We start from the raw sequence: 64,543 nt of genomic DNA, 5'->3' as shown, positions 1-64,543 counted from the left end.
GGACTCAGACCCCCGCACGCCCCTCCCACGGCGGCCCACATGGGGGTCCGCGCCTGTGCCTTGTGTGAGAGCCGTTGAGCCCAGCCACAGTCATGGCCGCCCCCCACCCTCCCCAGACTCTCCCCGCTGGCTTCTCTCCCACCTTCGGACCCTGGAGGCCAACCTTCCCGGGGGCGCCCTGGTGGCCGGGGTAGCCCTGAAAGAGAACAGAGGCGCTGGCCAGGCTGGGGCCAAGTCCCACCCGGGAAGGAGCCGCTCTCCCCAAGCCCCTCCTGCCGCTACCTGCAGGCCGGGGGGTCCATGGTCCCCTTTCTCTCCTTTGACTCCGGGTGGACCCTGGAGGGGAGACAGACTGAGCAGTGGAGGGGGGGGTGCGGGGGGGTGGACAGCAGGGAGGAGGAGCAGGGAAGCGGCACCTACCACGGGTCCCTGGACAGTTCGGCCCTGGGTCCCTGGTGACCCCTGCTGACCGCCAGGACCCTCAGGTCCAGTCTGTCCAGGTGGCCCGGGTTCTCCCTGGAGACACAGGCGGGGGAGGGACTGAGCAGGCCCAAGGCCACTTTGGCAGCCCCTCCCTCAGTGGTGCCCCCGGCAGCAGCCCCAGGCCTCTGGCCAGCTGGTGGCATCCAGACCCCGGTCCACAGAGCGGCCCAACCCCACGGCTGCCCCTGAGAAGGGTCCCGCTGCCACCCCCTGCAGCTGGGACCTCCACCCCAGTCCACGGCTCCAGGCCCAGAGCTGGGGAGCGAGGGAACCTGGACACCAGGCCTCCAAGGACCAGAGGCCACAGGGGAGACGCCCTCCCGTGGTCTTTGTGGGTTGGCAGTGCTCCAGAGAAAAACCCCGACTCTCTCGGCACTGTGAACGTGAACACCTAAACCCAGGACCACAGGCCACCAGCTCAGCCCCACCAGTGCACAGCCTCTGAGGGAGGGACCCAAGGACACGCATCCAACAAGAGTCCCAGGGACTTCCTGAGGTGCCACCGCCTCTTGGCAGGCACAAGAACAAGCGGCCAGGGCACATCTGCCGGTGTCGCCGGGCCAGGACCAGTCAATGACAGGGTCGCGGGTGCGCGGTGGGCAGCTGGTCCCTCTTGGGGAGGGCCCTCCGCCCACGGTCGGGTACCCCTGTGGATGTGCTGGGGGCCCTTCCTGGGAAGGCAGCGCCCAGGCCCCCCAGAAGCCCCACGACTTACCCTGGGCCCCGGGACGCCCTGCTGTCCTGGGGCTCCATCCCTGCCAGGGAGGCCCTGCGGGGACACAGCAGGGCTGAGCCCAGTGTGGCCCGTGGGGAGCAAGGCACAAACTCCAGTCCCCGCCACCGTCGGGTGGAGAAGACCAGGGCACCCTCCTTCTTCCACAGCCCTTGGCTGCCCTGCACACTTGGGAGCAGGCGGCCCAGGGCCAGGCTCCCGGACCCTCGGTCCCCCTGCTGTCGGCCCTGGAGCCTCCCTGGAGGTAGCAGAGCGCCCTGACCTGCCCCACGATGAGGGGCACCACTGAGCCGCAGGGAGGGTGGTCCTGGGCCCCCTCCTCAGCCAGGACAGGTGGGACATGCTGGGTCCCTCACCAGAGGAGGGGGACTGGCTCAGAAGAGGGGGCCAGGGTGGACAAGACAGCCAGGGGACACAGGACGTGTGCCCCACACGGGTGGCTGCTGGTGCCAGACTCCCACCCAGGGCCGAGGGAAGGGGCCTCCCTCCTCCGCCTGTGGCTGGGAGACGTGGCCGGGGAGGGGCTGGGGGGCTCACCGGAGGCCCCTGGGGTCCTGGGGGCCCAGAGATCTCTGAGGAACAGGCGCAGGCAGAAGGGGAGGCAGGGCAGGCCGCCCCGTCCTTCTGGGAGAAAGGAGGCCGTCGGTAAGTGGACCCTCCCTGGGCTCTAACCTCAGGGAGGCCTCACACCCACGCCTGGGAGGCGCAGGGAGCGCGAGCCCTGAGCGGGACTCCTCTCTCCCTGCCAGGAAGGCCCCCGGCCTGGCCGAGCCCAGCGTGGGTGCAGGAGGGAGTCCCAGGAACGAGTCACGGCCCCGTAGGCTTGGCTGTGGGTACCCTGTGGCCGGGTCCATCCCCGTCACCTCCAGCTGGCCCTGTCCCCAGGACCTCCGAGATGCTCCCCAGAGGCTACCTCCTTCAGGAAGCCCACCTGGGTGTCCCCCAGCACCATGGAGGGCCCCGCCCACCTACCAGCGCTGGGAGCTCGCAGCACCTGTCCTCCTCTGCCCAGGTGTCACTGCACACGAGCCGCAGCATCTGGAGCTGGAGCTGCAAATTCAGGTGGCAGGCGGTCGGCAGCTATGGCTCCACTGGGCGGTCCGCCGGCCCCCAACCCCGGCTGGCCAGGCAAGACCAAGCCAAGCTCACCACGGATGAGCCACCTCGGGGCCCCCAGGCCTTGGCCAGCCTCCCCAGCGTGACGAAGCCGGAGACGGGAGGGCTGCCCGCCGGCCCGATGGGCCTCTCCGCCACCTTCCTGCAGTCCACGTAGAGCCGCACCTTGGAGTGTCCCACGGCCACGTGCACCTGGAGGCGGGACAGGGGTTCCCATGGCCGTGGCCGGGCTGCAGAACAAGGCTCGGGGCCCTCACCCCTCGCTGGGCCTGGCTCCCCTCCGTGAAGTGGACCAGATGGGCCCACGCAGGCCCCTCCCAGGACTTGTAGGGGCAGTTCTGCTCCAGAGCCTGGGGGCAGCTGAGGCCCTCAGGCAGGAGAGTCGCAGGCTTCAGTCCTTCCAGAACCTCCCAGGACCTTGTGGAAGCTCCCAAAGAAGATCCTCTTCACTTCGGGCAGGTCAAAGGTCACCTCCTGCAAGGCCGCGCTGGGGTCGTGGCAGAAGTAGGTCAGGGACTTCCTGCCGGCTGCGGGAGCAGAGCAAGGGGCGCACTGGACCCCCGCCAGTCCAGGGTGGACGGGCGTGGCCCCCGGCCCGGCCTGAGGGTTGCTCAGGACCCGTAGCCACTGAGGCGCCAGGGCCCCTGGGCCTGCCACCTGCCCACCCGACTGACCGTCCAGCAGGACCCCCAGGACAGGCTGGAAGTCCTCGGCCGTCATCTGCCACAGTGCGAAGGCCTCCCGTGGTGTCTCGGGAAGCAGGCGAAGGAGGAAGGCGACCGTGTGCTCCGGGGGGAGGGGGGCCGGGTGGACGTCGCTGTGGGGGCACGGCTGCTCCTCAGGGTTCGGGCCCAGGGGACCGCAGAGTGGGGTCCACGGGACCATGAGCTCTCCTGCCTCGGTTTCCCCATGTGTAACACGGGTTCTCAGGGCGTGAGCTCCCTCCCAGGCTGTTGTGGAATCAACCAGAGGTGCCCGGGCCCCCCCCCCGTAAGGCCCCCCCCATGGGCCGCAGCCCCTCACCTGGCCCGGCGGGTCAGCTGAGCGTCCCTGAGCAGCGTGAAGGTCCTGGCAGGGCCCAGCGCCGAGGGCTCCATGGCGATGCCCCGGAGGGACGCGTACTCCTTCTCCACCAGCCCGAAGGCCGCCATCAGGTCAAAGCCTGGGGCCCGGTGGGGAGGGCCCGGGACGGAAGGGTGGGCGTGAGGGTGGGCCAGGCAGGAGACGGAGGGAGGGACGGGGCTCGGCGTCGTGCGGGCGGAGCAGGGACACAGACACAGGTGGGGCCCTTGGGCGGCGGGGTCCGGGAGCTCGGGGTCTGTCCAGGTCCCAAGCGGCCCCTTCCCCTCTGCCCTGACCAGGCCCCACTGCGTTCGGCCTCAGCAGCCTCGTCGCCTGCTCCTGGGACGCCCCAGGGAGACCTGGCAGGACAGGACAGGTGGCCCTCCCGCGCCTGGCAGACACACCTCCCCCGTCGGCCCTCTGTGGGGAGGGTCTTGGGTTCACCGAGTGGCTCCAGGGACCCCTCTGCCCACCCAGAACCCAGTCGGCAGGGCTGACGGGGCTGGGCAGGACCCAGGGCCCCCGTGTTGCCACCGCTGTGCCCATCACAGACACAACCTTGGACAAGCCTCAGTGACAGGGGATGTGAGTGGGGGATAGAGGACCGGCCACCCTGGAGGGGCTTCCTGCGAGGGGTGAGCCTGCCTGGTTGCCCTCCAGCAGCCTGGCCCAACTCCCCAGAGACCCCAGAGGAGGAGAAGCAGGTGGGGGCAGGAAGGGACGGCAGGTCGCTGGGAGGACCCACCTGCAAGGGTGCCGTTCGGGTGGAGGGCCGGGCAGGCTGCTGAGGGGCGACAGGGAGTCGGGGTCAGTGGGGGCCCTGCCCTGTGGTCTGGAGACAGGTGCTGTCCTGCAATCCTGTCCTCTCCGGGGTCCCCAGGCCTGTGGTCCCCATGACTCAGGGATGGGGAGGGACAGGGAACGGGTCCTGCCGTCTCAGGGGTTGAAATTCCAGCCCCTGGACACCCACAGAGAGGGTACCAGCCACCCAGACGTGCCCCGAATGGCCGGGCCAGGGCTGATGGGGTCCGTCCCCACTCACCCGTCCAGCCCATGGCAGCCACAGCCGCACTGTCCCCTGTCTCGTACACTGCGGAGACCAGGACCCTGTACTTCGTGGCTGCCCGGAGGTCAGGGAGCGTCACGTGGCTCCTGGATCCTGGAACGGAGACCTGGGGGCCCGGTCACCTGAGCCACCTGCCCAAGCACCTCGGCTCGTCCAGCCTCTCGGCACCTTTCTGTCCGTGTCCCTGCCAGTTAAGCTCAACAGACACATTTCCCCCCCGCCCCTGCCACCAGGACCCCAGGGTCCACAAGGGGCAATGGATCCCGGCTCCGAGACCCACCGATGTCTCGGGCCCGGAGCCCGAGGCCAGTGCACAGGTGAGCCGGTAGTGCAGGACGTGGCCGGTCGGGGGCGTCCAGCTGACCCGAAGGCTGTTTGGTGACTCAGGAACCAGGGCCAGGTTGGAGGGCGGGCTCCGGCTGACTGAGGGGGTGGGGTTCAGCAGGGACTGCCGCAAGCCCCGCCCCGCCCCCCTCCTCAACCCAAGACCCTCCCTCCCATCCCCACGGGGCCCACCACACCCCTCTGCCCTGCAGTCTCAGGACAGACAGGGCCCACAGCTTGGCCAGCCCGGGGACCCAGTGAGCAGGCGTCATGCCAGGTGACTTCGGCCCCTGGCTGCCCCAGGAACACTTGCCCCGAGACCCCAGCAACCAGGCCGGAGGGGCAGGAACCAGTCGGCAGTCTGGGCTCATGCAGTGGGGCATCCGGGGTCCCTGCTGTCACTGCCCCACGAAGCCAAGGGCCACCTACGGGGGGCATAGTGCAGGGACACGGGGTCGCTGCGGGCCCCATCCCGGTAGTAGGCCAGGACGGTGATCTCGTGCTCTGAGCGCCTCCCCAGGCCGGGCAGGATGGCCTCACCCCGGTTCCCCGGGACGGACACCTGTGGGGAAGAGGACCGAGTCTGTCCTGCGGGTGGTGGCCTCACCCGGGGGCCCGGCTTGCAGGCCAAGGGCCAGTCGGGCAGGTCCCTGAGGTGACGCCCTGAGGTGTGAGCCCCCCGGAGGCCGGGTGTAGGGAGGGGTCTGCTCCCCACACCTCATGGGCCTTCCCATCTCCCAGAGGCATCCACTTGATCTGGTAGACAAGCACCCCGGACGTGGCTGCCGCCGCCCACGTCAGCCGGACCTTATCCCCAGGCAGCTGGGTCACAGACAGCCGGCTCGGGCTGGGGACTTTCCCTGGAAGACAAGACAGAGAGACTGAGGCGGCAGGCCGGGATGACCCCCTCCGTGATTCATCGAAGGGCTCTTGGGTGCCTGGTAAGGAATTTTGGGGGGCAGGGCTCACCCTGGGGAGCAGAGGGGACCCGTCTCCACATGGTGGCTGTCCCCACACTCCCCTCTCCCCTGGACTAGGCTACAGACCGAGCCCAGGCTGCCTCTGGAGGTGGCCCAGCCCGCAACTCCGTTCCACACCCGGGGAACCCTTGCCACGCCCTGCACCCCGGCATCAGCCCCATACGGGTGCCCGTCCCAGCCGGCTCAGGGCCGCACAGAGCAGACACTGCAGTGTGTGTGCTGGTCCGAAGCACCCATGGAGCAGAGGGTCACAGCCCGGCTGGGACACTCCCCACCACGGCCCACTCACTCGTGGTCAGGTGTCCGGTCATCGTGGAGGAGCTGCCCCCAGGGAAGAGGCAGGCGACTCGGACGGTGTAGGTGGTGGAGGAGGAGAGAGGCCCCAGGGTGACTGAAGTGGCGTTCCCAGGGGCCTCTGTCTGCAAGGCGGGTGCGGACATGGTCTGGGCCTGGAGCTGCTGCCCAGGACGGCCCTCGACCTCCAGAGTGGGGGAAGGGGTGGGGTCTCCTACTCTGGGGCCCTGCCTACCCCCCAGACAGCGGATAGCTGCATTTTCACCCCCAAAGCATCCCACGTCCCCAACCTCATCGGGTATGTCGCTCATGGTCATTTTAGAATTCCGCACCTCACACACGTCCCCCAACCCCCAGGCTGGCCAGACTGGGGACCTGGGGGGGGATGGCCCTGTGCGCCCCCTATACCAGGTTGTGAATGCGGGGCAGGGCAGCTGGGTGTGCCAGGCCCCCAGGGAACCCCACAGGAAAGCAGCTGGCTCTCACCTGCCCTGAGTGGCTGCCCTCGGTGGACACGAAGCTGACCCTAAACAGGCGCACAGGCCTCAGGGGGCCCTCCCAGGACACGCGGGCCGAGTCATGTGTCACATCGGAGAAGCTCAGGTGTCTGGGGGCAGCCAAGGGCGCTGTGGACACAGCAAAGCCTCAGGGACTCGCCACGCCCCCCCCCCCGGTGTACAGGGGATGTGTGGGCGACGGTGAGGACAACGGGCACTCACGGGTCCTGACGCGGATGCCCCGGGCCTCGCTGGCCTGCGCCCCCTGCAGGCTGCGCACCTGGACGTCGTACTCCCTGCCGGGCTCCAGGCCTCCCAGCAGCACCTGCGGCTGCCCGACCTGCACCTGTGTGGGCGGCGCTCACGTGGCCCCTCCCCGTCTCGCCCCACCCTTCGGCGTCGCCCTAGCCACCTCCGCCATCCTCCACCGCCCACCTCTCTGGCCTCCTCCTCGCCCTTGGGGGTGGCCGACGCGCACCGCACCAGGTACTGGGTGGCTCCTGCCGAGGGCTGCCAGGTGAGGCGTATGGTCCTGGGTGTCACTGAGGCCAGGGCGAGCGCCTGGGGTGGAGGCAGAGGCCCTGGAAGAGGGGACACCGCAGGCAGAGGTCACACCACAGGCCCGGGACACAGCGCTCCGCAGCAAACTCTAAGTGTCCCCAGATCTCACCGTGGGCCAAGCCTCCAGCCCACGGTTCTGGGGACACATGGCCACCTCGTGGGCTTCTGCTTAGGGTGGGCGGGCCGTGGTCCCCAGGGGGCTGCCGTGGGCTTGGGGTCCAGGGAGAGCTTCTGGACCCCAAGGGAGAGCTTCAGGGCTTCTGTGCTGACCGTGACGGTGGTGGCGGGTGCACAGCCTTGCAGGCATGCTCAGAGCCAGTGGCCTGTGCGCCTCACACGATCAGTCGTAGGCTGTCTCACCGCCATGTGATGGGGCTCAGGGCTGCCCGGGGCTGCGGCCCAGTGGCGGTGGGGGTCCCAGAAACCCGGAAGAAGTAACAGCAACGAGTCCCAGTCCAGGTGGGCGGGGACACGCATGACGTCACTGGTACCCAGAGCAGGACGCCAAGGGTCAGAGTGAGCAGATCACCGACTCGCCTTGATCACACAGGACGTGGGGGCAGTGCCCCCGCCCCGGGGAAGACTGGACCCGTGACTGCCGAAGCCCTCACCTGTGGTCACCAGGCCCCGCAGGCCCTCGCCGACCCCCGCCTCGGAGACGGCGTGCACGGACAACAGGTACTCTGTGCTAGCGGTCAGGTTGTGCAGCTCTGCGGATGAGCTGGGCCCGGCCACCACCACCTGGAACAGAGCCGGATGGGGCGGGCTAGGGTCCGCTCTGGCTTCCTAAGTGTCCCCCGCACCCCCCCACGCCCTGCTCCCCAGAAACCAAGCACTCGCGGGCGGCGTGGGTGCCCACACCGGCTGCACCCTGCTCATGGGCCCAAGTGCACCTGATGACTCGGGCCTGATCGGGGCCACACCCCGTGTCCCTCCCCCGCTGTGACTTCTCCTGTGGGACTTCGCCCGGGGCAGCAGGGGGCCGCTTACCTCCCCCGGGGCACCGCCCCTGGAAGGTCGCCACACCACCAGGTACTTGAGCGGTGGCTGTGGGGCTGGAGTCCAGGACAGGTGGACACTGGAGGAGGTCACCTGGGTCAGGACCAGGCTGGTGGGAGTGGAGAGGGGGTCTCCGGCTGCCGCTGGCTTGGCTGAGGGAGGAAAGGCCCAGGGTCAAGGCCCCCCTCCCCCCGCCCCACCCCGCAGCGGGTGTGAGAGGCTCCTCTCCCCCTGGCGGCCACTTGAGGCAGCACAGGTGGGGGCTGCAGACGCCCAAGGAGCCGCGGAAGCGGGCAGCAGGGGTCTTAGGAGGCCCTTGCAGAGACCAAGAGGAGCCTGTCCTTTTGTCCAAAGCGGCCGGGCAGCGAGCGTGGGGGGCTACGCCCTCAACCCCTACCCGCCTGCGCACCTGGGCTCTTACGTGGGCTCCTGCCCTGGACCTTCTGGCAGATGAGGCGGCTGAGCAGGCCGGCCAGTGTGCGGAGCTGCGGGAAACCCTGCACGTTGTGGACCGTGACGTCCAGCGGCTGGGAGGCCAGCAGCCTCAGCTCCGCCTCGTCGGCGTTCTTCACGCCTGCCCACGGGGCGCAGAGCGTGAGGCAGGGCCCTGTTGCTGCCGCTGCCGCCATTTCTTACAGCTGGACCCTGGGGCCAGCCCCAATCACCCAGTGGTGGGGGCCATCCCAGCCGTGCACCCCAGGCCCCAGGGCCCCGGGAGGGGCCACAGGGTATGGGCTTGTGCAGAGGCCAGGCGTGGTGGGGAGGAGTTCACAGAGGATGCAGCTCACGGCCAGCTCCCCACCACCTGCACCGGCTCTACGGCCGCCCTCCAAGTGCCCTCGGGGGCCCATGTTCCGGCTGGGGCATCATCACCAGCTCCAGGAGCCGGGACGGGCCTTCCCTCATTGCAGACTCTGGGCTGAGGCTCGGAGAGGCCACCAGACCCCAGCCCGGGAGGAGGCCGGCGTGGCGGGAGCCCACAGTGGTGCGGCAGGGAGGCCGAGTGGCTCACCCACAGCGAAGATGTCGATGTCCAGGCCCTTGAGGACGCGACCAGCAGCATGGGTGTCGTCCTGGGACTTGCCGTCTGTCACTAGGACCACCACCGTGGCCGCCTCCAGACGGGGCCCGGCTTCAGGCCGCAGGTTCTGCTCCAGCACGTGGGTCAGGGCCAGGCCTTGGGAGCAGTGGGGACACGGTACGGGTCCTCACCCTGACCCAGCACCCTCCCGGTGGGCTGACCCTCCAGCCTTAGGCCCTACGCTCTTCCCACCATGGCCGGCCATCCCGGGCCCTCCAGGCCGAGGTGTCCACAGGGCAGTGACACCTGCTCCCTGCCCACAGAGGCCCCCTGCCCACAGACTGCCGTGGAGCGGCTGTGGGGTTGGGGGGCACGGTGTGGGGAACACGGAGCAGACTGCTAAGGAGACACCCCTGGGGGGCGGGGCCTGCTTCCAGCAAGGCCACGCCCACGCCCACTGGCGGCCTCTGCAGAGCTTCTGTCTATTGGAGAGACTGCTCACTTGCTGCCGGACAGAATCCACACTCTCCCAAAGCAAAATCATGTGGTTCGTAGTTCACAAAGATGGGCGTGGGGTTGGCTGCACCCAGCCCTGGGCCTGGTTTATGTTCAAGTTTGCAAGTCCGGGAAGAGCCTGGGAAGGGAGGCTGGCTCCCAGGGCAGTGAGAAGGGCGGGGCTGGGGGCAGACCTGTGAACGTGTTCCCGCCTTTGTAGTGCAGGCTGCGGACCGCGGCCAGCACCTCCTCCTTGGTGCCGAAGGTGTTCAGGTCCCACTCCGTCTGGGGGTCTCCACTGTATTGGGTCAAGCCTGGCAAGGGGGTGCTGGGCATGGGGTCCCCAAGGAGAGAGCCCATGCTTTCAAGGTCCCCACTCTCCACAGAGGACCTGCCAGCACGTCCTCCCAGGAGTGGGCAGGCACCCTGGTCCCACGGGGGTCCCCCGGGAGCCCAGCCTGCCAGCTGCAGGCCACACCGGGCAGCAGAAAGCTCTGCTCTGGCCCCTGGGAGCTGGGGCGAAACTGTGAGGACCACGGCGGAGGGGCCACAGGACATGGGGCCAGGACCCACCAACTTGAACTTTATCCGGCCCAATTTCAAAGGGTTCAATGACGCTGGCCAGGAAGTCTTTGACCTGCTGGAAGTGGCTGTGGCCGACACTCCAGGACCCGTCCACCAGGAAGATCATGTCCACGGGGGTGGGGGGTGTGCAGCGGAACCGGGGGCCGGCTGGGCAGGCAGGGAGCGGGGTGCGTTGTGGGCAAGGCCCAGTGCCGCTGCAGGGTCCTAAGCGGCTCCCGCCCCGGCCCCGGCCCCGCCGCGCCCCCAGCAGGATCGCCTTTTCTCCGGAGGGTGTGGGGGGAGGGGCCGCAGCACTTGGCCTCCAAGTGAGGCCTGGGCTGAAGCCTGGAGGACCCGGACCCCAGAGGTGCTGGGGGCTCCCCAGACTCAGAACACCCCACGTGGACCCCAGGTGCCCTGCCCCTCTGCCCTCAGGGGCATGGCCAGCTGGCCACCAGGCACAATCACCTAGTGAAGGCTGCTACTTGAGGCCGTCACCCCACCCCTGCCCGCAGCCCACCGACACCCAGGCCCAGGGGCAGAGGCTGCCCAGCGGTAGGGACTATGGTGGTCGGTCAGCACCATGGACAGCTCTGTTCATGCCGGCCTGAGCACCGGGAGCTCTTTGGAGACAAAACCTTGTGGGCACCCCCAGCCCCCTGAGTTTCGCCCAGAGTCAGGGCCAGACTGGAGGCTCCTGAGAAGGTGGGTGTCGTGGGACCCCCACCTAGTGAGGGAGGCATGACCCTGCCTGCCGGGCCTTGTGCACAAAGCCACGCACAGCTGCCCCGCAAGACCTCAAAGCTGGCACCCAGGACGTGCTGCTGGGTCTCTCTCCCTCCTGCAGATGCCCCAGAGCCACCGTGCCTCTCTGGGCAAGGCAGGGGCCTTCCCCTCAACCAGGGCCCTCCTGGGGGGGCCCTAGCTGTGTCACCTCCCACCAGCGACACCCTGTGGGTCCAAGTGGGTCCCAGAGAGTGGCCACAAGCTCCTGTTGAAGCTACAGTGGAAGCTACAGGTCAGTTAGGAAGGAAACGTTTCTGGCAACACGAACAGACGTGTGACAAACTTGATTACCACACCTTCCCACCCTGGCCACTTACCCCTGCCCCTTGACCCACCAAGAGTGGGAGGGCCTTGGCTTGGAGCTGCAGTGACTTGGGGCTCAAGGTCCGGGCTCCCCACGAGGGTGGGCGAAAGCTCCGCAGCTGCCCCCAGGGGCCTCCAGCTGCTCCCACCCACAGGGTGACTTTTCAAGTCCTCGACTGCAGGCAAACACAAGGGGCTGCCAGGACCCCACAAAGGAGGAGCAGAGCCTCCAGAGGCCTGGGGGCGCCTAGGAAATGGGCAGGGGTGTCAGGGGTGATAACTGAGGCTACTTGGGGGCAGAACGCAAACTCAGGCCTGGGGAGAACCCCATCTGGAGGGGCTGCAAGGCTCAGCTCCAGCCACCCGGCCCACCCCAAACCGGGAGCTGCGGAGGGCAGCAGACTTACTCACAAACGCCCTCCGAGCCAGCAGGACACGCCCAGAACCCGTGAGCCCGAAGATCTGCAGGGTGTACCCCTTGGAGGGGCTCAGACCCCCCACCGTGGCCTTGGGGGTCTTGGTGGTCAGCATCACCTCCTGCTCCGAGTCCCCTGGAGCGGGGGCAGGGAGAGCTGTTGAGGCCACGGGGGCGGGTGTGCGTGCACAGGTGCGTGTGTGCGTCAGGTGGTGCGTCCTCCTGGCCCCGTGCCATTCTCTGCCCTTCCTGTGACCACACACTCGTGCCTGTGAGCTTTCTTTAGGGTTTTGAAAACTCGTGCCCTGGTCACGGCTGCGGAGCTCGGGGGCAGGCCTGCATGGCGGGGCCTTGCAGGACCCCCGGGCCTCCCTCCTGTCCCGGTTGTCCCTCCGCGCCCACCGCCGGCACGCAGAACCCAAAGGGGCTCTGCGCAGGGGCGGAGACTGGAGCCTTCGCGTTGCTGGGCACCAGCCCCCGTGGCACACGTGTTCCCTGGCTCCGTGCCCCACCCCCACCCCCAGAGCAGGTGTGGCGGACTCCCGCAGACTCGAGGATGCAGAGACGCAGAACGAGGTGCAGTGAGGGCGCGCATGCCGCCACCCTCACAGCGACAGGGAGGCGCAGGCCCGTACCTGCCATGGGCTTCACTTGCACCAGGTAGCCGAGGCCAGGCCTCTCCGACTCCGCCCACTTCATCTGCAGCCGGTCTTCAGGCAGCACCGCCAGCCACAGGCGGCCGCTTGCTGAGGGGACAGGACAGGGTGGTCAGGACTCGCTGCCAGTGACCACACCAGCAGCTGTGGGGGGCCGGGTGCCTGCTGTGAACAGTGTGAGGAGGCCTTGGCCCCACTGGGGGGTCGGACGGGCCCTGGCCCCACGGGCAGGCACCTGGAGAAGTTGAGGCCCCACCCAGGGCTGGAGGGGGACCGGGTCCTCCAATGGGTCCGAGGTGCCAGGGCTGCCCCCACTGGTTCTCCGAGGGGTGTCCCTGGCCGTGGATGAGGGAGGCCCAGGCCAGCTTCCTGGTGTGACGACTACCCTGCCAGCAGCCGCAGGTGCTGAGCCCACCAGGCAGCTGGAGCCTCTGGCTTCAAGGCCCCAGTGTGAAGGGAGGGCAGTGGGCAGAGCAGCTGTGTGGCTGTGGCTGACCCCCAGCTGTCAAGGTCACAGCAGCTGGGGGTGGGGACCCCAGGATGTGAGGGTGCTCCATAGGAGTAGGGGTCTCCCAGGGGTGGCTACCCTGGAGGATGGACACAGCAGTGGCCTGACCTCCAGGGCGGGGCCTGACCTCCCAGGGAGGCTTCCGGGAGCCCCATGGTGGGGTGGCTATTTTTGGAAAATGGAGACAGAGATGGGTTTCTTCTGGTCCCCCCACAGCGGGCTGGGGGCGCCCAGGCAGACACAATGCCGGCTTCAGAGCAGGGCGGAGGCGCCCAGCTCCGGGCGGCCCAGCGGCTCCCAGGGAGCGAGGGGCGGGAGGACAGGAATGTCTGGCCTGGGGTGGGGGCTTTGAAAAGCCATTTGTGAGCCGGGGGCCAGCTGTGGCTCATGAAGGGCCCTCTGTGTGTTGCTGTGCCTCTGGGGACCCCATGCTGCCTTTCGTGGTCCCCACGCTGAGGGGCAGACGCTGAGGAGCCCCACGCGCAGGCCTCCTCGGGCGGGGCTGCCTGGCTTCACTAGTCCTGAGCTCATCTTGTCATCGGTCACTTGGCTGCACCTGAGTGACCCGTGGTGTGTCCCATCAGAGCCACGAGGATTGGAGGGACCCCCAAACCGCCGCCACCGCCTGGCGCACCACCAGACAGAGGGCGACGTGAGGCAAACAGGTGTGCAGGTCGGCTCCCGCCAGCCTGGCTGTGGCACACTCAGCAGACACCGCGTTCGACCTCGTGGGGACCCGGGGGTGAAGGTGGTGGGAATGTGACCTGACCCCGTCGTGTGCCTTAAAGGAGCTGGGAAGGTGCCAGAAGCCAAGAGCCAACACCCTGGGTTCGGGGTGGGTGGGGTCACTCTTACTGTAGGCTTACGGTGTTTGAAAGTTTGATGTGGGAAAAACGTCTGTGGCAAAATTGAAAATGAAACATTCATATGACAATGAAAAGCGGTGGGCCAATAGCTGGTTTTTTTTAGCAGAAGCATCCCCAAGGCAAGGTGAAAGGTTGCAAGGCTGAAGGTCAAGCAGCCCCCTGAGGCCTAGGCTTTGGCGGAGGGGCCCACACCAGCCCTCCGGCTGTCCCGCCCTGCGTACGGATTGGGCACAAATTGTACTGGGGACAGCCACAGTGCGGTCCGGGGCAGGCGAGGGCTCTGTCCCCAGCAAGTCCCCACCCTGTGTCCTTACCTTGTCCCCGGCTGAGGCCCAGGGCGACACCCAGCCACAGCCAGACCCCCAGATGGGGACACACATGGACACCCATGGTGCTCAGCCTGCGGGATGAGAGGCCACTCAGCCTTCTGTTGTCTGTCTGTCTGTCCCCTCCTGACCACCATGCCAGAGCCTCACCACCCACGGCCTGTGGGCCAGGGCCTGAGCCCACTCTGGACGTCCACACGTAGCTGTGGAGACCCTGAGTGCTCCCTCACAGCCACCGCCCCTGTGCACCGCGGCTGCCTCGTCAGGGCCCGGCAGGAGCCTCCGGAAGCGAGAGGCCGGCTGCCCCCCTGCCGGCCACCCCGAGATGCCGGCTCAGTCACCGCCTGGCCGCGTCCCACTCTCAGGACCCTGTCTGCAGGCCAGCGTGCACCTGACCGTGGCTGCAGCTGCTCACTCATCACGAGACCAGGCCGGACGGCTGCTGTCAGGGCCACACCGCCTGGGGAGGAGACAGGTGGGCCCAGCTTGAGCAGAACCTCTAGGCAGGGTGGGGTCCTGGGGGGCCCGACAGGCTACTGCTGGGCCTCTGCTGATGGGACAGAGGGACACCCAGCATAGGGTCTCAGGCCCTGGCCACCCTCAGCCCAGCCTCACCCAGGGAGGGGCGGCCAGGACGGGCATGCCACCCCTCGGCCGAGCTCCTGGGCTCCTCGGGCGTGGAACCCAGGGCTGGCTCAGTGGGACCTCTCCCGGGGGCCCAGAGCCCTCAGTGACACCCCCGCCTTTCTGAATGGTCAAGGCTGCAGCCCCGGGGCCTCCTCATCCACCCAGCCCCCAGGACCACAGGCCACTCACCAACCTGCTCGCACCCACTGGGGGCCTGCCTGCCTCAGCCACAGGGAGGCCGGGCTTATAGAGGCCTCTTCCCGCAACGTCACTGCCCAGCCCACCCCTCGGCCTCCTCCCACCCCCGCTCTCCACCCTTCCTGACAGCTGCCCAGGACATCCCTCTAAGAGTGGACAGCAGTCCCTGCATGAAGGACCCCGGGTAACGGTAGGGCGGGGACCCCTCTTGGTGGGGCTACAGCGCTGACCCAGCACCTCCACCCCTGACTCTGCAGGGCTGGCCCCAAAGAGCAGCCCTGGACACCAAGACGTGGATGACAGGCACCGGTTCCTTGGCAGTTGGGGGAGGGGGGGGCGGAGCAGCACCTGGAGCCCAGGGCCACACCTGCGCCTGCACCCCAGCCCACGCTCCCGATCTCCCGAGCCCCTTGCACAGGCCCCAAGGCTCCCACCTCCCTCAGTCTGCGTGCCTCGGGAGCTCGGCTACTCCCCGACAGCCCTGAGGCCCAGCCCTGGGAACCGGAGCCTCACCGGGGTGTCCTGCCCAGGGAGCTGAGGGTGGGTGGCCTGCCTCTGCAGACAGAGGGCTTCGTGGGGGGGCTGCAGGCTGCTTGCTGAGCAAGGTCCGCTGGGGGCTGGACAGGTGGGGCGGGCCTCCCTCAACTCCTGTGGGGGCTCCCCACCCTCCCCAAACTCCCCTGGCCCACCAGCCCGGCCCACACGTTGGAAGCCTGGGCCAAGAGACTGAGCTGCTTTGCCCCAGTCCTTGCCCCAGTCCTCCGAGGCCCCTGTGGAGCCGCTCTTCCCCCAGCTGTCATGACGGCTCCTGAGCCGGGAGCCACCCCACCTGAGAACTAGGGCATCCTGCAGGCCCTGGGGAGTCCCAGGACCCGCGTGGGCTATCCATGGGCTCTGCAGTCCCGGGAAGCAACCAGTAGAGGGCACCTGGGCAGGCTCCTGGGCACTCGGGACACGTGTGTGCGCTCACTCACAGCCCACAGCGCCCCCTCCACATGCGTGAGGCTGGCGTCTTAGCTGGACGGGTGGCCCGTAGGCCTGCCTGAGTCCCTGCACCCAGCAGGCTGAGGCCTGAGATGCCTGCCAGGGCGCAGCTGGGAGGGGCAGGGCAGCCTGTGTCTCGGTTGTCCTCCCCCAAATGTCATGCGAGGGCCCAGCCCAGCCCCTGCAACAGGGAGGTGGACCCAGGGGCTAACTCTGAGGTGAGGGAGCAGAAGCCCCCTGCTCCCCTGGCTTGGGTGTGGGGTCCTGGGAGTGGCCCAGGGGCCCGAGGCAGGCCTGCCTGGCTGAGCAGGGAGGTGGCCCTGTGCAAAGTGGGTGGGCACTGATGGTCACAGGGGAGTCCCAGGGGGGAAAGTTAAGCAGGGCAGGGCTTGACCTCAGGGTCTGCTGGCCGTGCCTTGGGTAGGGCTCTGGGAGAAGAGGCAGAGGCCGGCCCCCACTGGCCTGTGTCCCGCCTGCACCCCAGAGTTCCACGTCACACTGGAGGGGGACCTGGGGTGGGCCCCAAGGCCCTGCCTCGCTCAGCCCTGCACGACGACGCCAGTGCTCCGCCGGCGGGGGTCTCAGACCCCCGCACCCCCGCGCCCCAGAGAGCAGGCCCAGCCCAGGACTCGTGCAGCCGGGTCTGGGGTTTCTCGCTCAGCTCATCTCCCCACCACGAAGGGGCAGGCGGGCCACCCTGTCTTCCTTATGCTACCACCCGGTCACCCTGCAGACAAAGGCCCCTCTGTGACCGGCCTAGTGTGGGAGGGACCCACCTTCCTGCCTGGCCACCCCTGAAGCCCCCATGCTGAGCCGTACAGGGCGCCCTGGGACCACTGCAGGCTCAAGGAGAGGCAAGGCCCAGTGCTGACCCAGCTGGGGAGGGGGTGGGGTGGACCCCCGTGGAGGGTGGGGCAGACACAGGGGGTGCTCTGGTGCTGCCCTTGGAACCCGTCTCCTAAGATGGGGCAGTTTTCTTCACAGAGAACGACAAGGCAGGGAGCTTGAGGGCAGCAGGTCACAGCAGGGACACGGGCTGCCCTGCAGCGGGGGGATGTTTATTGGAGCGTGCGTGGTGTCTCCAGGAGAGCGGAACACTTTGGGTGTGACAGTGGCCCCACCCTGCCCACCATGGCCAATGGGCCTGCAGAGCAAGCCCCGGGCCCTGAGTCCCCCGTGTGGGCAGGCGGCATGCACCGCAGGGCCCCGCCCAAGGCGCTGTCTTCACGTCGTGGCAGGTGTCCCGTGGGTCACGTGGGAGGAGACCGAGCGAAGGGCACATGTGTGGCTACCAGTCCTGGTTGTCCCAGCCCTCGTCCACCTGCGTGGCCCTGGGCGCCGCCCTCCCGGCGGGCTTGGCCGGGCCCTCCGCGCCGTCGCTGTTGTCGCTGCCCCTGTGGTTGGACGCGGAGCCCGCGCCCCACACATCCCAGCTGTCCGAGCTCCGCTTCTCAGCAGAGGCGTCCGCGCACGTCCAGCTGTCGCTGCTCGGGGACCTGTGGGCCTGGGCAGGGTCCGTGCTCCCGAAGGTTTCCCAGAAGCTCCGGTCGATGGTGCTGTTCTGGTAGCTCTGGCCCTCCGGGGGCCTTGGGAAGAGGGCGGCTCTGAGCGGCCGTTCCCTGAGCCCCCATCCCCGTGGGGCCCCACTGGGCCCGTCCCCCTCACACCACAGCGGGCCAAGAGTGGGCGTGTACAGCCCCTGCCCCAGCACCCACCCGGCAGACGTCTCCAAGGGGGCAGCGGAGAAAACCCAGGGCCGGCAGCCAGCACATCAGGAAGAAAGTGGTGGCCTTGGGCCCACGGCCAAGGGCAACGTGTCCCATCCCAGAGCGGGCTGACACCACACACCAGGGCCGGCCAGGAGCACCTGCCCATTAGACCCTCAGTGCCACCGGCAGGTCAGAGGAAAGGACAACAGACTGGGCTCCAGCAGGAAGGGCCGCGCTCGAGCGGAGCACGGAGGGTGAGCACCGGGACCGGGGACCGCGCCACGCAGAACCGGCTGCCCTCTGCACAAGGCCTCCTGCCCACCTCCCCACCTCCCCGCTGCTGCCCTGGCCTGCCTGACTTGACCTGCCCTTGGGGGTGGAGTGATACACCCCCAGCCCTGGGCAGCAGCAACCCCCTGGGTCAAGGGTTAGGGTTAGGCCTCTGCACCTCTGGGGGCTCCTGTGCTGGGACCCCCTGAGCCCCAGGACAACTGCCTCCGAGAGGCCTCATGGGAAGAGTGCAGGAAAGTGGCATGTCAGGACGGGGACCTGGCCCACCTGTCCGAGGGGTCCTCCCCTCTCCCAGAGAAGAAGGTGGTGACGTCTCGCCATCCCTTGCTGCCGACTCCCTGGACCTGGAAGGGGCGGGGATGGAGGTGAGCCAGGCTGGGACTCGGAGCATGCCTACAGCCTCTGCTCCCGGCCCCGCAGCAGAGCTTGAGATGCAGCGAAAGCCCTCCCCGCTGTCCCCGGTTCCCCCGGCCGGCCAGGTGGGAAGCAGGGCCACAGGCACACACACACCCACCCAGCAAGGAGGTGGACACGGGCGTCCCCGCAGGCCCGGCCAGCCGGCACTCACCAGGGACGGTCAGCGGCAGCAAGAAAGGACCAGAAGAAAAGCAACAGGTTAGAGGCTGTGCCACCCCGCTGAGCGTTCCCACATTCCTGCAGCTGCGGGCAAGGCACCAAGGGACCAGACTACCGGCCCTCGTTTTGCCTCCCAGTGCAGTGGCGCCTGGGCCCAATGTGCTCGGCCCTCGGCTCCGGGTGCCGGAATGCGGAGACGCTCAGCGGTGCCTGCACGTCGGCGGGCGCCCTACCTTGGACGCCAACTGAGAGACCCCGGTGGACACATCATCAAAGATCTTTCCCTCCTTCACCTGCGTAGGTCAGACAGTGTCGTTAAAGAGGGTGGAAGCACCACGCCCACTGCGGCAGCAGCCCGCAGCGCCAGAGCTGCCGGCCCAGGGCCGTGACCCCGCCTCCAGAAGGGGCGGGGCCCGCGCCACCGCCCTACGGGAGCACAGTGAGTCCTCCCCTGGTCTCGGCACCGACCATACCCTCCCGAGGACAGGATGCTTGGTGCCCAGCGTTGGGAGGCGGCGTGTTACCTTCTCCTGGGCAGGTTTGAAAACGTTCTCATTCAAGCTGTGGCCTAGTTCTGATGCCTGTGTGAAGGACAGATGCCATGAGAGGGACATCGGGGGGCTCCTGGCACAACACGCACCCCAGGATGAGGATTAGTTAGCACAGCGGCCGCCAGTTGTGCGGGCAGCCCATCTCACAGCAGCCCTGCCCCGAGCACCCTGGCTGCCCAAGGCCCGGCCCACTGCCTCCGCTCTGCGGTCGTGCGGAGGGTCCCCCCGGCCCAGCCGTCTCCTCCGGGGTCTCCCGAGAACCCTGTGTGCCCTGCCCAATGGGGACAGCCGTGTGCCGACGCGGGTCACATGCTCCCCCAGAGGTGCTGGGGTGCGTCTGCAGCAGCCCGGAGTGAGCCCCCTGCCCTGCAGCGGGCACTTGGGAGCTGGCGGCAGAGAAAGGGACAGAACGGGCTGACCGGAGGCCTGAGACCCGCTAGGGCGGGGTCCTCACTCCCCCAGCAGGACGTCTCTGGAGGGTCCCAGCGGCTGCAGGGGCTCCCAGACCATCACCCCTCTGCGTGCGGGTCACAGAGGCAAGTGCGGGTCCCCGAGCAGCGAGCACGGGCCGGACCGGAGCCCAGCGTCTGCGAGGGGTTCTGAGCATGCGCACACAGAAGCGCAGACAGGCGACGGCAAGGAGAACCCGGTCGGCTCCGAGCACCGCAGAGACCAGGCAGCATGCGGGGGCGGACGTGGGGCCTTACCGGCTCTGGCTGCTGCTTGGAACCCCAGAACTTTGCCCGGCAGCATGGGGGTTGGGCAGGGAGAGAGAGGAGAGAGCGAGGCGGTAGCAGAGCACAGCCGCCGGGGGGGGGGGGGGGGGCACCTGAGACGTGTCACTAGCACCCATCCAAGAGGGACCCCGGAGCGACCTTGAAGCAGCCTGTCCCACCGCAGAAGGTGACCTCGCTCCACTCCCACCGGCCACCGCCCAGACCCACCAGAGCCCCAGTGGGCAGGGGCAGCCCCGCTGCCTGTTCTGTCCTGACCTCCAACCCTGGGGTGACCAGGCAGCCCAGGGCCTGGTGCCGCGTGGGCCCCAGCGCCACAACTGGATTTTGAAGAACAAAGGGTCGAGGCTGGGAACCCCGCCTCCAGGAAAAGGTGGCACTGACCAGGGACAAGCCCAGCCCCGGCCCCCCTGAGCCTCGCTACCTCGGGTGGGAGCCCGCTCCTTCCTGACCAGGAGGCTCTGCAGTGGCCCCTCGGGCCCCCAGCACCCCAGCAGAAGGGGAACGGCTGCAGCCCCACAGGCCCAACTGGCAGGCACCTGATGTGCCGCGCACTGCCGTCGGCCTGGGAGACCGGTGCCCGGGGGGCCTGTCAGCACCCAGCGCATGTGGCACTGCCCCCGTCCCGAGTGCGGGGTCAGAGGAGGGCCACCAGGGCACCCAACCCCTGACCGGATGCTGGACGGGCTTCGCAGAGCACAGGGCAAGGGAGGCTGCTGTTACCTTCTGACTTGCCTGGGACCCCAGCTTCGAAGCCTGGAAGGAAAACAGGCCAATACTGTCCCAGGCCCACCCGCTGGTACCAGGAAGACTCCCGAGCTCGCCCTGTGGTGGCCCTCAGGGCCCGATGCCGGCCCCCAATGGAGGGAGGTTGGAGAGGGTGGGGTTCGCCTGGGCAACCCCTGGGGCCAACTGTCCTATCTGCTCTCTGGGGCGCAGGGCCCCATGGTGTGGGGGCGCCTCCCCAGTCCTGCCTTCAGCTGGCTTTCCCACGCCACTGCCCCCTGGTGGCCGGCGGGGCCCCGCACCCCAGGCAGCACTGGGGTGCGGGGGAGAAAGGGAAGCCGGGCCAGACCTGTTCCCGCTGGAAGGTGCTCAGACCCCGGCCACAGCCCACTCACGATGACCCTCCCTCCAGGCCGGCTGGGCTACTTACACCCTCCTTGGCGGCTGAGGCGAACCTGCTCGCTCCGGTGGCGAAGCTGCTCCAGCCCTGGAAGGACGCAGAGCCTGCATCGGGCTCCATGCCTGGAGGCTGCTGCCTGGCCCGCCCCACACCCCCCTCAGGAGGCCCGGCCGTCGCTGGTCCTGGCAGGAAGGACTCGGGAGAGCCCAACCTGGACCCCAGGGGGTGCCATCGGCCAGCAAAGCCCCCCCCACCAGCCCTTAGGGGCAGGAGTCCTGTGCCTACTCTGCACAGACTCCCGGCAGGTGGGCCACTGTGACCCGCCTGCTCTGAGTCCAGGACGCATGGGACCATCCGGGGACATGACTGTCCCATTTAGGGGACCATCCACCGCCTCCAGCTCCCACTGACATGCAGAGGCCTGTGCAGGCAGGGACACTCGTCTGCTCGGAGGACGACAAGCACTGGGTTCTGCAGACACGAACCCCACGCCCTGGGGCGGGCACCCCGTTCCAGAGCCGCTCCTGCACAGCAGGCCCCGGGGACCCCACAGCCACCCGGCGGGGGTGGTCCTAAGTGACCCTCGCTGAGCAGTCTACTGGCCTCTGGAGTCGGTGCACCGGGCGCGAGAGGGCAGGTGAGCAACCCACCTCACCCGAGTCAGGGCCGCACAGAAACGGCCAGGAAGGGGCAGCTCTGTTGTGCACGCGGCCCAGCCTCCCTCAGACACCCAGGTCCCCACTGGCTCCCTGCACTGGCCCCTCTAAGACCCCGCCCCTGTCCCTTAGGAGGGGCCTCCCCCAACCCTGGCAGGCCCTGAGGAGTCTGCCAGGGTCCCTGTCACAGCACAGCTTCCAGGAAGCTTTGCCACTCTGTTTTTTTTTTACAGGAAGAGAAACGTCAACCGGTTGCTTCAGGTGCCTACAATCGGGGACCCGGCCTGCAGCCCAGTCATGTGCCCTGACCGGGAACCGAACCAGGGACCCTTTGGTTTGCGGGCTGGCGCTCAGTCCACTGAGCCACACCAGCCAGGGTGGCATCGCCATTCTCCACCCCAGGAGGTTTCTTCAGAGCACGATGGTGTGTCTGGTTGCAGGCGGTGGAGGGCAGGTGGGGGTGCGTGGGGCTGGGGGTGGCGTCGCCAGAGGACACCAGAGCACGCAGCTCAGAGCCATCACCGCTGCCACCAAACCTCGTGGTCTCCGAGCTGGCTGACCCAGCAGGAGCCGGACCAGGCAACCCAAGTTCTCTGGAAAGGCAGCCACGCCGGGCCCTCACAGGATGCTGGTTCTTTGGAGGACACCCGTCTCGCTAACTTGAAATGGGCTTGTTGCCAAAGCAGGTAACTCGGTGACACCTTCTGGGATCTGAGTGAATGCTGCAGTGCGCAAAGGGGGGGCCAGCACAGGCCGCCCACGACGGGCCCCCGGGGGCTCACCGAGCACAGGGACGACATGGCGCTGTTCAGGAAGTCCTCGTCTTTCTTCGGAGGTGGCACTGTGTTCCCAAACCCCACGTAGCGGCTCTCCCGGGCCCTGGAGGGAACACAGCGGCCCCCACATGGGTCACGGAGGCCCCTGCGCTGCCCCAGCTAGGGGGCCCCACAGCCCGGCCACAGCGGGAACGTGTCTGAGGCGCAGGCTCCCTGCATCCCAGCCCCCGTTCACAGAGGCTGGCCCAGTGGTCCGCCCCGGGCCTCACCCCTGGTAGGAGCCGAGGTCCTCGTCCAGCCAGTCCTCAAAGGCTTTGTCCGAGGAGGCGGTGGAGCTCTGCGGCTGGCCAGAGGCCCTGAAACAGAGTCCTGCAATGGCCCAGCCACCAGGGGACAGCAGATGCCCGCCCCGGGGGAACTGCAGGACCACCAGGTCCCATGGGGCTGGGGGGCCCAAGCTGGACCCTGCTCCACATGAAGGGGTCCCAGGAGCACGAGCATCAGGGGGACTGTGTGGCCTGATGGCAGGGCCCCCTGGACCTAACTCAAGGGGCAGTAGGTGGGGAGACCTGGGCATCCCAGGGTTTTGGGGCACCTCCCGAACCGGCCACCCAAACTCCAGCCTCCACTGTGAGACGCAGCGACAGTTCGGGGTCAGCTTGCCCCCAGCGGCCTGTGCTCCCGCGCGGCAGGATGCGCACGTCCCGAGCCCACGCCGACAGGGTCTGCCCTGAGCTGGCGCCCGAGGGGTGGGCAGATGCAGGTTTTCTTCCAGGCCTACCCACGCTGGCTGGCAGTTAAAGCCCATGGCGCCTTGGTGACCCTGAGAGCTGCTTTTCCCACTGCCTTTGGGACCCACCGAGCCACGGCTTGGGTCAGGGCTGGCCAGGAATGGTGGCCAGAGGGGTGCTACCGGTGGGCGGCGGATGGCAGCGTCCGGGACTGCGGCGGAGTCCAGTCCTGCGCAGGTGATGCCTCCAAGGACCACTCTCTCCCTTCGGCCAGCGTGGCCACCTGGTAAGGGGACACAGACCTGTCAGAGTGGCTGTGGTTGGCGTTGGCTCCAGGGAATTCACGGGCCGTGGCAGGGTCTCTGCCGTGGGGGGCACCGAGCCCAGGCCTCCCTGCAGCGCTGCAGGCGGGTTCTCAGTCAGGGCTGCAACCCCAAGTGTGGGTGCACCACCTCGGTGCCCGGGTGGGCACCGCCGTCCTCAGGAGCATTTTAGCCAAGATGGCCGGAGGTGGGAAGGCCCAGCCTCCACCCCTGCTGACTACAAGCCTCCTGCTTCTGGTGGGGACGGGGACCGGACGGGGCCTCACCTTGTCCCGGAAGAGGGCGGCTGCTTTGCTGCTGTACTTGTCCTGCAGGGACCAGCAGGGGTCGTAGTCCTCTTGCGACTCCAGGAACTGCCGGAACTTGGCGTTGCCACCAGCGCGCATCTTCTCCAGCTCCGCGTCCTTCCACTTGTCCATGGTGACCGAGCGCACGAAGCTGGGGGCAGAGGAGCGACCACGTCCTCCAGTGCGGGGACCCCAACCAAGCGCCCCCTGGGCTGGAGAGCAGACACGTGCTCTTTCAGGGACAGAGGTGCTGAGGCCCTGGGGGCACATGGGCCCTGGTCCCTGGACCAGGGCCGGGACTCGGGGACGCAGGCGCTGACCTGAGGTGCACGCCGAGCCCACGGTGCTTGCCCGAGCACTCCAGGCAGATCCAGATGCCGTAGGTCACACTCGCCCACTGGGGGTTGAACGCACCGCACTCAAAGCACACCTGCGGAGACGGCCTCGTGCAACTAACCCAGGCGGCTTCAGGCAGGGCCCAGGGCCCCCAGACCCCCAGCTGGTGGCCCAGGATGAGCAGAAGGGAGGTGGGGTGGGAGAGCAACAGGGGCTGGGAGGGGGGCTCAGGGCTGTCACACGCTCCCCAGAGGGGCAGGAGCTCTGGCCCGGGCGTCAGAGCAAGGCAAGCACTCACGTTGTTCTCATCCTGCACCCTGACTTCCTTGAGAACTTTCCGGGTCCTTGGGCTTGCCATGACGCTGCAAAGGAGAGAAACAAACCTTTAAAACTCACAAATAGGTCACCTGATGCCACAGACCACAGCTTCGGAGCAGCTCCGCTCGGATGCTCAGCAGCAACAGGGCTCGGAGCGCCTCTTCCCGCAGAAATCCGCTGCCCCTCACGAGCACCAGGAGCAGCCTGGGTGCCTGGCCAAGGCGATGCAGCCCACGGTGGCCTTTCCTGCGAGGAGCCCGCTAAAGGGCGACACTCGGAGACAGGAACTCTGCACCCTCTCCCTACCTGCCCCGTGTGGTGCTGAGAGGCTCCTGGCCTGGGAGTGGGGGCACAGTGGTGGCCCTAACTGACGTGTGAGGGGCTGGCTCACAGGAGGGCCCATCAGAAGGTCCTCCATGGGGCCATCAGGAGGAACACTGGTGACACGGCACAGCCACAGTGGGGCCTGTCACAGTGCAGACTGGCCCCCGTGCCGCACAAGGACACCGCTGGGGGCCAGCGGGCATGCAGCCCGGCCCAAACGCCCTTCATTTCTTTGCAGGTCTCCTGGCTTCGGCCCACCGACTCTGTGACCAGAGAGTCAGAATGACGAGACCCAGGCTGGACTCAGGAGTGGGCACCAAGCACAGTGTTGGCCGTAAACACCCCCCAGGGCTCCTGGGCCCACACCCAGGAGTCAGACCCAGTTGCCCGCCCACCTCTGCTGCCGCCAGACCCCACCTAGCATGTGGCCTCTGCAGACCCTTCTCGGCTGTGAGCAGAATCTGGGAGGTGCCCCTCTGACTCACATGGCCACACAAGCCCTGTGCACAGGACACAAGAACCGTCAGTGTGATGCCACAGGCCCCACGGGCTAGAGGGGCCCCCAGGCCTCCACCAAGTGGCTGCTCAGACTAGCGCTCCTGCCAACCGTGGCGCTGCAGCTTCACGCTGAGACGCAGGTGAGAATGAGACCAGAAAACTCTCTGCCTGATTCTGACTTTAACCTTAAGTCCCTCCCCAGGCGGAGCCCTGACCCTCACACACCAGCCCTCCTAGGCCTGGGAGGCCCTGACGCTAATGGTCCCTGGTGCCCACTTCCGAGCCAGGTGAAGCAGGACACAGGCTGTTTCCTGCAACTGAGAGAAACACACCAGAGTTCACCTGCTGCCCCCCCCCTGCCCTGGACTTCTCTGCGCTGCGCAGGGCGGTCCCTGGAGACTGCCCGGTCTCCAGGGTGGACACGCGGATGCGCGGTCCTGCCTGGGACCAGCCCCTGGCCCAGCCCTTTTAGGTGGCTGCCTCACGACAGCGTAGAGGACAGATGCTGGCAAACACACAGGTGGAGAGATACTCTGGTGGGTTTGGACTGACAAAGCACTTTGCAGACCCTGGTCTCACTGAGGCCACAGGAGAACCCACGTGGGCTGGTGAGCGGGGCTGACACATACACCTAGCACGCAGATCCCCACAGAGCTTTGCCCCCCCCACCTCGTTCTGGCTGATAGGACGGTGGGCAACAGGAGCCAGTGCTGCGGGGAGGTGGCTCTGCGTTCTCACTGCGTCAGATGGCGTGGAGGGAGTGTCTGCATGGCCACAGAGTGGAAAAACACGGAGGGTGAACGGCTTGGCGGTGTAAGAGGAACCCCCTCCGCGACCAGCTCTGGCTGTGGGTTCCCTGCGTTCCCTGAGATGCTGTTTTACACAGATGCCTCCACCATTCACACCTTAACTACAAATTATCCTGAAAGACGATCCCAGAACTCCTGTTCTAACGCTGGGACCCAAGACGGTCCGCCGGAGGAGCTCTGGCTGCAACTGGGCGTCCCCTGTGGGCCCAGGGAGGACGCGGCCTTCATGCAGCCACCTGCCAGACTGCAGCACGTGTAGCACCACCTGGTGCTCGAGGTTGTGACACGGAGGGCAGGCAGAAGGCACTGGCCACAGCTCCGTCCAAGAACAGTGCTCAGCGTCCTCACAGGTTACTTCTGAATGGGGGAGGGTCCGTCAGGACGCCAACACCAGCCAGTGGCACCACCGTAAACAAACAGCGCACAGGACCATAGGGCCTGCGTGAACGGGCACAAATGCTTCTTCCAGTCGGAGGTCTGCAAGAAGGTTGTCTAACGAGCCAAGCTAGGAGCACCGTTTTTCCACGTCAATCCATGTAAACGGGAAAGAAAATGGAAGGCCCTCTCCCTGTTCCCCCTCCCCGCCCCCGGACGATCATCCACCGCTCAGGCAAGGAGAAGGGCAGGAAATGGGCCGAAGCTGCCCTTTCAAACCAGCCTGCCCCCGCCCCCGACACCTGCGGGGCGGCTGAAGACCCTTCAGGCTCTGCCGACCCGGACCTTGTGTGCAGGTCAGACCCTGGGTCCGAAGGGGGCAGGGTCCTGGCCGACTGGGCGCAGAGCGGCGACAACCACAGCGGCGGTGACCGCGGAGGCGCGGGCGTAGGGGCAGCTTCAGAGACAAGGGTAGGGGTCTGGGGTCCGGGAGAGGGTGTCCGCGGACCGGGCCCCGTGGGCGGGCGCTTGGGCTCCGGCCGTGCGCTTACCGGGCAGGCTCGATCCTTGGCACCGGGATCGGGCGGTGTCTGCAGGGTCCCGGCCCGGGTCCGGCAGCCTAGCAAGCAGCACGGAGGACTCTCGCCGGCCGCCTACCCCGCCGCCACCAGCTTCCGGCAACGTTGCGTCTCGCAAGGCATCACGGGAAGCTGGGAGCTGCTGGCAGGGGCGGGACTTCTGCCTCGGCCCTTTGGACCGGAAGCGCCACTCAGCCACAGTCGCCTTGGGGACGCGTCCCGGCGCGGTGCGGGTGCCCCGGCCCGGGGAGAAGCGCTCGGGAGCGGGAGGCCCGCGCTGACGGCCCAGGGGCCGTACTCACAGTCCTCTTTGCACCGCTCCGCCACGTCCCCGTTGGCCCTGCGGACCCCAGCGGGCCCGCGCGGCTCGCGGACCGCCCGCCGTCCCTAAGGCGGACAGGGAAGGGCGTCCGCGTTCACCGCCAGGATCTGAACGAGAAACTGATGGCCTGCTCGAACGAGGGTGATTCGAGGGCCGTCTATGTACAGGGGGGCTAAGTAGGAAGGTGTGGTGGGTTTGGGGAAACCACTGTCATACTGAGGTTCCAAGGAAAGGGGCGGCGGAGAGGTTCCCCCGCCCTAGAAGGGGAGTCTTTAGGGCCGCTGTCACTGTGGTTGAGGGCATCGCCAGTCCGAGGTGAGGAGCAGAGAAGCTCGCGATATAAATACCTGGCCTGTCTGGACTCTCGCCCTGTGGTCTGATTTTGCTTCCCGTTGGCTGAGCCCATTGCTGCAGCTGGAGACAGACAGACAAACAGACTCGGACGGTTGGAGATGGCTGCCAGGCGGTGTGAATTGTAGAAGCCCAAACGTGACCATGTGACTGTGAAAAGGTAACTGTTCACAGTAACGACCTCTGGGGGGCGTAGCTGCAAGTGATACTTGGTATCGTTTTTTGTTGTGCTTTTCTGTGTGTTCCACGTGCTTTCGTTGTATCTTTTGGAATGATCAAGCGTGGACATTCCCTGAGATCTTACTTACACTGAATAAGGTGTGCAGTTCAGCGCGTTTCGACAAAGGCACGCCCCACAGCAGCCTCCACCAGGGGCAGCACTGTTCTCACTTATGTCCTCAGGCCTTAGTTTTGTCTGGTCCCGAACGTCACATAAATAGAATCATGCAGCCCTGGCTGGTGTAGCACAGTGGATTGAGCGCGGGCCTGTGAACCACAGGACCGCCATTCGATTCCCAGTCAGGGCACATGCCTGGGTTGCAGACCGGTTCCCTGCAGGCCAGTTCCCAGCAGGAGACCCACAAAGGGCAACCATACATTGATGTTTCTGTCCCTCTCTCCTTCCCCCATTCTCCTCTAAAGATAAATAAATAAAATCTTAAAAAAAAAAAAGAATCATGCAGCACTTTTTTTTAATTCTTAAAAAAGATTTTATTTATTTATTTTTTGGGGGGGTGCCAGGGTCCAGCCTCGGCAGGGTTCAGGGTCCCTGAAGGATGGATGGCATGGGTGAATGAAGAGTCAGACACCCGACTGGATGCCAGAGAACAGCCAGCCTCTGTGGGACTGACTGAACTCGTAGAGTTTGATTTAGGCTTTATTTTTCTAGATTGTTTTTTTAATTAATTTATTTTTTATTGATTATGCCATTACAGTTGTTCTATTCCCCCCCTTCATTCCCCTCTACCCTACCTCCCCATCCCCATTAACCCCCCTTTAGTTTATGACCACGTGTCTCAAGTTCTTTAGATTCTATATTTCCCATACTATTCTTGCCCTCCCCCTATCTATTTTCTATCTACTGTCTATGCTACTTATTTTCTGTACCTTCTCCCCCCTTCTCTTCCTCCCACTCCCCTGTTGCTAACCCTCCTTGAGATCTTCATTTCTATGTTTCTACTCCTGATCTAGCTGTCCTTTTAGTTTGCTTTTGTTTTAGGTGTGGTTCTTAATATCTGTGAGTTTGCTGTCCTTTTACTGTTCATGTTTTTTTATCTTCTTTTTCTTAGATAAGTCCCTTTAACGTTTCATATAATAAGGACTTGGTGATGATGAACTCCTTGAATTTGATCTTATCTGAGAAGCACTTTATTTGTCCTTCCATTCTAAATGAAAGTTTTGCTGGATAGAGCAATCTTGGTTGTAGGTCTTTGGATTTCATGACTTGGAATACCTCTTTCCAGCCCCTTCTTGCCTGTAAGGTCTCTTTTGAGAAATCCGCTGACAGTCTGATGGGAACTCCTTTGTAGGTGACTGTCCCCTTATCTCTTGCTGCTTCTAGGATTCTCTCCTTCATTTGAATCTTGGCTAATGTAATGATGATGTGCCTTGGTGTGTTCCTTCTTGGGTCCAACTTCTTTGGGACTCTCTGAGCTTCCTGGATTTCCTGGAAGTCTATTTCCTTTGCCAGATTGGGGAAATTCTCCTTTATTATTTGTTCAAATAAGTTTTCCACTGGTGGCTGTTCCTTTCCCCCTTCTGGTACCCCTATAATTCGGATGTTGGAGCGTTTAAAGATGTCCTGGAGGTTCCTAAGACTCTCCTCATTTTTTTGAATTCTGGCTTCTTGACTCTTTTCTGTTTGGACATTATTTGCTTTCTTCTCCACTCCATTGATTTGAGTCCCAGTTTCCTTTTCATCGCTATTTGTTTCCTGTGCAATTCCATTCATTTCAATTAGTTTCGCCTTCATATGTTTGTCTAATTTGTGGCTATAATCAACCAGTTGTGTGAGGATCCTGATGACCAGTGTTTTAAACTGTGCGTCTGAGAGTTTTGCTATTTCTTCATCGCTTAGATTTATAGGCTCTGGGGCTTTGAGATCTTCTTGAGCCATTTTTGGTCTGTTCGTGCTCTTTAAGTGTGAGGAGTGGAGCCTTGGACTCCCAGGTCGCTGGGTTATGACGCTGTATGTGGGGGCGGGGTCAGAGCGGGGAAATGGTGGCGCCCTCCGCTGCAGCTTGCCGTGGGGACCCGCTGGCTCCCGTCCAATCGCCCACTCCCTCGCTTGTCTATCCTCACACAAATGCGCGACCACAGTCAACCCGCAGCCCTGCTCTCTCGCTGTTTCCCCGCGGTCGCTCGCTCGGTCGCTTCCTCGGTCTCTCACTAGGTCCAACCCTGCACCTGGATTCTGCGCGCCTGAGTCCGTCTGACCGAGTTTTCCTGTGCAACCCCGCTCCTCCAGCTGCTGGTTTCGCCCCTTACCGGTCAGGCTGAAGAATTTGTTGTTATCAGACTTCCGAAAAGTTCAATTTTCTGTGTTCTGGGTGTGTTTTCTGTTGCGAATATTTAGTTGTCTCTAAACTTGGTTGTGTGAGAAGGCTCGGCGTCTCCACCTATGCCTCCATCTTGGCGGAAGTCGTCCTAGAGATTGTTGTATAACATTAAAGGAACAGGTACATGGCACGATCAGTTAAACAGAAAAAACAAATACAGAGGTAACCAGGAAAAGTACAAGAATTTCCATAGTTTCAGTTATGTTAAACAGAAGTTGTTTTGACCAGGAGAACCATTAATCAGACAATTTGGAATAGCTGTATGGACAGAGTTTGAATGTCTTATTGTTTATTAAAGGTCTTAGAATTTGACTTGGGACAAAAAGGTACGCTAGACCGAGCAGAGATTAGGAAATTCATCATAAGCCTTTGTGATGTCTAACTTAGCTATTTTTCTGTCCAAAATGTTTCTGTATGTACTATGGACTCTAACTCCTTGGTAACTGTATCTACGTGCTTAGTTTGTAGTATCTAACAAGCTTCTCCTGTTTCTTTGCCAGAAATAATATATATTCCTGTTCAAGGTAAAGGAGGGGCTGTTACTCCAACAACTTTTAGACATTCAGGGGCTATTTCATTAGAGGGAACTTTGTTCTCTGGTCAAGAAATTATTTTGTACAACTTCATTGGAATTATGCTAATCAATGAACCTGAAATGCAGGTGTCTAACAATCCTACCACCTTTTGATCACCAAAACAAACATGTAAGGAGAGATAGACAGGAAATCCATCTGCAGTTACCTCTGCCTTGCAGATGCATCTCAACCGTCCTGACCTTGTCAAGGGATGGTTGCTGGCCAGCTCCCGATGGGGGAGGGAGAAAGAAAGAGACGAAGAGAAACATCAGTGTGTGGTTGCCTCTCGTGGCCCCCACTGGAGACCTGACCTGAAGCAAAGGCTTGTACCCTGACCAGGAATTGAACTGACGACCCTTTGGTTCTCAGCCCACACTCAATTGAGCCACACCAGCCAGGGCTCACACAGCAGGTGCTTAAAAACCCATAATGTGTTTTAAGGTCCATCCACATGGCTGTGTGTGTATCTCTTCTAGGTGTTGCCTATAAACGGAATCGTGTAAGATGTGACCTTTTGGGGGTGACTTTCACTGAGCGTCGTGTGTCTGAGCTGCTCTATGTTGTCCTGAGAGTCAGCTTTCCCGCCACTCCTTTCTATGCTGAATAGCCTTCCGTTGGACCAATGTGCCACACTGTCCATGCACAGGTGGATGCTGGAATCGTTCTGAGTTGTGATAATGCCGAATAAAGCTGAGGTTCACACACTGGTCTCTTTGTGGGCACAGGTTTTATTTCTCTTGCCGAGTGACTTAGGAGTAAAATCGCTGGGTGCTGGGAGCAGAAAGGGGCAGTTTTCCAACACGGCTGCACTGTGTATACTCCCCCAGCAGCCTGAGAGTTCCAGTTGCTCCACATCTTTGTCAGCACTTGGTGTTGTCAGTCTCCATTGCAGCCCTTCTGGTGGGTACAAAGTGGTGTCTCATTGCAGTTTAATTTGCTTTTCCCTGCATCGCTGGTGGAGCAGGGCTGGGTGCTTGTCTTAACTAGCATTTCCAGCCTGTCCTGTGCCTAACTGGGCACGAGCAACCCCTACCCCCAAGCAGGGCTGCCTGTAGGAGGAGTCCTGTGGTAAGAAGCCAGTGGCGTTCACAGAAGTGGCGAGGTCTGCGGTGATGTGGACTAGACACTGGTGAGGTCTACACAGGCAGTAGCGTGAGGCTGTAGGTTTCAGATCCTGCGGTTGGGCCTGTGTAGGCTCCATGGGTTCAGAGAGTGATAGGCAGGTGCTGGATCAGTCACTGTGGGCTTCCTGGAGGAGGCAGGCCAGGAGGGGTGAGCTACTAAAGAGAAAGGGAGGAAAAGGGAAGGCACCTCTGGAGAGAGGTCTGGGGCCACGTTCACCCCAGAGCCAGGCTCAAGTCCCCACAGCTGAAGGGGTGGCCTTTCCCAGGACAGGGCAAACCTGTCGCCTCATAGCCTCTGCCTCTTCCATGATTCCAGGATCATACAGTGACAATGACAGAGTTGTGGGGAAGATGAGACGCTTGCGATGAAGGCACTGTGGGCGCTGAAGCACAGAGTGGCCCAGGGCGCCCATCGGCGGCGGCCCGAGCACCTTCCTTCCCCGTCTGAAACATGCAGGTGACTCACGTGCCTCTCAGAGGCCAGCCCCCGTCAGTTTTCCCACAGTGCTGCGCCCATCTCTGTGGTCCCTCCTGGGACTCTCACAGTCCTCGATGTGGGTCAAGGGGAAGGGAGTTCGAGGGCAGCGACACAAATGCCTCAGAATCAATGGCTGCACCGAGCAGAGCTCGGGGCTCAGGCATGCGGTGGGGAGCAGGAAAGGCCCCACACACCAGGCAGCAGCTCAGGGCTGTGGCGTCGCCGTGGGGCCTGGGGAACATCTCTGGTTTGTCCCGGACTTGGTTTCCCCAACCGGGAAGGGAGGTCTCCAATCCCCCTTCCAGGCCAGGGGCCCACACTCCGAGCAGCTGCCAGCAGCCAGGCCCCGAGCCTGACAAAGACGCATTGTTTAAACTGAGCAGCAGGCCTGCTTGCTGGGATGAGCCCCTGTCCAGGAGAAGACAGCCGTCTGAGGCCACAGCCGTCCCCAGAGCAGGAGAGCATTGGAGCCGCGCCTCTGATCGGGAAACACGCAGGTCACGGACAGCCTGGCCACGGGACAAGATGTCAGTGGGCCCCCAGCCTCGTCAGCCAGGTCAGGGTTGTATCCCAGTGTCCGTGACCGGCCCCTGTTGCAGCCCAGGGTTCCGTGGTCCCCACTGCCATCTTGCGTCCCCACGGCTCTGCTGGACGTCCGTGTTCCCTGGCGTAGAGCTCTGGAAGGGGGTGTACTGGGTCGTTTCAGGTCAATGCAATCCAGTCACTCTCCCTCGCTCGGTACCCAGTGCCCTCATCCACAGAGCTGTGCCTTCGGCCTCTCACTGGCCGGCATCACCGAGCTCTTTGCCAGAATCGCACGTGTTGTCCTCACTGGCCTAGTTTTCATTTCTTTAATGGTGGAGGCAGGCAAGCACCGGTGTGCAGGACAGCCTGCGCCGCTCCTGAGGACCAGCTTCTACTGACCACCCTCCACCACCAGGCCCACCCCGAAACAGCTCCATCCTCACCTGGAGACAAGAGCATGGGGCTGGTTCGGGTCTGCATGGCCGGGCGCTCGTTCCTGGCCCGGGGCTGCTGGCTGCTGGGACTGGGCCCCCCGGACCCCCAGCTGCTGCCTCTGCCTGGTGCTCCGGAAGAACCGGGACCAGGACAGAAGGCAGTAGAAGGAATGTTGGGGCATGGGGTGTTGCTAATTTGAGAGGCTGCGTGTCCCACCAAAGTGCCACTGTCCCTGAAACTCTCTGCCTTCATCTGTCCCTGACACAGCCAGGGCTCGCCCAGGACCGGCAGCTGTGCTGAACGGCACTTGTCCCACTGGCTAAGGAGTCTCGGCTGAGAACCGTTGAGACTGGCCAGCTTCTCAGATTGCCACCCCAAGGGCTCCGATCCTGGGGCTGTGACTGGAAGGACCTTCAGCCCTGGACCGGCAGGGCCAAGAGCAACAGCCCATGGCTGACGGGAAGCGCTTGCCTGTGTCCCTTCCCTGGTGCTGACCTTCCTGCCCCCCGGCCATGTGTCCCTCTGTTCAGGACCCCTCCCCTCTAGGGCCTGACCAGAACCATCTCCTGCCTCCCAGCACAAGGACAGGCCTGACCACTGCTCACCCCCACCTGGGCTTCCCGATAACCCAGCCCACCAGCCAAGCCTCCCCACCCAACCCAGTCTGCCTCCCTCTGGCCATCTGCCCCACACACAGGGAGTGTAGTAGACGCTCTGCCTGGTTTTAGGAATTGTGTCTCTACCCCTTGTGGCTAAGGGACCTCTGGAATGCCAGCCACAGGAGACAAAGCTTGTCTCTGGTAGCAGACGCTGCCTCAGTTCCTCTCCCTGCCCCCAGAGCTTGGTCGGAAGTCAATGACAGGTAAGACCCCTCACAGCAGGGGGGGGGCAGCTACCTAAGCCAGACTAGATCACTTGGGAGGCCTTCATGGAAGGACTCGGGGGGCTGCAACAGAGAGCAATGGACTCTCACCCCCCAGCTTTGTCAAAGCCCGAGTTCCCACGTTCTCTGGGAGAAGTGCTTCCTGGCTCTAATCCCCTTAAGCCTGAATACCTGATGGGGGGAGGTGCAGCTCCTTGCCTTGCTAGAGCGTGTCCTGGGGAAAAATCTGGCATCACAAAGACTTGCTGATAAACCTGTGAAATCTGCTCTGCTAAGAGTGCTTTCATTCATATGATAAGGACCCAAGAGGAAAGGAATATGTCTCCCAAAGTTTCTGCAACTCTCTTCCTGACAGACACTCAGACCGAAGCCCTCAGATCTCTTTGTAATGTGATCTACTGTTTGATCCTTGCCGCCCTGTATTCCTGTGTATTACAACCCAATAAAAGGCTATGGAGAAAGGCTCTCTGGCCTTTTTCTCCTCGGAGAAACTGGCCGCTGCTGGCCTTTGTCTCCCCTGAGAAACTGGCCACAGCCCACCTTCCACCCCAAACAGATCCAGCAAGTCTCGGCCGTATTTACTCACTTGCCCATGTCCATGGCACGGGGGGGGGGGGGACCTGGAGGAGAGGTTGCCCCCACAAAGGAGCTTGGACCCACCTCCACACCTTGATCCAGCTGAGTCTGCCCCACACACAGGGCCCCAGCCCCCAGGCTGCCTGCAAACCCAGGTCTCCCCACTGTCCAGTCACACTCAGAGCAGACCTGGAAGGCAGACCCCCTGCATTCCCTGGGCCAGTGGGCGTCCCCCTCCCACTCCTGAGCCCTCACACCCAGGAGGGGGACCTCTGAGCCCTTGACTCAGGTCCAGGACACCAAGGGGTGGGGAAGCCTGGGGCCCGCTACGACGGAGGGTGATGGGGAGAGCGGGTCACACCGAGGCTGGGGAGAAGTGGGGAGGAGGGCTCCTGGCGCAGGGGGGGCGCTGATTATCCTGGGGTCGGGCTTGAAGCAGCCTCGGGGCTGTCGTGGGGTCGCTGCACAGCCCATCTGCGCTCCAGCTACCAGAGAAGACGCCCATCGCCCCTTTAAGGAGGGGTCCCGCTCCTCCTCCCCAGCTGGTGCCAAGTCCTGGGAGGCTACGAGTCCGAGGCGGGTGAGAGAGACTAGGCACAGCTGTTACTCCAGGGGGCAGAGCTGGGTGGGACCCGGCCGTAGGGTGGGGCGGGGCCGGAGACAGGCCAGCGGCGGGGAGGGGCGGGTGGGAAGCGCTTAGAGTCTGAATGGGGGTCGGGGTCGTCCCAGGGTGCGGCCAAAGACTGCGGGAGGCCCGGTATAGCAGGCGGGGGTTGGGAGGGCAGAAACTTTGGGGACTCAGGCGGGGCAGGGGCAGGGCCCAGAGTGGCGGGCCGGAGGCAGGGCCGGGGACCCGCCGGCCAAGGTATTGGGCTGCCCGCGCCCTAGCTCGGAGTGTGGACGGTGGAGACTGCGCCCACGGGCCGCGCCGGCACCACGGGCTGTTGTTCTGGCCGCTGCTCGCTCATCTTCCTCTGCACTTTCCAGCTGGTGAGTGGCGACCCCTCCTCCGGCCCCACGACCCCTGCGCACTGGGGGATCTTGGCGCGGTCACCGCCCCCAGCCCCGCTGCTGCTGTGTCTGTGCCGGGCTGTAGGGCTCCAGTCTAGGGATGGCTCGGACCCGCGGGCTTCTGCGGCCGAGGTTCTCTGCTGCCAGGGGGTGGTGGGGGGCATGGGAAGCCAGCGCCCTGTGCGCTAACCCTCCGGCCCCTTCGTCCCACCCGGTGCGCCCAGCTGTGTGCGCGCGCGGGGGACGGCCACAGGATCCCAGCGCGGACAGGTGCGGGGGTGCAGAGGGAAGGGGCGGGTGCAGAACAAAAGCCTTTGGGCGGGGGGCGCCTGACTGCTCTCGCGGGAGCCCCGGGCTGGGGACTGGGGACTCAATGCGTCCGGTGCACGGTACGCTCGGGGTGGACGGCGGGAGGCAGCGCTGCGCGTGCGGTCCAAGCGTGTCCGAAGGCGTGTGTGGCTCTGAGGAGGTGCCCAGGTGAGCAAGTGTTCCCTTCCCGAAGCCAGTGCCAGGCCCCAGTGAGAGGCCGAGTTCCGTTTCCGAAGCCTGACCGCCCATCGGGTGGGGGGCGCTTGTGAGTTTGGGAGCTGGTCCCGGCCCAACCCGGGCGCCTCCGGAGGTGGAGGCACCGGCCCCGCGCTGCTCCGGGAGGGGGCGCTGGGCGGCCGCGGAGCGGACAGGGCGTTGAAGACGGTGCCTAGGGCTCCACTTGGATGTCGTTTGTGTCCTCGGTCAGCCGAGTGTCCAGTCTGCCCTTACAGATCCGGGTACCAGGTCGGGCCGCTCCCAGAGCTCGGGGTGGGGACGGATAACAGGTCAGGGCCACCTGGCTGGGGAGCAGCTGTGGGTGGGGCTCCGATCTCAGAAAGGGCATGCCGCCTCCCTGAGGCCACCTGGCGAGTGCTCTTGCTTCCAGGGACTAGAAGGTCCTGCACCCCGAGCTGTGCAGGGCTGGCGTCTGGGCCTTTGCCTGGGGCCGGGCGAGCTGGCTGAGCCCGCACGGAGCTGGGAGGCACCGCCCAGCCCGTGCGTCCTGCCTGGAGGAGGCTGCCTGCCTGCGGGGCACTCAGAGCTCTGGGACTTGGAAGGAGTGGAGTGAGGGGACCATGTGGGCCGCCCGCAGGACTGGAGCGCACGAGGCTGGGAGAGAGCCCGGCCTTGGAAAGGCTTGGAAGCCCAGGACTGCCCCGCCAGCAGCAGAGCTCGGGCCAGCCTCCGGGACGGGCATGGTGCCACTCTGTGCCTTTCGGTGGGAAGCTCCCTGGGAGGGTGGGGCAGGAACCCCTCTGGAAGGCCCAGGGGTGGGGGCAGGAAGCAGGGGTGGGCAGGAAGGATGGGGTGACGGGTGGAGGGCAGCCCAGAGTCCGGGCACTGCCCAGACAGCAGGACGCAGAGGGGCTTTGGGCAGCTGTGACTTGTTTGCTTTCTCAGGTTGAGTGTGGTGTGTGGGATGGGCTCGGGCTGAGCTGGTGGGGCTGAGCTGCTCGGGCAGGAGAAACAGAGGCCCTGAGGGGTGGGCGTGACCTCGGGCTTGGAGGGGTTGGGTCAGGCTGTGCTGCCTGTTTAACTCCCGAAGTGGGCAGTGGGCACAGGGGTGTCTCTGCAGGCCCTTGGGAATTTGGGTGACGCTCAGGAGAGGAGTACCTTGGCTTGAGGGCTCCAGGGTCTCCCTGGACTGGGGGCCCCCGGCTGACTCCTAGTCTCAGCCAGGTGGGCCCAAGGGCCAGAGCCAGGCCCCCACGAGGCCGGCCTTCGAACGCAGCATGGGGCTGTGAGGAGCCTTTTGTCCTGGGCTGGTGGAGGGGGTGGCGGAGGTGGAGCCTGAGGTCTGGTCACTGTGTGTGGGGTGGGGGTCAGTGGGGGAAGCCAGGTGGGCAGTCCTGTGGCTTTTCTTTTCTGGTTTTGACAAGCGTGAGAGTTTCCCGGTTACCCGGCTACGGGACAAAGGCCCGGAGAGTCTGCCTTCCCCGGGCCTTCTCTCTAGAGAATGGAGTGAACTCTGCTGCTCTGAGCCAGCGGAGCGGTGGGGCCATTTCCCAGGCTGTGCCCCCCCGCGGTGACGAGAGGGCAGCGAGGCCCAGCGAGGGGCCAGGACAGTGGGCGGTGCTCACCTCGTCCCCGCTCGCACTGTGGCCAAGCCTTCCTCCGGCGTCTGGGCTTAGAAACGAAAGACAAAAAAAGATGCCCCCCCCCCCACTGGCCTCTGCTGTGCTGGCCACCCTGCCAGGTTTCGGGGTCTTTTCTGGGAGAGACCCTGGGGCTGTCCCCCAGCATCGGAGAGCCATCAGCAGGGATGTGCACGACTCGGATCCAGTCCAGGCCACGAGCCCACTGTGTACTGGGCACTGGGCTCAAGGGGTGAAGGTGGAGCAGGATTCAGACAGCTGGGCGCGACCAAGGCCCATCCCCGGCCCTGGCTCTGGCCCTGGTCATCTCTGGAGACTGGGCTTCACTCGGGCCTCTCGGGAGGGGACCAGCCACTGCCTCCTGGCTGCAGTCGCCCAGACACAGGGCACTTGTCCGGAGCCCCCGTGGCAGGCCTGTGGCGGGCCAGGCTGTGACCTGAGGGAGAGGGGCTCGGGGCAGAGGGGTGTGCACGTCTGGGGCGCACGTCCCCTGGAGTTTTCTCATGCTCCACGTGCGGCCCTGCTTTGGCCCCCTGTACTCAGCTGGCTCCTAGGGCCGACCCCAGCCCCCACAAAGGACATGCTTGGAATATCCCCCTGGAAATAGCCACCACCCCTGCCTCAGGGCCGCCCGGAGGGACCAGACTGTGCCCAGGACACGCCCACAGTTGCCATTTCTGGGGCTGGTCAGGGTCCCCTGTGGGTCTAGGACACGGGCCGGAGCAGTGGGTCAGGGCTGGGATGGCGAGGGGCCAGGAGCTCTGGCCGGGTTTGGGTGTCCTTGGCCCCGTGACCCCAGGGAGATCCATGAAAGTTCGCCCTGCTGGGCTCCGTCCCCAGTCCTGGTGCCCCTTGCAGAGCCACCCCCCTTTCTCCCCCTCCCAGATCCTGGCCCACACGCCAGATGCCCTGCAGAGTCAGGACGGGCCTCTGTCACCCCCCAGGGCCAAGGGCGGCCTGGATGCGCAGGGGCAGCAGCAGAGTTCTGACATGCAGCGGCAGCCGTGCAGGGGCACCGTCCCTCCTCTGCCGCTGTCCTCCCAGGACCTGGCCGTCCCTCCAAGCCCCGCTGGATGCCAAGGACTCAGCCGCACTTCCTCCCAGTGTCTCCTCAACACCAGCGTGTGTGTCGTCCTGGCCTGTGGGCACGACGAACGAGTGAATGAACGAACGAGTGAATGAAGGAACGAGTGCTCTGTGGAGCCACCACCAAGCCCCGAGCCCGTCAGCCGCCCTGCCTGTAAAACACGTCCCCGTCAGCTGTGCCTCCCGGGCTGGTGGCTGTGGAGTTGGCGGGGCCAGAATGGCCTCCACATGGAGAAGCAGCCTTGCCCGACTCCCTGAACCCCCTGCCCCGCTCACCGTCCCCAAAGCACAAGAACCCAGGAACTGCAGTGTGGCTGTGGAGACCCCCGGCTCTCAGACTCCAGGTCCTTCCCCCCAAACCCTGTGAGTCAGAGCAGCCCTGGGTGGCGCTCCCATTCCCCAGGTGCAGAAACTAAGGATGGGGTGGGGGACCTTTCAAAAGAGAGGGATCACCCAGGGGAGCGTTTTCAAGCTGGGGGCTCATGGAGGAAGCTCCGTTGGAAGAGCCGGGCGCTTCCAGCGCAGGAGCCGGGCGATTCGGCAGGAAGGCTGGTGGGGCCACCCTGCCCCAGGTCACCACCCTGGCGCGGCAGGTGTTCGACTTCCTGGGCTACCAGTGGGCGCCCGTCCTGGCCACCTTTGTCCACATCATCATGGTCCTCCTGGGGCTCTTTGGCGCCATCCAGTACCGGCTTCGCTACCTCACAGTGGTGAGTCTGCTGTGGTCTGGTCCCCCCCACCAAGGGCCTGGCCCGATGACCCACACAGGGGCCGTCCAGTGGCCTATTGTCCTGGAAGCTACCAGAACACCTGGAAAGGCCAGGGCTTGCACCTGCTCTGTCTTCCCGGGCCTCCAGGCTCATACCTCCCCGTGGCCTGCCATTCTGACCCAGCCGCCGAGGCACAGAGCGGGGACCGCACCCGAGTGCCCCATCCCAGGCCCCTGCACCTGCCCTCCTGCCCTAAACCAGCTCCGCCCTGGTCAGCGCAGCCTTTCCAAGTGCAGGTCGAGACCACGGGGCTGCAGGCCCGAGGGTGCGGCAACCCTTTCTAGCGGAGGGCTCAGGGGCAGGGGTTCTGGGCCTCTGGGTTGATGGCGCCAGCCCGGCCTGCCCCCTGCAGGCAGCTGTCCAGAGCTGTCCTTCAGAGGGGAGGCTTGGGGGTGCTTTGCAGTTCAGGCCGCTCGTGCCCTTGGCTGTCATCAGTCCACCTTGGATGCACATGTTGGGCCAGGACACGGAGCGAGGGAGGGGCCGGCACAGCTGGCTCCTCCCAGTGGGCCCCTCCCCAGGGGAGCAGGCACCCTGTCACCACAGGAAGGCTCTGTGGCAGGGACCTGGGGGCAGAGTCCCTGGCCCCAAAGAGGCTTCAAGGGCTCTCCTCCAAGGGCAAAAGCACAGTGGGCCCCTCCCCTTGAAGGGCTAGGTTCCCCCCCCCCCCCCCTGAGTCCGAGTCCATTCATCTATCCCCTCTCCCCGTTCTCCCTAGTACGCTGCGTGGGTGGCCGTCTGGGTCACCTGGAATATTTTCATCACCTGCTTCTACCTGGAGGTGGGGGGCCTCTCCAAGGTGAGTCGTCGGAGACATGTGCAAACAGAGAGGGCACTGCGGGAGCCAGTCATCTGCCCGCCCCCACACAGAGGTGGGTGAGGGCTGCCCTGGGCTGTCCCCGGCCCCTGGTTCAGGCCTGGCCCCCAGCAGTGACTCAGGGAAGGTCTGAGGAAAGACCAATGGTCCGACGGGTGGAGGAGGGGCTGTGGGCATTGGACTGCTGGCCTCCAGCTGGGGAAAGATGCACCAGGGAAGGCTTCCTGGAGGAGGGGGCCTCAGCACCGGGAAAGCTCCTAAAAGGAGAGCCAGGGCTGGGGGTCAGGAGTGGAGAAAGTAGCCCTGGCAGAGGCGTGCAGGTCGGAGCACCACCTCAGGTGGCCTGGCCTGGGCTGGACAGAGCTCTGTCTGCCCTCCTGGGTCCTCTGGGTTGCCCTGCCCCCTCACACCCTGAGGAAGCCCATTGGTCCCTACCGTGGGGTGGGGTGGGGCCGCATTTGGGCCCCTAGGAGCACCCTTGGCGAACAGACCCTGTCTGAGCAGCTACTTTGGGCACTTGGCATGCAGCACTTGACCGCATCCTTGCAGGAAGCTCTGAGACAAGGTGTGTGAGCCAGGAGCAGGGTGGGGTTTGAGTCCAGGTGCCGGGCGGGGAGTGGCTGGGATGGTTCCGGTGCCTGTGTGTGGCCCATGGCCAGAGTCCAGGGCGGAGGCTGGTGGTGCCACTGGTGCTGACCTGGCCCCACCCCCTCGTCCCTTGGACAGTGAGCTCCTGACCTTCAACCTCTCCAGGCTTGGGGCCCCCTGGCGGCCAGGCCCTGGAGCACGGCTACATGGAGGCCCTGCATGGCGCCCAGTGGTGAGTGTGAGGTGGGGACTCGTCAGCTGGGGAACACACACAGGGGACCTCGCCCCAGGTCTCCCCTTCGGAGGGCCAAGCAGTGCTCTGCCAGGGCAGGAGGCCCTTCCTTGTCCCCACCCCTGCCTGAGAGGTTAAGGACTCACCCCGCTATCCTCACCTGTACGGCCCGAGCCATGGGACCCTCAGTGTCCTGCTCTGCAAAATGGGCTCAGGACCAGCTATGCCCCCAGGGGCAGTAAGAGGAGGGAACAAGGGGGCGGAACCTGAAGGTTCTGATGCTACTGTGGGGCTGGCACGTGGGGCCTCCTGCGGCCTGTCCCCTCCCAGCCCTGGAGGCAGTGGGGGCCGGGCGGGGACCACTTCCTGGCCCCTGGGCCCGGGGGCCTGGAGAGGGAGCTAGAGGCCCAGCTCCCCCTGCTGGCCGCCCTCCTCTCCGGTGGTGCTGCAGGTGGTGAGTGCAAATGCAGGTCACACCCTGGCCAGTGAGGCTCAGTGCGCTGGGCGTCGGTCGTCCCACAGAGCGGAAGGTCACCGGGCAGGGCACGCACAAGAGGCAACCGATGGATGTTTCTCTCTCTTTCATCCTCCCTTCCCCCCTCTCTAAAACTAAATAAATAAAACCCTTAAAAAATGCAGGCCTTTCTGTGAAATTTGAATTTCAGAGAAACAACAGGCAAGTGTGAGTGTAAGTGTGCCCCAGTCTGCGTGTGGGATATGCTCACACTGAAAACAAAAAGCAAACAAACCAGAACCACCCCCCCTGTTCAGTCTGTACCTGAAACTGAGATCTGACGGGGGGGCACTGTGCACCTTACCTGCGACCACAGCCTAGAGAAGTGACGTCCGTCCTGTAAGGGGCAGGGTTGGCAGGTGGGCCCACAGAGCTCAGGGGTGCACTGTGGCCTCACCCACACGGCCTGCCCTTGCTGTTTACTTTGGGGGGTCCAGGAGAAGCAGACCCTTGGCTGGCTCACTGCCGTCCTGCCAGGAAGGAATTCGAACCAGCCAGAGGGGCCGGAGCGCCCCCTGAAGGCTCCGGGGCTGCAAGTCCTATGGGCTGGCATCGGAACAGCTTTGGGGAGGGGCTGTGGCAGGTGCTGTGCCAGCAGGGGAAAAAGGCTTCCCTGTAGGTCACATTGAAACACACCGGGACGGGAGCCAGCCCCATGGCTTGGACCTGAGCGGAGGAAGAAGAGCAGGGAAGCGGGACGCGTTTTCAGCACCACGGCCAGCTGCCGACCCTGCTCCTTCCCCGCGGGAGGCCGCCCCCAGGCACACGCAGGCACACGCAGTGGGCTCCATCTACGCCTGCTACGTGGTCAGTGTTCTCACTGAGGAGGAAGACAGCTGTGAGTGGGTGGCTTCGGGGGAAGGAGAGGACCGCAGAGGGCTGGCGTCCTGCCTGCCTCTCTGGAGTGGGCCCCACGCCCAGTGGAGGGGGGGTCCCTGCCTGAGCAAGGAGGTGGATGATCCAGCCACCTGAGAGGAGGTGAGGGGAAGTCCCAGGCTGTGAGCGCCAGGGGTCAGCTCACCCCATCACCCCGAGACCTGCAGGTTCAGGGGCTCCTGTGCCCCACACAACCCCACCGCCGCTGCAGGTGGGGCTGAGCCCTCAGACCCAGAGGGGGACGGGCCGCTCTACCTTCTGGCAGCTGAGAACAGCATCCCACTGGCCGGGCATCTCCCAGGCCCTCAGGACTGGCCTGGACCCTTTGAGCAGCGACTCCCCTGTGCCCCCACATGATCCTCTTCCCCTTCCCTCTGATTTGCAGCATCGACACTCAGCCCCCTCACAGCCCCCAATGGTCCAGGCTCTGCCATGCTCTCATGGGACAGCCCTGCAGAGAAGGGCAAAGCCGGCGTGGGCGGTGGAGGCTGGCTACCCCAGGGGGCCCGGGCTTCTGCGGGCAGGCCCTTTCCTGGGGTCGAGGTCAGAACTCAGAGCCTCTGCCCCCAGAGTCAGATGGTCAGTCTGCCTGTCCACCCCACCAGCTCCCAGTAGCTCTCTCTCTGCGAGAGCACCCTGCTGGGCCCAGGCTGCTGCCAGCAGGGGAAAAAGGCTTCCCTGTAGGTCACATTGAAACACACTGGGACGGGAGCCAGCCCCATGGCTTGGAACTGGGCTGGTTTTGCCCAGAAAGCCCCTGCCACCCACTCGATGGCATGGTGGTGGGTCCCCCACCCCCAGGGTCCGAGGCCCTGGGGCCCCCAGACCACATTCTGGGCTGCGCAGCCCGTGCCCACGCAGATGTTTTGCCCCTGGAGTCCCGTGCTCCGCCTGCAGGCGACCCCCCAACCCCCCCCCACTGCCTCCCTGCCGTCCCTGCCGTGGCGTCCACAGCAGGGCCTGTCCTCCGTCCCACCTCTTTCCCACCGTCTGGGCTTCGCTTTATTTGGGTCTCAATTTCTTTCAGTCGATTTCATCGGTGGACTCCACCCGTGTCCTCTCCACCGTGTTGCCGAAAAGCCCTCCAGCCTCTCGTTCGAGCAAGCGCACTGGCACGTGTGAGCAGCGCAGCCTGCCCCTGCCGCGTCGGCCCTGCAGGTCAGCACAGCCAGCATCCACCTGTCCGCCCGCCCCCCACTGTTCTGAGGCCGGCTGTGTGCTTCTCCGGGCCGGGGGTGGCGGTGGGAGGATCTGGGCCTGGTCCCCCACCCCCTTGGTCCATGCCCCGCAGGGTCTGTGGGAGCTTGGGGCTCAGCTGGTTTTGTGCCCAGGGCCAGGGCACCGAGGGGCCCCTAGCCAGGTGGGCCGTGCGCACTCAGCAGGGAGTCTGGGGTGTTGGTTTTCTGCCTTTGGAGGAACAGGCTTCTTCCCTGGTGAAGGGCAGGGTTTCCAGGGTGCCCGGGCCTCCGCTGCCCCTCTCGGAAGTGGCCTTTGCCACCAGCCCTGCCCCATGAGTCATCCTGAAATCGGGGGTCAGAATTGGTGGCTGGTGGTCCCCTGCTCGGTCAAGCTGCCCTTTCTGTGCCCCACCCATTCCCTCAGAGACGAGCCTGCCCCTCAGGGCCACACCTGCGGCCACCCCTGGGAGCCCTCCTGGCAGACCCCCATACTTTCTGCCCTGTGAGGGAGGGGCGTGCCCCAGCCAGGAGCCCCCCTCCTTAGGGGTTCTCTGACCCTCCATCCTCGTCCTCACAGGCCTGCGTAAGTGACAGAGGGCCCACCCTGCTCCCGCCTCCAGCCTCTGACCCGCCGCAGATGGCAAGGGATGCCCGGCTGTGGGATACGCATGGCTCCCTGTCCCCGGGGCCCTGCCAGTGGCCCGGTCACCTGTCCCAGGCCAAGCAGCGGGACACCAGCCGGAGCAGCAAGGCTCCCCCGAGCCCCTCCGCCTCCGGGCCGAGGCCGTGTCTGGACCTGGGACAGCCCCACAGCGCCCCCAAGGCCCCACATGGCTAATAAACTGCGCTCCTGAGAGGCGGGAATTAGGTGGATGATTACACGTTCCTGCTCAGCAGTGGCCTTAGGCTGGCCGCGCAGGTTCTAGGAGCCCTTAAAACACTGAAAAGATCAGAACAGGGAATGGGGGGGTGCCAGGAAAGGGGTCCCCCACCACTGTGAGGAGGCGTCTGTGGAGAGGCCTTTGGGGAAATGGCCAGGAGCCGGCCGGAGGTGGGGGGCTGGCGGCAGGGAGCGGCCCGCGGGTTCAGGAACACAGGCCACTGAGCAGCACCAAGGAACACCTGCCGCTTTACTGTGACTCTTCAGAAGCAACCAGACTTAGGTAAAACCACACCCCCCCCCACACACACACACCAAGCCCCTTCCACCCCGGGCTGCTGGTCAGGATTCAGGCGGGCAGTGCGGGTGCCAGCTCAGGGTCCTCAGTGGGCCCACTGTGGGGTCCGCAGGACTGGCCGAGCCAGGCGAGGTGCTCACGTGGCAGCCACACTGTGCGCCTGTGGGAGAAGAGGGGTGAGTCTGCACCCCCCAGCCAGCTTGCCCCGCCCCCTGCCCTGGGCACTCCTTTCTTTCTACCCCAGAAGATTCTTGGGGAGATCTTGGGGTACACGCTGACCTTGGCGAGCCCTGTGTGGGCCAGGCTCCTGCCCTCCACTGGCCTGACAATCGAAGGTGGGCACCCCCCACCCCCACACATTCCCCGCAGCCTGGAGGGCACCAGCTGCGCAGGTGGCGGTGCCCAGGACCACAAGCTCGAGCACAGCGGAGATGTGCCCCAGCAGAGTGGCAGTGGCCCCTGCCCCAGGTGCTACCTCGGGGAGGGCTCAGAGCAAGAATCTGAGCATCTGGGGAGCTATCGGCCCCTTTGGGCACCTGCCAGGGCTGTGGCGAGGGAGGCGCCGCTGGCCCCAGTCAGGGCAGCAAGGTGTGCGGGCCAGGGCATCTGCCGTCTCCTAGGCCAGAACTCGAAACACCCACGTCAGGCCAGGCTGCAGGCCAGCCACCAGGCCAGCCACCCACCCGGCCTAGGACAGGAAGGTGCGCAGGCAGCTGTGGATGGGGGCCCTGCAGAGGGGGCAGAGCTGCAGGCCGGGCGCACACGCAGCGCAGACCAGGTGGCCGCAAGGCACGAAGACGATGCTCACGGCACGGTCCAGGCACACCTTGCAAGTCCGCTCCTCCTGCAGCCGCCGCAGCTGCTCCTCCACGTCCCGGGCTCCTGGGGGCTCCAGAGCCCACAGACTGAGTCTGTCTGGGCCTGGGCTCCACCCGGGTCCCCCAAGGGGGCTGGGCCTTTGACACCCCCCGCCCCCAACCTCCACCCTCCTTAACAGGCTGACGGGCAGGTGGGTGCGGGCCAGACCAGGAGCACCTGCCCTCCCACCCCTGGAGGCAGCAGAGCCGTCCCTGCCCCCACCTTGCCTCGTGGGTCCTGTACTCACCTGGCTCCCTGGCATCTGCCAAGCGGGTCTCTCCTTTGGGTGTGAGGTGGACAGGAGCTGAGGGCAGTTAGGGACAGACTCTCCTGAGGCCCCCAGGGGAAAGCAATGCCAGGCCCAGAGATGGGACAGGACTGGTGGCAGAACCAGCCCGGTCTCCCCGAAGCCGTTCCTCCCAGAGCAGAGTCCCCAGAGTCCACCCTCTGCAGGATGCTGCACCCATTCAGCCCTCGTGCAGGGCCGGGGGTGCCCAAGGGGCTGAGCAGGCGGGAACCAGGGGGAAGGCCAGCAGCATCCAGAGAACAGCGGTAGCTCCGACCCCCACCCCAGCCCCGCCTTCCTCCAGCAGCAGGTCGGCCAGCAGCTCTGACATGGATGTCATGGCTGGTACCGCCCGGGGGCACCTCTGCCGCACCTGCCTCCACCCGACGCCAACGCCCCCTTGGAGTTTGGCAGGCCCTACCAGGCGCCGGCTCCACCCGGAGCACGTCTGGCCGCCCCTGGCACGTGCAAGGCAGGGTGAGGGGCGCTGGATAGAGAGCAGTGGGGCTGGGGCCTTGGGTCAGAGGAGAGAGGCAGACAGCCTGCTGGGGTGGCCAGTCGCCAGGGCCACCTCCGTGCAGGGGACTCTGGGGCTCACAGCCTCCCATCAACGTCCGAGTGGCAGAGGCAAGAGTCAGGCCCCTGGACGGAGGGGCTGTGCTTCCCTGCCACTGGGGAGAGCCGGGAACCGGGCGTGGAGGGCGGAGTGCAGCGCAGCCAGCTCCTCTGCGGGCTCGGACGGCAGAGGCCAGCGGGACACAGCGCCTCCCCGCTCCACACTCCCACACCCGTCCTGGGTCTAGCCTGGCCTGGGGCCCTGGACACACAAAGGGCCAGCCCAGCCCCCTCACTCCCGGCCGGGCAGCCTTCACTCTCCCTGCTGTCTGGCATCAGGGGGCACGCAGTGACCAAGGCCGCAGGGCAGCCCACAGGTGCGCATCCTGAGGGGTGGGCGAGGGCCACGTGCTATAGCTCACCTGAGGTGGCAGGGGCTGTGTCTGCAGGTTCCTCCCACGGGTCCTGAAAGGAGCCAGCGAGCACCTGGGCCCTGAGCCCGCAGAGGAGCAAGGCGGGGGGGGGGGGCACCCCTCCCTGCCCACCCATACTGCCCAGCCTGAGGAGGAGAGGCAGGACTCACCCAGGAGCCCAGCGGGTAGCGGAGGGCCTCCTGGACACTGTGGACGAAGTCCCTTCCTTTGGTCCGGAGCAGGAATTCACACCTGGAGAAAATGAGCTCAGCAGCCCCGCAGGCAGGGGGCGGTTCTGGCTGGCAGAGAGTCCCCCTCACTGTCAGGTTCCAGCCAGAAAGTCCCTGGGGCCGGGTCCTCCCCTCTGCTCTCCCCCCACCTTCACCCCACAGCAGGGCTGAGCTGCTGTTTGGGAAGCAGCCTCTGTGGAGCATCAAGGAACAACCAGCAAAAGTGCCATCCCCAGAGGGGGGCCCCACCCCTGAGACGTGACACCCCCAGAATGTGGAGCCCTGGAGCCGCCCGCAGGGCCCTTACCTCGGGAACCACTTGGCGTGCTCAGTCCAGGGGTCATCCCCTCGCTGCCAGGTCTGCAGACCCCCAGAGCAGAAGAAGCACCTCACCTTATCCTGCCGGCCTGGGTCGGGGGGCAGAGATGCTGGCCTCCCCACATGGAGCCGTGCCCCCTGGGCTGGGCGTGTCTCCCAGGCTGGGGGCAGGGGCTTGCTCCCAGGGGCTCTTTCCTGGTGGGGCGGGGGCTCTCGGAGGTTGTGCATGAGCCTTGGGGGCTCCCACTGGCCCCTGCCCCCACACCCTTCCTGGATTTCACAGTCACCCTGGTTTGTCGAAGGTGCATAACGGCACCGGGCCCCTGCGTCGGGGAGAACACTTGGGAGAGGGATGGAGCACACTGTTCCCAGAAGGGCCGGTGGGGGGCGCAGGAGGCCAAGCCCCAGCCCCGGAGCACTTGGCCATCTTGGAGTTTCAGGGGGCAGAGGTACCCCCCAGCCACCGCCTCCTGCAGGTGGGGCAACAGGTGTGTCCCACCAGCAGGCACCTGGAGCTTCTGCCCCTGGGCTCCCAGAGGCCTCACAGGCGTCCATCTCCAGGCTTTGACTGTCCCGCCAATGGCCAACCCTGCACCCCCCTCCGCCCGACCCCCCCCCCCCGCCAGGGTCCAACGATCCTGTGTTGCTCTGGTCCCTCCCAGCTTCACTTGTCACAGTCCAAAGCCCCTGCCCTGGAGAGATTCCAGGGCTGGGGACAGGTGTGAAGGGCTGCGGGCCCCCTGTCCCCTCTTCTTCAGGCCTGGACACTCCCTGCCATGAGGCACCGGCTTCTCAGCCAAGGTGGACCCCAGGGCACGAGCGTCCCGGGACTCACCTGTGTGGAAGAAGCCGGCGGCAGCCAGCACCTCAGGTCGCACGGTGGCGGTCAGCGGCCAGCCGCAGAAGGAGGCCAGCCGCAGCTCCTCGGAGCCCATCTCGGGGAAGGCAGGCCTCGAGGACGGGGAAGCCCAGGCCCCCTCCTCCTCCTCCTCCACCAGGGCGCGCAGCTGGCCGAGGACCTGCCCATCCGGGTGGTCCCGGCCTTCCCACGGGGTGCCGCTGGGGTCCTGGCCTAGCATGTGGCCACACTGGGAGCAGGGTCCGCAGTGTCCCGCGGTGGGGCTGCCTCCAGCCGCCCAGCAGCTCTGCTCTGGGCCACAGCACCAGCAGGGGGCCCTGCCCTCGGGCCCCATGGAGTACACACCAGCCTGAGCAGAACTGCTGCGGTGACGGGGGCCCCGGACAGCCAGTCCTGGAGTGTGCCCAGCCAGCTGGCCTCTGGGCTGCTGAGCGCCTGGCCCTGCCTGGGGGCAGGGGCGGCCTTTGCCTGGAGCAGCTGGGAGGTGAGGGGGGTGGACCCTGTCCAGCCCCCAAAACGGCCCAGGTTGGGGAGGGGCCGCTGGGGCCTGCTGCCTCTGGAAGGGGCCAGCGTGGCAGCCAGCATCACGCGCTCACTGTGCAGGGGGTGTGTCACGGGGCTTGGGGCAGGGTGGTGGGGGGCCGCTGCGGGGCAGCTGGCCTCCCTCCACTCCACCGGGAAGGTGGTGTCTGCAGAACCGGGGGGGAGCACGAGCACAAGACCCCCCAAGGCGGCAGAGGGCTGGCACTGGCTCCAGCAACTCCGGTGGGTGGGGAGGGGGGAGGGTCAGCAATGAGTTCGTGAGCTTGGAATTCCGGGCCTGGCGCCAGAGGCAGCTTCTGGAGGGAGAAGGTTCCAGAAGACCTGAGCTCTGCTGCCCTGTCCTGGGGCGGCCCTGGACACAGGGGTGTCCAGGGGAGGGGAGGCCTGGAGCCATGAAGCCTGACACCTCCTGCTCTGAACCTGGGGCCGCAGGGGCACAGAGTCCTCTGAGGGCCAGAGGAGGGAGTGGTGGGAGCCCCACCCTGGGGGGGGGGTCTCAGGCTCTGGGAGGGGGTTGGGCCTGTGCTGGCGACTTCTCCCTGCACCTCCCTGGGCCTCAGGGAAGATCTTCGAGACTGGGTCCATTTCAAGGTCAGAGCCCTGGCTCCCGGCCAGGGGCGCCTGGGTGTGGGGCTGGTGCTTGCTCCAGGCGCAGGTCAGAGCTGCTGGCCACGTGGGGGGTACCCTTCCTGGGGGTGGCTTTCCTCAAACCTGGCCACAGCCACGCGGGCTCCAACCAGCCCAAGCCCAGGGACCCCAGGGACCCCAGTGTCCCGCAAGCCCAACAGGTAGGGACCATGGGACTGAACTTTGGGGCAGCCGGGGCTCCTGGGAGGGCAGAGCCGGGCAGGGCCCGAAGGTCACAAAGGCTCTGGGTGGAAGGGATGCAGGAAGCCTGGACGGTGCGGGCCCCAGAGCCGCTCCTGTGACGAACCCCCTCCCTGGGCTCACTGGCCTTTTCCTCGTTGCCCCCCTGAGCCAGCCCCTTCCTGAGCCCAGTGCCTCAGCCTTTTCCAGGCGAGTTCGTGAGGAATAAAAGAGGAACCAGGCTAAGAGGAGACAGGGCTCCCAAGGCCTGGCTGGCAGGGTGGAGCTGGAGGAGGGGTTGCTCACCCTGACTGGAGCACACCCCCCACGCCCTGCGGGCTCCACGGCCCCACCACCAAGGCTCTCACTCCCCCTCCGCCTGGGTGAGCCACCGGACCAAAGGCTGGTCCGCCCTCCTATATACCAGCCCACAGTGGCAGCCACAGCTGCGCCTCAGTCCCGCAGGGGAGGAGGTGGGGGTGGGGGACTGCCTCCTCACCCTGCTCAAGGCCCCATCGCTGTCACCCTCTCGGTTGCACCACCGCTCTGCCCTGATGTTGTCAGAGTTCCAGTGAGTCCCCAAATACTCTCCTCTCTGGGGTCCAAAGCCACCGCTTTCCTGCAGGAAGTCCTGGCAACGGGTGGGACCTCCTCCTGCAGGAGGAGGCTGTGGGCTTGGGCTTCCAGAGCAGCAAGACCAGGTGGCAGAGGCTGAAGGGCATGGGGACAGCGGGCACAGCACCTGGCCCTGCCCCCTGAGTATGCCCCGGGGCCTTCGCAGCTCCCCACCTGGCGGTTGAAGGCTTGGGGCTGAACACTCTGCTATCCTCACCTTGACCTTCTTAACACTCGTCTTCCCTCTTGTGTTTTGTATGGTGACTTCCAGTGGGACAACGAGGCATGGCTTGGGGCCCCTTTGTACGGAGGAACTATTCTCAGTGCTGCCCTCTCTCCGCCTCCTCCCCATGACTACTGCCACCCCTCACCCCAGCGGGGCCCTGGGTGTGAGCACAAAAGGGTGCCGCCAAGTCCTGGTGGTGGGCCTGGGAGTGTCCGTGAGGGTCTCTGCCTCCCTCTGAGCACAGCTGCTTGAGGGACTGTGACATTGAGTAGGAAATGGTAAATTCCAGGACAGAGCTGCAGAGATGGCAGAGGGGGAAATGAGGCCTCCGGACCTGGCTGTGGCGGCCGGCCCGCTGGACCTCCCTCCCGGCTGCCAGGTGAGGCACCTCTGCTCCCGAAGCAGCGCCAAGCGGTTTTGCAGCAGGTGCCAAGGCCCCTCTCATTGCCAAGGTTGGCACTGCCTGAACAGGGCGGGGCTGCCAAGCTACCCTATTCCGGCTGCCACGTGGGCAATGGGCAGGTATGTCCACATCCTGCTCCCACATCCCAGAGACATCTGGGCCCCAGACTGTCTTTGGTGACAATTTGTGCTAAGGCAGAAGGTGCCCTTGTCAAAGCGGAGTTAGGGCAGTGTGGGTGCAGCTGCCTGGCCGTGGACCAGCACTGGGGGCAGCGGGCCCTGGGGGAAGCCCCAAAGAAGGGGCAGAGCCCTGGGGAGCCCAGTGAGGACAAGGCTGGCCACCCAGGCACCGGGAACTGGTTGAAGTCCTCCAGCCGCCAATTAGTTTTAACTTGTGCGGGACCCCCTGTGCTATGTGCCTACATGGACTCAGCACATCCAGGAGGCCAGAGGATGAGCCGGGGTGAGGGTGGAAAGGGCAGGAGTAGGGTGTCCCAGGCAGTAGTGAGAGCCTGCTGGTTCTGGAACAAACCCGGAGCAGGGCCACCCTGCCTCAGAGGTTCCTGTGGTCTTCCAGAGCCTGCAGCCTCCACACCCTCTCCCTGTACCAGGAGCTGCTCTGCTCCCAGCCTGCAGGCCAGACCTCCTAGTCCCAGTTGGGCTGGGAGGGTGAGGATGCAGCAGCTTCTCCCACCCCTTCGCGCGACCCATGCACAGTCCCTGCACTAAGCTGCTTTGGGGTCCAAACATTCCCTCCTGGCTGGGACCCACGCCACCCTCTGCTCTGGCTGGCCTGGGGTGGCTGTCAGATCCTGCCTGCCCTTCCCTAGCCAGCAGCTTCCCCGAGCGTGCCTCAGTCCTCTCCTTTGGGGTGGGGGGCTTTCCTTCCCCATCGTGGGTGGAACCCAGCTCAGCCTCTGAATGCTCTCCAAGTTTTTCATTTGACATCCCTCAAGTGTTCATTCACCTACGAATGGGCCCACATGGGAAAATAGAATCTTTGCAGATAGAATGAAGTTATTAGAATAAGATATTACACTAGAGTAGGCCCTAAATCCAATAAAGCTAAAAGACCATGTGACAATGGAGGTAGAGTGCCAAGGAACACCACGGACGCCTGGGGCCACCGGAGCTGGAAGAGGCTGGAAGGACGCTCCCCCGGAGGGAAATCCCCAGGCAGGAACTTTACAGCAAATTGTATACAAACTGCGGAGCCTCTTGGGGACCCAAGAGAGCTGGGAAAACAGCACCCTCGGGGACACCGGAGCTCCGGGCTTTCGAGGCACAGCTGCCCCAGGAGACTGGGCCGCAAACCAACCTCAGGCAGCCCTGGACTAAGGAGCTCATACCCTCGGCGCTCCAACGAGTGATGTTGGGGCATTTGGGGCGAGCTACAGGATAGACTGGACTGCGACTTGTGTGAGTGGCGGTAAGTAGCGGGCCGTACTCGCTGGCTCCACTTCTTGACATCTCGGGAATAAGCCCAGGACTGCCGCCGGGGAGCCACCCGCGACCAGCGGTGCTCTGCCGCTGCCCACGTGACTTCCTGGGCTCGCCCCGCCCCTGCCCCCGCCCACACCGCGCGAGTCGGAGACTCAAGCGCCAGATCCGTCCCTCCGGGCTACGGCGCGCAGACGTAGTGCGTCGCGGACCGTCACAGCTCCCGGCCTGCCCCGCGCGCGCTGACGTCGCGCAAAGTCGTCTCCGTCTCCGCCGCCGCCGCTGCCGCTGACGCCGCCATTGGAGTCGGTCCTCGTCCGTGTGTGCTGTTCCTGTTCACAGCGCAGCGTCGCTACTCGCTAGCGGCCCGCGCGCCCACCAGCCGCCTCCCGGCAGGCGCCCGGGGAGGGGGCGGCGGGCCCGGGACCGCGAGAGCCCGGGTGACAGGCCCGGCCTCGCGGGAGGCCCGAGCCGGCAGGCGTCCCAGCCCTGCGCCGCGCCGGCTGTTCATGAAGCATGTCGGCTACCAGCGTGGACCCCCAGGTAGCGGGCCGGACCGGGGTCGCGGAGCTGGGGTCTGGGGTCGCGAGGTCGGGTGCTGGGGTAGTGGGATGGCAGCCTGGGGCGGAGTCGCGTGGGACCGCGGGGCCCGTTCGCCCTGGAGCGCGCCGCCGCCTGGGAGGGGTTCTGGCCAATAACTTAGCGTTTTCCCTTCCTCCGGGTGTGTCCGCTCGCTCGTTCTGGCCGGCGGCGGTGCAGAGAAGCAAAGGACAAGATAATAAAGGTAAGGGGACTCAGGCGGCCTGTACAGGCCCGGAGCCCGGGAGGGAATGGGAGGTGGCGGCGTGGGCACCCTGGCGGGGGGCAGGAGAAGAGAAGATCTGGGAAGCAGCGTGGAGAAGCGACAATTTCCTCCTCGGCTTCTGGGGAGACTAAAGGTTTGGGGAGATTTGACAGGTCAGAAGCAGGGGCTTTTCGTGGGTGGGAGAGAACCACCAGGGGGTAGTTTGGCTGTGCAGGGAAGGAAACCAAGAGGCCCAGGCGTGAGTAAGGGGCGGCGCTGGGAGGAGGACCCTGGCTCTTACAGACTGCGTCCTGGAAGCCCCACGACTTCCCGTGACATTCTGGCCTGGAGTGAACCCCCAGAACTTGCTTTGTGAGAACCTGTATGTGACCCTCTCTGTGGACTCGTGAGACTGTTTTCACACAGTGTGTGTGTGCTGGGGTGCAACCAAATATGGTTCATCGTGTTTTCAGTTGGAAAAGGCCCAGCACTGTATTTACCTTCCCTTTCCTTTCCTGGCCGAGCCTGGTAACTGTGGAAAATGCACCCACAGCCAGACCAGAACCAGCAGAGGCCTGTTGGGCTTTGGCCGTTTGCTTCCCAGCTGCACGGGTGCTGACCCACCCCTGTCCTGGCTCCACCAGCTTCTTCACAGCCTTTTCGGAGCTCCTCCTATCACGGGGACCTGGGTGCAGGCCCTGCAGTGTCAGGTCCACGCCTCTGTCTCATCCTCATCTGCCAGACACTGGCGGGATCTTTCCCAAACACCGAACCTTGTTACTGGAAGTTCTGCTTAGCGGCCGTCTGGTTAGATTCGCACACGTCGCTTCTGTACTGTTCACGTCCATTTTTAAACAAAAGCATTTTTTACTAGAAACTAGTAAAAAATGGGTATAGACTTTACTCTTAATTTGCATGCTTAGAATATGTATTAAAAATTAAATCATAATTGTACTGTGTATTCTAGTGCAAAATGGGTCTTTGCACCAGAAGGACGCAGTTCATGACAATGATTTCGAGCCCTACCTGTCTGGACAGTCAAATCAGGTGAGTGAGTTCGTGGCATTTACTGCTATCTGTGCTTTCACTGGGTTTTAAACGACATTCGCCTTTACCGCCATGGTCTGACTTTGCTGTTTTAAATGACAAAGAAGCGGACTGTGAAGTATGGGAAACGATAGGCAGGTTGCTAAGCTGACAGTGGGTGTGACCACAGCCCGGTGGGCTGGCGAGCTGTGACGCTGTGCTTCATTGTCCTTGGCATTTGTGGGGCAGCTCAGAGCCCAGCCCCTGCCTTGGATTTGACTCTCACTGACAGCCGCTTCCTCAGACAGCTGGTCTGCGGCGCCTGTCACCTCTTCCGTGAGACGGACAGTGGCAGGGGTCTCTCAGAAGTGTCAGGGAGGACGGGAGGTGCCCCAGAGAGCTCGGAGACTGTGCCCGAGGCCGGGTCCTGGGAGTCTTGGCTGCTTGGCACTCGTGGGGGTTTTTGGAAACACTTCTCATTGGCATGATGTAGGGAGTTTAGTAGGCCCTCTGGCGTTCTTCCACCAGATGCCGTGAGTGACAGCACCTCCCCCCATAGGGGGACAACCAAAAATGTGTCCTGGGGGGGTAAGTTGCCCAGGTTAAACCCAGTTGGTGTAGTTGGAGTTCAGGCTTAACATCTAGATGTTTATATTATGTACCACTTTCATTTTTTTAAGATTTAGTTTATTTCTATTGTAAAGGGGGGGAGGGAGAAAGAGAGAAATGTTGATTGGTTGTTTCTCGAACACCTCAGCTGGGGACCTGGCCTGCAATCTGGGCATGTGCCCTGACTGGGAATCGAACCGATGACGCTTAGGTTCGCAGGCTGGCGCTTAATCCACTGAGCCATGCCAGCCAGCACTATGCTGCTGTACCCCTTTTAAAACACACCGTGCTCATTGGCTTCAGAATAGAGGCTGGTTCTGCCTCTCCCCCATGGTGGGATATGGCCAGTCCGCCCTCTGCCAAGTGCCCTGGGTCTTCCCCCCACTCCCGCAGCACCTCTCGGCAGCAGGCCCTGGGAGGCCCAGGGGCTGTGCCGTGGGGCTGGCCTGGCGTCGGGCTCCACCAGAGGTGGCGCAGGAAGCGAAGGGGCTTGTGTTCTGACCAACTTGTTTTTTCTTAGATGACTCGAGTACTGCAGAAATGTGGTGTGTTAACCAAAAGGAAGGGGCCTCATTACACCCGGAGGGGGGTGTTTCTAGGCAGTGGGGCTTTGGTGGTCCTCAGGGCCTGGTTTCTAGACAGGGGGCCGCTGGGGGTTCCTTGTGAACAGCCCCTAACTCTTTCCCTTTTTACATAATTTCTTCAAGTGTTTTTTTTTTCCTTATGGTGGTTGCCTTCTTAAGTAAACACTTCTCAGCTTGGTCCAAGAATGTTCCATCCCCCTTGGGCTTCTGAAGGGCCCCCTTTCTCTCTGTGGTCCCTGCTCTTGGTCACTGGCGGCTGAGGCACTGTATTGTCTGTGAAGTTGCAGCCTCGGCTGATTGCGGAATTCCTTCCTTCTCGGAAGAGCAGATGTAGGAAGCAAAGATTTCAACTTTAAAATAAATGGTTCTGGTCGTTCAGAATGGAGAATGAGTTTTTTTGTTTTGTACTGTGGTAAGATTTTAGTAAGTATGAAAAACTTTCCATTCTGGAATAGATGTGTAGTTCTACCATGTCTGACGGTCTTTCCGAAGAAGATGGTCTGCAGTGACTGTCCCTGGTGACGTGAGATTCGTTGGGTTTGCTGTCCCCATTTGCTTACTACGTTGACCGAGTCATAGGGCGGCCTGTGGAGCCCTGCACTAGGGGCAACCTCTCCAAGTCTGGAGGCTGGCCTTGCCTCGAGTGCCGTCCCCGGGTGTGAGTTGAGTGGCCCCAGAGGTTGCAGCAGCAGTGCCTCTGGGGATAGCGCTCGAGGTGGGCACCCTCCCAGAACACAGGTGTCCTGGCACTGAGAGCAGGGTCGGGACCGGGTGTCCTCACTGCACTGTCGAACCATCTCCTGGTGAATGGACTCCACGGTCACCACCGAGGGGAGGGTGCCTGGGCTGGAGCCACCTGGCCACGTCCTGTCTGGGGAGCTGAGCTGGGGCCACTCCATGCCTGCACTTGGAGTCAGCGGGCCTCGGCTTGCCTCGAGCTGAGGTGTGGGTGGCGCGTCACGGGTTTAGTTCCCTGCGAGTTTGGGAGGCAGGGGGGAGGCTGCGAAGTATCCAGCAGCCCTCGCACACCACGTGGGGTCGCTTCTGCAGTTCCTTCCTGCTCAGAGTGGCTCGCTCCAGGGAGCGGGGCGGGTGGGGGCGGGGCAGCGGGGTCTCCCCAGGCCGAGAGCAGCCTGACACGTCCCCCCGTTCCTGCAGAGCAACAGCTACCCCTCCATGGCTGACCCCTACCTGCCCAGCTACTACCCGCCGTCCATCGGGTTTCCGTACTCCCTCAGCGAGGCGCCGTGGTCGACTGGAGGGGACCCTCCCGTCCCGTACCTCACCCCCTATGGACAGCTCAGCAATGGCGACCATCACTTCATGCACGACGCTGTGTTCGGGCAGCCCGGGGGCCTGGGCAGCAGCATCTACCCGCACCGGTTTAATTTCTTCCCCGAGAACCCCGCCTTCTCGGCCTGGGGCGCCAGTGGGTCTCAGGGGCAGCAGGCCCAAAGCCCCGCCTATGGGGGCAGCTACCCCTACCCACCGAGCTCCCTGGGCGGCACGCTGGTGGACGGGCAGGCGGGCTTCCATGGCGACACCCTCAGCAAAGCCCCCGGGATGAACAGCCTGGAGCAGGGCATGGTGGGCCTGAAGATCGGCGACGTCACCTCCTCCGCGGTCAAAACTGTGGGTTCAGTTGTCAGCAGTGTGGCGATGACCGGGGTGCTCTCTGGCAACGGTGGGACAAACGTGAACATGCCGGTTTCAAAGCCGACCTCGTGGGCTGCCATCGCCAGCAAGCCTGCAAAGCCGCAGCCAAAAATGAAAGCCAAGGGCGGGCCTGTCATCGGGGCCGTGCTGCCCCCTCCACCTATAAAGCATAATATGGACATCGGCACCTGGGACAACAAGGGGCCTGTGCCCAAGGCCCCGGCCCCCCAGCCGGCCCCGGCCCCCCAGCCTGTCCTCCCACCTCAGCCGGTCATGCAGCCTCTGCCTGCTCAGCCACCCTCTCTGGCCCAACCGCAGTACCAGGGCCCACAGCCGCCGGCCCAGACCCGCTGGGTCGCCCCGCGCAACCGGAGCGCAGCGTTCGGGCAGAGCTTGGGGACTGGGGGCGACAGTCACACCCCTGGAGGCACCCAGCCCAGCTCGGCCCCGAGCATGGAGTCCCACCCGGTCCTCGAGAAGCTGAAGGCCGCCCACAGCTACAACCCTAAGGAGTTCGACTGGAACCTGCGCGGGGGGCGTGTGTTCATCATCAAGAGCTACTCGGAGGACGATGTGCACCGCTCCATCAAGTACTCCGTCTGGTGTAGTACCGAGCACGGCAACAAGCGGCTGGATGGTGCCTTCCGCTCCGTGGGCAGCAAGGGGCCCGTCTACCTGCTCTTCAGCGTCAATGGCAGCGGCCACTTCTGCGGGGTGGCCGAGATGAAGTCGCCCGTGGACTATGGCACCAGTGCCGGGGTCTGGTCTCAGGACAAGTGGAAGGGCAAGTTCGACGTGAAGTGGATTTTTGTCAAGGACGTGCCCAACAACCAGCTCAGGCACATCCGGCTGGAGAACAACGACAACAAGCCGGTGACAAACTCGCGTGACACCCAGGAGGTGCCCTTGGAGAAGGCGAAGCAAGTGCTGAAGATCATTGCCTCCTACAAACACACCACCTCCATCTTCGACGACTTCTCTCACTACGAGAAGCGCCAGGAGGAGGAGGAGGTGGTGCGCAAGGTGAGTCGGGCGTCGGGCTGGAGATGCGGGAGGGGGCGGCAGGACGCGACTCTGATCCCCTCTCCATTCCTGAGAGGCAGCGGTGGGCACCGCAGTGCACAGCCTGCTGCGAGGGGCTCGGGGCGACTCGCCGCTCCACCCTGCGCTGCGGGCTGTCGAGAGCGCATGTCCTGCTCTCTGTCCAGTGTGGGGAACGCTGGCCTGGTTCCCTGTGGGTGGCGGGGAAGGCGGTGCAGCCACATCGGAGCAGCCCGGCCTGCAGTCAGGTCTCTGGGAGTCCAGCTCCCCGGGTGCAGAGACACCTAGAGCCCAGCGTGGCTGCAGAGAGCGGACGCAGGGGGCGGGGGAGGGCTCCGAGTGCTGCCTTGTGCCAAACTCATCCTGAGGTTTTCACCTGTGTCTGTGTTTTGTTTTGTTTTAATGTATTTTATTGATTATGCCATTACAGTTGTCCCATTCCCCCACTTCATTCCCCTCCCACCCACATTCCCCCCCTTTAGTTCATGTCCATGTGTCACAAGTTTTTTAGATTCTACATTTCCCACACTACTCCTGCCCCCCCCCGTCTATTTTCTCCCCACCGCCTGTGCTGCTTATTCTCTGTACCTTCTACCCTCCTCTCCTCCTCCCACTCCCCTGTTGCTAACCCTCCATGTGATCTCCATTTCTATGGTTCTGCTCCTGATCTAGCCGTCCTCTTAGTTTGCTTTTGTTTTAGGTGTGGTACTTAACTGTGATTTGCTGTCCTTTCACTGTTCGTATTTTTTATCTTCTTTTTCTTAGATGAGTCCCTTTAACATTTCATAAAATAAGGGCTTGGTGATGATCAACTCCTTGTCTGAGAAGCACTTTATCTGCCCTTCCATTCTAAATGAAAGCTTTGCTGGATAGAGCAATCTTGGATGTAAGTCCTTGCCTTTCATGACTTGGAATACTTCTTTCCAGCCCCTTCTTGCCTGTAAGGTCTCTTTTTGAGAAATCAGGTGATGGGAATTCCTTTGGAGGTGACTGTCCGCTTATCTCTTGCTGCTTCTAGAATTCTCTTCATTTTAATCTTGGCTGGTGTACTGATGATGTGCCTTGGTGTGTTCCTTCTTGGGTCCACCTTCTTTGGGACTCTGAGCTTCCTGGACTTCCTGGAAGTCTATTTTCTTTGCCAGATTGGGGTCCTTCTCCTTTATTACTTATTGAAATAAGTTTTTCACTTGTTTCTCTTCCTCTTTCCCTTCTGGTTCCCCTGTAATTCGGATGTTGGAACGTTTACAGATGTCCTGGAGGTTCCTGAGCCTCTCCTCTATTTGGTTTTTTCTTTTCTGTTTGGTTGTTTCTTTCTTCCTTCTGGTCCACTCCATTGATTTGAGCCCCAGTTTCCTTTCCATCACTGTTGGTTCCCCGTGCATTTTGCTCACATTTCACTTAGTGTAGCCTTCATTTTTCCATCTAATTTGTAGCCAAAATCAACCAGTTCTGTGAGCATCCTGATCACCAGTGTTTTGAACTGTGCATCTGATAGGTTGGCTATCTCTTGGTCACTTAGAACTATGGGCTCTGGGGCTTTGATTTGTTCTTTTGTTTGAGCCATAATTTTTTGGTCAGGTTGTGCCTGTTACGTATGAGGGGGCGGAGCCTTAGGTGTTCACTGGGGCAGGTCAACCCAGTCTCTGGGTTTTGACTGGGGGCAGAGTGAGAGAGGGTGAAATGGCATTTGTTTTGCTCTCTCTTGGATTTTGGGCCCTTCTGGTGCTGGTTCCCGGGTGGGTGGGCTTGTGTGCATTCTGGGACCCTGTGGGTCTGTCCAGTGGACTCTCCCGTGAGGCCGGGAGCCTCTCCCATCACCTTTTCAATCGGTGCTTTTAGGCTTTCTTTCCGTGGCTGGGGCCCTGGGTTGCCTGGTCTGTCTTGCTGCCCATTGTTGCCTGGTTTATCTGTGCACGAATGTGTGACCGAGTTCAGCCCCAGGCTGCCTGCTCTCGGGGGTCTGGCTGCCACCCCCTTTCCTGCCTTGATCCCGCTCCGCCGACTCCGCCTCTCTTTCTGGTCTGGTTGAATGATTGTCAGACTTCCATACAGTTCAGTTTTCTGTCTGTTCTGGCTGTGTTTTGTTTCTAAATCTTTGTTGTCTTTAATTTTGGTTGTGCAAGGAGGCACAGTGTTTCCACCTATGCCTCCATCTTGGCCGGACAGTGTGTCTGTGTTTTTTCTTAGTTTTTCCTGCACTGGTTCAGGGCGGGGGAGGCAGAGACACAGCTGTTTCAGAGGCGCTGATGGGCTGCCTCTTCCACACACCCTCACCAGTGATGGGGCCCACGTCCCAGGCCTCTGACCTGCCCGGCAGTTGAACTGGTGACCTTTTGGCGTGCTGGATGACGTCCAGCCCACTGAGCCACACCAGCCAGGGTTTGCCTGTTTGCTTTTATTTTGTATTTTTTTAAATTATTGGAGGGTTTTTTTGAGGTTTTTATTTGATTTTGTTACAAATTTTTTTTTAATTCATTTTTAGGAAGGGGGGATGGGAAGGAGAAAGAGGGAAACATCAGTGTGTGGTCGCCTCTCATGCGCCCCCTACTGGGGACCTGGCCTGCAACCCAGGCCTGTGCCCTGACTGGGAATCAAACTGGCAACCCTTTGGTTCACTGCCTGCACTCAAGCCACTGGGCCACACCAGCCAGGGCTGTGTCTTTGTTTTTAAAATGTCCTTCCTTTCATGAAATGTGAGTTGATGGTAGGTGGATTTTCTGTGTTTTTTCAGTGTTCTGTGTTTGATTAAAAAAAACCCAGCCCTGGCTGGTGTAGCTCAGTGGATTGAGCGCGGGCCTGCGAACCACACGATTGCGGTTTGATTCCCAGTCAGGGCACATGCCTGGGTTGCAGGCCGGTTCCCTGCAGGCCAGTTCCCAGCAGGGGACGCACAAAAGGCAACCATACATTGATGTTTCTCTCCCTCTCTCCTTCCCCCCCTTCCCCTCTAAAGATAAATAAATAATAAAATATTTTTAAAAAATTTTAAAAAAACCACCCACATGTCTGTGAGCGCCCTGAGTGTTTCAGCTTCAGGAGGGGCCTGTGGTGGTGACTCAAAGCCTGGAGAGAAAGGTGATCTTGCTCCCTCTGCTGGGAAAGGGGAGGGGCCTGTTTGCCCATCTCCGCTTACTGAGGTTCTGTGGCGCCCCCTTCTGGGTGTGGCATGAAGTGCCTCAAATAAACAGAGCAGCCGGGTGTGCAGGTCCAGGCAGTGCTGGGGCTTTGCAGTGCCCGCCCCCACCCCCCCGTGCCCCCGGGGCGATCTGTGTGAGCTCGTCTTGCACACGTGCTGTCCCTGCAGCCGGTGCCCCCTGCTTCCTTCTGCCCCCCCACTGGCTCGGCTCCATGCTTGGAAGGTTCTCAAGTAGCAGCGAGACCCCTGGGCATGGATGGGGTAGGTGTGGGGAAGTGAAAGGCTGCAGTTGGCCCTGGGCGTGGGGCTGTGAGCCTCCCCGCCAGCCCAGCGGGCCTTTGAGATTCCTCTGGACGCAAACTGCGCCCTGCACGGCTTCCTTGTGCGCCCAAGGGTGCCCAGGAGAGGGGCCGGCCTGGTGGTTGCCAGGCTCCTGCGAGTCACCTTCCCTCACATGACTGGAGAGCACACGGGTCAGACCTGGGCTCAAGGAGCTGTGGACGGGTGGCTCCTGGGCTCCCTGGTCCCCAGAGTCTGGTGGTGGGCAGACAGAGAGCAGGCGGCTCTTCCTACTCGGGCTTGTGCTGTGGCCTCCTGGCTCTCAGGACACCTTGGAGCAGAGCTGCCCTCTGTCAGTGAGACGCAGGTGGCCTGTGGTGGGACTGCTGTGCCCTGTGGACTGGGATGCATGTCGATCCCCAGGGGGCACGTGCTCTTAGGAGCTGGTGGAGGCCTGTCCAATGGGCGGGGCCTGCATCTGCACAGAATCCTGCCCGTGGGTCCTTGGCATGACGCAGGCTGGGCTTGTTGGTTGACAGGGCTCTTTTTACAGGCGCAGGGCCCACGGCTCGGTCGGGAGGTGATGCCAGTGGGCAGGGTGGTGGTGCCCTGCGTGACAAGGCAGGCATGGGCAGGGAGAAGGGCACGGTGCTGCCCTGGGGACACGGTGCGTCCTTTTAGCAGAAGAGGGCTGTGCTGGCTGCTTCCAGTGTCCAATAGCCCCGTCTGTGGGGGATGCTGCCCTAGACCATCCCGGTGACCAGACACGGCGCACCCAGTGCAGGGGCACATGCTCCTTCTTGGGCACTGAGTTTAGTCTCAGCATTGTGAGAGATGCTGCTGAGGGGTGGCCTTGTCACCTGCCCCACAGGAGCCCTGCGTGGAACAGGGTGCCTGTGCGGAGGTCAGCAGGCCCAGAGCCGCTGGTGTGGCCGGTCCCAGTGGAGCTCGGGCCCCCGTCTGCAGCTGCAGCCCCCTGTGCAGCCCAGGACCGGGTTTTCGGGGTCAGCATGCACGTCCACCACCCCCCCGCCTTAAACTGGTTTCTCTCTTCTCCCACAGGAGCGGCAGAGCCGGAGCAAACAGTAAAGGCCGCAGGCCAGCCTCTGGTGCGATCTGACGTTCGCCTGAACAAGTGCTTGGTGCTGCGTCCTGGCGGCACCCTGCGCCTTCCTGCGCAGGCCCAGTTGCCGCTGCGTCCCGCCGGAAGCCCTGTGCAGATGGCGCCGCGCCCTGTGTGTTTGCCGAGTCCGATAGCATTGTAGACTGCACTAATAAAGAGCGTGCTCCTGGCCCGCCAGTCCGACCCACCTAACGTGAACCACAGGTCTGCCCCGCAGCAGACCTGGTGCATCCAAAGAGTCGTGCTGGCAGACACCGCGCTCACCCCTGTCCTGTTCACGGTCTCCCCCTGCTTCTGTCTTTGGGACGTTTCTCACCCGGTTGCTTCCTGGTGGACGTGGCAGGTCATGGGTGGTTCTGCCACACACGCGTGTTTCGACCACTTCCCTCCCGGGCGCTGAGACCCGCAGGCGGCAGCCTGGGGCTGGCTGGTTTACCACATCTCGCTGGTCACCTGCCCAGGGCCACACTTCCCACACCACGAGGCTGTGTCCCAGACAGCAGATGCGTTATGCGCCCACACGGCACCATCTCCTCGGGGTGGTGGGTCTCGTGTCCCCGGTGCCCCTGGCTGTGCACCTCGTTTTAACCCCTTCCCTCGCGCACCCTCACGCTGTTTAAGTTTCATGCCCGTGACACTGAGCTTCCATGTCGTCTCTGATGCGACATTGTCTGCCCATCGTGATCCGCACTGTGTGTCTCCACCCCTTCCTGTCAGTGGTGAAAAGGACAAGGGCACAGACCCCCTGGGGACTGACCGCGCTGCCACGTCCTGTGGACCGAGGGCCGCTGACCTTGCCACCCTCTCCGGGCTGGGCACAGCACGGACGTGGTGCTGCCCCCACCTCGCCAGCACACCTGTCTGCCCCACGTGGCCCTGGGGTGGGGGAGAGCAGGCCCCTTCCAAACACACGTCACTGCAGAAGCCCCTCCAAGTTGAAGCTGGAGCTGTGCTATTAGACTTGTATTCAGAACTCGTCCCGCTGTGCGCTGCCGCCGCCGCCTGGACAGAGTTGGGGACAACCCGAGGGGACGACCTGGGGTGGGCGGCTCCAGGGCAGCACAAGCCTTAATAAACAACCCTGTCTGGCAGTCCTCTGTCCTAGCCTTCTTCCCCGCCGTTGGGTTCTGTCGAGAAGCCAGGCCAGGGGGCACCACCCTGAAGCCCGCGTGTCCCTGCTGGGGACCCGACGACCCCAGAGACTGAGCCGTCCTCTCACCCACCCTTGGGATTCTGCTGAAGGCCGGGAGGGGGACTGGAAAGACCCAGGTGTGACACTCGAGGCTGACAGGCTCCCACATCCTGTAAGCCGCACAGGTGGCAGTGCTGTGCCGTGAGCGGCCTGTGCCCACTGCCCAGCTGCTGGCCTCAGGCTCCCAGGCCCCACCCGTCCCTCCTGTCCCACCTCAGCCAGCCTGCCCCTCCAGAGGAGCTCACCAGGCCCCCCTGGGGGTAAAACTCGGAGATGTCAGCATCACCCTGGCCCTCACGTGGGGCACTTGGTGGGCAGGGCTGTCGTGCCTGTTGACTGGTCTGCCAGGAGACCACAGCTTCGTCTTGGCTCCAGACCCCATCTGCCGCTCTGCTTTGGGAGGCATGTTAGGCCTGGAGGGTCAGCCTGCCTTTTGGTTTGTTACGTGTTCAGTCACTGGGCACCCCTGCACATGAAGTGGCCCCGGCTTGCAAAA

General features: G+C 63.9%; 5 protein-coding genes and 1 long non-coding RNA gene across 11 annotated transcripts in view; 3 read left to right on the top strand and 3 right to left on the bottom strand.

Moving 5' to 3' along the window:
• Positions 1 to 14,119, bottom strand: part of COL20A1 (collagen type XX alpha 1 chain) — a 16,103-nt gene extending 1,984 nt beyond the window's left edge. Inside the window, exons 1-28 of the mRNA XM_053671201.1 lie at positions 14,044 to 14,119; positions 12,335 to 12,445; positions 11,692 to 11,835; positions 11,317 to 11,460; positions 10,205 to 10,363; positions 9,826 to 9,945; positions 9,128 to 9,292; positions 8,513 to 8,689; positions 8,107 to 8,252; positions 7,728 to 7,857; positions 6,991 to 7,136; positions 6,778 to 6,901; positions 6,545 to 6,684; positions 6,054 to 6,183; positions 5,502 to 5,644; positions 5,211 to 5,346; positions 4,741 to 4,886; positions 4,437 to 4,566; positions 4,140 to 4,175; positions 3,356 to 3,494; positions 3,007 to 3,149; positions 2,750 to 2,859; positions 2,366 to 2,524; positions 2,189 to 2,266; positions 1,754 to 1,840; positions 1,199 to 1,252; positions 283 to 336; positions 143 to 196 (exon numbers count right to left, since the gene is read on the bottom strand). Of these exons, the coding sequence (XP_053527176.1) occupies positions 143 to 196; positions 283 to 336; positions 1,199 to 1,252; positions 1,754 to 1,840; positions 2,189 to 2,266; positions 2,366 to 2,524; positions 2,750 to 2,859; positions 3,007 to 3,149; positions 3,356 to 3,494; positions 4,140 to 4,175; positions 4,437 to 4,566; positions 4,741 to 4,886; positions 5,211 to 5,346; positions 5,502 to 5,644; positions 6,054 to 6,183; positions 6,545 to 6,684; positions 6,778 to 6,901; positions 6,991 to 7,136; positions 7,728 to 7,857; positions 8,107 to 8,252; positions 8,513 to 8,689; positions 9,128 to 9,292; positions 9,826 to 9,945; positions 10,205 to 10,363; positions 11,317 to 11,460; positions 11,692 to 11,835; positions 12,335 to 12,445; positions 14,044 to 14,119 (3,381 nt within the window). The remainder of the gene's footprint in view (positions 1 to 142; positions 197 to 282; positions 337 to 1,198; positions 1,253 to 1,753; positions 1,841 to 2,188; positions 2,267 to 2,365; positions 2,525 to 2,749; positions 2,860 to 3,006; positions 3,150 to 3,355; positions 3,495 to 4,139; positions 4,176 to 4,436; positions 4,567 to 4,740; positions 4,887 to 5,210; positions 5,347 to 5,501; positions 5,645 to 6,053; positions 6,184 to 6,544; positions 6,685 to 6,777; positions 6,902 to 6,990; positions 7,137 to 7,727; positions 7,858 to 8,106; positions 8,253 to 8,512; positions 8,690 to 9,127; positions 9,293 to 9,825; positions 9,946 to 10,204; positions 10,364 to 11,316; positions 11,461 to 11,691; positions 11,836 to 12,334; positions 12,446 to 14,043) is intronic.
• Positions 14,120 to 16,868: 2,749 nt separating this feature from the next.
• On the bottom strand, positions 16,869 to 26,976 carry ARFGAP1 (ADP ribosylation factor GTPase activating protein 1). Of its 5 annotated transcripts, XM_053671330.1 has the most exons (14): positions 26,836 to 26,926; positions 24,259 to 24,322; positions 23,945 to 24,054; positions 23,604 to 23,775; positions 23,197 to 23,297; positions 22,553 to 22,639; positions 22,290 to 22,386; positions 20,882 to 20,938; positions 20,449 to 20,481; positions 19,699 to 19,728; positions 18,965 to 19,021; positions 18,674 to 18,733; positions 18,132 to 18,208; positions 16,869 to 17,450 (listed from the first exon to the last, which is right to left on the bottom strand). In XM_053671330.1, exons 2-14 carry the CDS (start codon positions 24,316 to 24,318, stop codon positions 17,153 to 17,155), a joined length of 1,239 nt encoding a protein of 412 aa, XP_053527305.1. In that variant the 5' UTR covers positions 24,319 to 24,322; positions 26,836 to 26,926; the 3' UTR covers positions 16,869 to 17,152. The 5 variants fall into 5 exon arrangements, with proteins under 5 accessions (XP_053527305.1, XP_053527301.1, XP_053527304.1 ...); XM_053671326.1 differs by lacking the exon at positions 19,699 to 19,728; XM_053671329.1 differs by lacking the exons at positions 19,699 to 19,728; positions 23,945 to 24,054 and having other exon boundaries at positions 26,836 to 26,976.
• Positions 26,977 to 27,062: 86 nt separating this feature from the next.
• On the top strand, positions 27,063 to 34,089 carry LOC128628283 (uncharacterized). The gene is made up of 4 exons (XR_008392613.1): positions 27,063 to 27,695; positions 32,109 to 32,249; positions 32,654 to 32,826; positions 33,498 to 34,089. It is a non-coding gene; the product is annotated as an uncharacterized LOC128628283 (long non-coding RNA).
• Positions 34,090 to 35,396: 1,307 nt separating this feature from the next.
• On the top strand, positions 35,397 to 43,831 carry NKAIN4 (sodium/potassium transporting ATPase interacting 4). Its single transcript, XM_053671200.1, has 8 exons — positions 35,397 to 35,402; positions 35,578 to 35,679; positions 39,485 to 39,622; positions 40,401 to 40,480; positions 41,220 to 41,319; positions 41,650 to 41,773; positions 42,453 to 42,671; positions 43,737 to 43,831. The coding sequence occupies exons 1-8, from the start codon at positions 35,397 to 35,399 to the stop codon at positions 43,829 to 43,831; spliced, it is 864 nt and encodes a 287-aa protein (XP_053527175.1).
• Positions 43,832 to 45,008: 1,177 nt separating this feature from the next.
• On the bottom strand, positions 45,009 to 49,635 carry BIRC7 (baculoviral IAP repeat containing 7). Of its 2 annotated transcripts, XM_037153512.2 has the most exons (7): positions 48,561 to 49,635; positions 47,715 to 47,814; positions 47,348 to 47,429; positions 47,187 to 47,229; positions 46,171 to 46,227; positions 45,749 to 45,947; positions 45,009 to 45,225 (listed from the first exon to the last, which is right to left on the bottom strand). In XM_037153512.2, exons 1-6 carry the CDS (start codon positions 48,916 to 48,918, stop codon positions 45,754 to 45,756), a joined length of 834 nt encoding a protein of 277 aa, XP_037009407.2. In that variant the 5' UTR covers positions 48,919 to 49,635; the 3' UTR covers positions 45,009 to 45,225; positions 45,749 to 45,753. The 2 variants fall into 2 exon arrangements, with proteins under 2 accessions (XP_037009407.2, XP_053527208.1); XM_053671233.1 differs by having other exon boundaries at positions 45,749 to 46,227.
• Positions 49,636 to 49,839: 204 nt separating this feature from the next.
• Positions 49,840 to 63,946, top strand: YTHDF1 (YTH N6-methyladenosine RNA binding protein F1). The gene is made up of 6 exons (XM_037153511.2): positions 49,840 to 49,915; positions 50,821 to 53,160; positions 53,377 to 53,401; positions 54,369 to 54,448; positions 56,779 to 58,299; positions 62,795 to 63,946. Exons 2-6 carry the CDS (start codon positions 53,134 to 53,136, stop codon positions 62,819 to 62,821), a joined length of 1,680 nt encoding a protein of 559 aa, XP_037009406.2. The 5' UTR covers positions 49,840 to 49,915; positions 50,821 to 53,133; the 3' UTR covers positions 62,822 to 63,946.
• The last annotated feature ends 597 nt before the right edge of the window (positions 63,947 to 64,543 follow it).

This window comes from Artibeus jamaicensis, unplaced genomic scaffold (assembly GCF_021234435.1).
Source record: "Artibeus jamaicensis isolate MK-2021 breed Jamaican fruit bat unplaced genomic scaffold, CSHL_Jam_final contig_685, whole genome shotgun sequence".
Lineage (NCBI taxonomy): Eukaryota > Metazoa > Chordata > Mammalia > Chiroptera > Phyllostomidae > Artibeus > Artibeus jamaicensis.
Note: the sequence above shows the minus strand (reverse complement) of the source record. Positions and strands in the feature narration are given on the sequence as shown.

Coding starts and splice junctions, on each gene's coding strand:
- NKAIN4 (XM_053671200.1), top strand. Junction 40,481..41,219: donor GAGGTGGGGGGCCTCTCCAA/GGTGAGTCGTCG, acceptor CCCTCGTCCCTT/GGACAGTGAGCTCCTGACCT. Junction 42,672..43,736: donor CACTGAGGAGGAAGACAGCT/GTGAGTGGGTGG, acceptor AATTTCTTTCAG/TCGATTTCATCGGTGGACTC.
- YTHDF1 (XM_037153511.2), top strand. CDS start 53,134: ATGTCGGCTACCAGCGTGGACCCCCAG. Junction 53,161..53,376: donor CTACCAGCGTGGACCCCCAG/GTAGCGGGCCGG, acceptor GCGGCGGTGCAG/AGAAGCAAAGGACAAGATAA. Junction 53,402..54,368: donor CAAAGGACAAGATAATAAAG/GTAAGGGGACTC, acceptor TGTGTATTCTAG/TGCAAAATGGGTCTTTGCAC.
- ARFGAP1 (XM_053671330.1), bottom strand. CDS start 24,318: ATGGCAAGCCCAAGGACCCGGAAAGTTCTCAAGGAAGTCAGGGTGCAG. Junction 22,387..22,552: donor GACCTCGGCTCCTACCAGGG/GTGAGGCCCGGG, acceptor TGTTCCCTCCAG/GGCCCGGGAGAGCCGCTACG. Junction 19,729..20,448: donor GGTCCCAGGCAAGTCAGAAG/GTAACAGCAGCC, acceptor TGCCGGGCAAAG/TTCTGGGGTTCCAAGCAGCA.
- BIRC7 (XM_053671233.1), bottom strand. CDS start 48,918: ATGGGGCCCGAGGGCAGGGCCCCCTGCTGGTGCTGTGGCCCAGAGCAG. Junction 47,230..47,347: donor GCTACCCGCTGGGCTCCTGG/GTGAGTCCTGCC, acceptor GGCTCCTTTCAG/GACCCGTGGGAGGAACCTGC. Junction 46,228..47,186: donor CACAGCCCCTGCCACCTCAG/GTGAGCTATAGC, acceptor AACTGCCCTCAG/CTCCTGTCCACCTCACACCC.